The following is a 60948-nucleotide window of genomic DNA, read 5'->3' as shown; positions in this document are numbered from 1 at the left end:
AATATTAAAATAAGGTGACACTTCCCTGTATAAAATCTCCTTTTTCATCAACCTTGATCAAGGGTCGAGGATCATTGGACCTGGGTGGGACTAGAAGCAAAGGGTCAGATTCATTGACTAAGTCATAGTGAGTCGATGCCAACAACTACTATGATCGTTCCAAGTCTTCTTCTTCTTTTCTTTTTTCCTTAAACAACTATACATTCCAGAACACAACTGATTCATTGACTCACCAACAATACACATGGGGCAATGAATCTATGCCGGCCACAAATACTATTATCTTTCTTAATCTTCTTCTTTTACTTTTTCCTTAAGGCTCCGTTTCTTTTGACGTAAAATTGGACGTAAAATTTGTTTTATGTACAAATTTTACAACATAAAAGAAATTTTACGTCCATTTTTTTACGTCGAGAGCCTAAACAACTATAGATTGCAGAACACAAGTGATTAATTGACATAGTCATCAGAAAAATATATACCACCAGCCAGCATATGCTCGTCTTCTGATTGGATTATGATCGGGTCTAAATTTAAAAAATAAAAGATTATAAATAAAACCTATAGAGGAACTTTCCGTTCACCTTCCTTCTTCATTCTTCATAGGTTAATTGAAGCATCTTCAATGGCTTATAACCAAATATATATCATCCTTGCCATTGCTACAACCGTACTTCCAGCGGTCACTCTGGCAACGGAATTCATAGCCGGAGATGGGCGAGGGTGGTGGACACTTGGCTTTGATTATGAAGCTTGGGCAAAGGGCTTGGATTTCTGGGTCGGAGATATGCTGGGTAATTTAGCCAACTGTTTTTTTTTTTCTTGAAATGGAAAAATAGAGGGAAAAAAGACCAAAATAATCCTTTTTTTGGGGATTTGCTTGGCAATATGGCGGAAGCCATTTCGCAGCCCACGTTCGTAGGAGAGAAGAGCCACATAGGCTCATTTTTGGCAGATTTTGTCTTATTCATTTAATTCATCTAAGGTGGCTGTGTTGCCTACAGGAAAGTGAATCCCAAATTGGCTTTCCATGAAATTGCCTAGCAAATCCCTTTTTTCTTAAAAAAAACACATATTGTAAATGCTTTGGTGTAATTTCAGATGTGTGGATTTAGTTATTACTTAGGGCCACGTTTGGATACACACAAGATTTAGATTTGGATTTCTCACATTTGCAGTTGAGATTTAGAACTAGATCAGATCCTCAAATTTCCAAATCAGCTACAGTAGTGGGAAAAAAAATCAGATTATCAAATCTGTTCTGCAAGACATTATTTGGAAATCAATATTTGTGGCAATTACCTTCACCCTCGCTGCTCTCGACCTTGCTGCTGCAGCAGCTAAATATCCAACATCCCTCCCTCTCTTCCTCTCTCTCGCTCTCTCTCTTACAGAGCATCAGGATGATTGATGTATTTTTGTTCCAAAACTCAAATCCAAATCCAAATACAAAAACATAAGGTATCCAAACGTGGCCTAAAGATATAAGAAGTTTTACAGAATTTTTTTCCCCTAAGAAATGATAGGGAGAGGTCTTTTAACCCTTCTCCCCATCACTTCTGCACTTTTTCCTTTGCGGGAAATTGAAAAGAAAAAAGAAAAAACGCTGAGAACGGCATTTGGCAAAACTTCCTTCAAATGCCTTTTTTTTTTCTTTTTTCTTTTCTCGGAACGAAGTGCAATACTGCAATCACTCCTCCAATTTATACTTTGGTGAAAACATAATGTGAAACATTGAAGAACAAGGCAGCCCTATTCTATAAGAAGGGATTTGCTAGACAATTTATCAGAAAGCCATTTCGCGGCTGGCTTTTGCATGTGAGAGCTATTAGAGATTAAAATCAGATCTTAAATTGATTGGGGTGGATTTAGCAATTATTTAGACTAGGTAACTAAGTAATTATGGTAGATTAGGTAGCGTGGATAAATTAACAGTTGGCTAACTTTAGTAGTTAGGATTTCCATCTTTCTCACTTATCATAGTTACAATTATCTCTTTCCCCTCAGTGTTGTATATATATAGCTCTTTATAATCCTCCAAGAATAATAGAAATCTCTTAATTTTATCAGGCTTTTGCATGTGAGAGCAGCCACCTCAGATGAAGTAAATAAATAAGACAAAATCTGCCAAAAGTCAACATGCGTGACTGTTCTCACATGCAAAAGCCATCCGCGAAATGGCTTTATGTGAAATTGCCTAGCAAGTCCCCTATAATAAATGGTGCCTTTGGTCAGGAAATATTACTTGCTTTTCTATTCAAAAATCAAAATTTATAACTAATGGTTTCAAATGAATTCCTTGGCAGTTTTTAAATACCCAATTGGAAATTACAACTTCTTCAAAGGGTCCGGCTTCCATAGCTCCACCGAAAATGAAGTAATTACACTTGCAACCGGCGGAGAGAGGTGGTACATATGTGGATTAAGACAGCATTGTATAAAAGGCCTGAAGCTCATTATTAATGTGAAATCGGCCTTGAAAGCTCGAGCTAACACCCCTAGCTTGGCAACTTGGATTGTAACATGTGGATTTCAAGTACTCATGGTGGCAATAGTTGAATTCACACTGATGGTCATGGCTTGATATTGGAGTATCATGAACTTAAATTTTGTTCCTACATATATAGGGCCTCATTCTTCTGTAATTAATGATCATTAACTTGTTTTTCTTTTATTTCATTAAATTATATGTCTCATTTGTTAATTTTCAGTATTGTAACCAATTTTACTTGGGGGATTGATATATTTGACATGCCCCCATTGTAAATTTTTCAAAGAAACAATTGGGTAACTGACATGCCCCCATTGTGATTTTTCAAAGAAACAATTGGGTTACATCTCTCTCTCTCTCTCTCTCTCTCTCTCTCTCTCTCTCTCTCTCTCTCTCTCCACATTCGAACGTTGAAGATATTTGATTGAAGGGATAGGTGTTGCAGATGATAAGTGTTGTTTCTAGGTGTCTTTCTAGGTGTCCCAATAACAGATGAGACTGTTAGTTGGATAAACCTCCTTAGGGATTGAGATGGTTTGAGATAAGTGTGTTAGCAGAAGTAAAGTCTAAGAAGTGTTACGTAGAGAGGTTGTTTGGGTGATATTATGAGTTTTTTAATGAGAAATTGACTCCTAATTTTACGGAAGGAGGATTGGGCTTTTCCTTGAAGCAAGCCTAAAGGAAACTTCTGATCGATAATGCCGTGTATTAAGCAGTATGCAGGAGAACTCCACAAGACACCATCAACTACTGACCGAGCTTCAATCTTCACAATATCACCACCATGGATACTAAGTACGCATCGAGAGATCTGGGGCGTGATAAAAGAGAGGCATCGGCAAATAGCTCTGTCAATCGACAAAATGATACTCATTATACATCACATGGAGAAACTATCCAAACCCATGCAATGCGGTTGGATTTTCGTTGATTCATTGGACGAGACCTGCCTGAGTGTATTTATCGAGAGGAGAAGTTCTTTCTTATCACCAGACTCCTGTCGATCAAAAATAATGATAGCTTCTTTCCACGTTGAAGGACCAGCTCTTCAATGGCATAGATGGATGGAGAAGTTGTGTGGTGGCAGACTAGGGTGCATTTGCGCAAGCAATGGAAGTATGTTTCGGACCTACGGAGTATGATGATCCGATAGTCGCATTAGCTAAGTTGAGACAAGTCTCCAATGTACAAGACTAAGTTGAATCTTTAGCTAATCGTTTGAAGGGTCTAAGTGAAGCTTTCATGATCAGTTGCTTTGTAGGAGGGCTTAAGAACGATATTTGGTTAGATGTTAAATTGTTTTGACCTACTTCTTTATTGGCTACCATTAGACTTGCTCGGTTACAAGAAGAAAAAATCAGAGTTTGTGACAAAATCAGGTAGATTCCAGCATGATTATCCCCAAATCACCCCACCTACACGACTTACTCTGGCCCAAATTCGAGGAAAGGCTACCCAAGGATTTTGCTACAATCATGGTTTTAAAATTTGGTTTCGGTACCGGTTTCAGGCCCCGCCGAAATCGAAACTTCGACCGAAATTTTGAAATTTCGGCCGAAATCCGGCGAAATGATAAAAACATTATTTTATTTGATACCAAATTTAGGCCGTAATTTTGGTAATTTCGGTCGAAATGTCGGTAAAATATTAAATTAATTAAAAAATAGGTTTTTTGGTGAAATTTTGACCGAAATTCTGAAATTTCAGACGAAATAAAATACCGTTTCAGGTATGTTACATTTCAGTGTCGGTCTTGACCGAAACCCAAAATTTCGGATTTCGGTTGAAATTTAAAACCATGGCAACAATTATGTAAGCCCAATGGTTCAACCCTCTGCATTTCCAAGCTTGTTTTGATGATTCCAAACACAAGTGATTTATATTAGTAATGTGTTTGCTCTTAAGTTGTAGATTTTCATATATGTTTTGAGCAAATCAAGAGAGTTTGGATCAAGGCAAATTGGAGCTTAAATGGAGCATTCATCAATCTTATATGGAGTGTTAAAGTTGATCCAAGGAGTCAAGGGCTTGATGTGAAGAATCAAGTTGAAGATCTACTGTTTCAAGTGCCTTAGATTGTATAAGTCCATTCCCTTAGAAATAGGTTATTTATATGCTCAAAGGAAAGATAAAAGAGGTTTTAAAACATGATAAATTATAAGATAAAGGACCATGGACCCTTGCCCAAAAGATCTCATTGAAAATCCTAAGCATGTGCAAATTGTATTGGGCCGGTCGACCGACCCCTCTCCGATAGACCGAGATTGGCTTGCTGTTGAAAAAAAAAAAAAAAAAAAAACTTCTAGAAGCCTCTTGCCGGTCGAACAAGTAGGACCTGTCAACCGTGCCTGGCAAATTTTCTAGCCATTAGAACTCCAACGGCTACCTTGGTGGAGTGGAGTCGGCCTTAGTATGGATCTAAGGACCGAACCACTATAAAATCCTAGTGCACTCTATTCTCTCTCTGTCTCTCTATTTTTGCATTACTTGTGCATTATGTTTTTATCTTCCGTTGTGCATATTTTTCAATGGGAAATGATTTCAGCACTTCAATGTTTTGATAAGCATGCGCTCACTTGTTTGTCACGTAGTATTTAAAGGGTTTTAAAGAGCTTTTTGAGAACCGTTATTTCCTCTTACATCCCTTTAAATGCTACACGACGAACAAGTGGAGCGCATGTTTATCAAAACACTAGAGCGCAGAAATCATTTCCCTTTTCAATTTGCTCATTTGTTTTAATTTCTTAATTAACAAGGGCAAAAAAAATTGTTACCTAATCCCACCCCCTTCCTTCTCTTGGGTTGCCTGGTGAGATTTAAAATTTGACGAAAGGTTCTCTGCGATACATAGGTGCAAGACACAAAACCTTTATTTGATGGAGGGTTATGTCCAGAAGAAGTGAAGGAGAAAGAAACTCGGAATATTGATGCTAACTTGGAGGGCCAATCTTCGAAGGGAGGGGGAATGATGCTTACTTGTGCTACATGGATGTTAAATAGGTGTTGTAGATAAATGTTGCTTCTAGGTGTCCAAACAAGAGATGAGTCTATTGGTTTGGGATATTTCTCCTAGAGATTGAGTTTTGGTTTGGGATGAGTGTGTGAGTAGAAGTAGGAGTCTAAGAAGTGTTACGTAAAGTGGTTGATTGAGTGATATTAGGAATTCTGTTTTTAATGAAAGGAGGATTGGGCTTTCCCTTGAAGCAAGCCTAAACATCACCATAGCTCCGATTCGGAGAAAGCTTGTATCGATATTCATTTTCTACCGAATGTTATTCCGTCATTTGCCTTATTTAGAGTACTCTCTCATTTGGACCACCTCTGTTTTGTCAAAGACAAACCCTAATTAGACACTTTTTTATTTGACAATTGAAAGGTTTTTAGGAATAGTAGAAGACACTAGCAGCTGACTATAAAAGAGTAAATTAAAGAGTGGGGAGTGTCATTAATGAAACAAAGGAGTGTTGTCTGGGTATTTGCATGGGCAGCCTTCCAAACGAGTTTCTGCAAGGGCGCCCTTCAGTTTAGTATTCCTCTTAAACTAATAGGTATTTAGTAATTTTGAAGCCGTCTCCAATCCAACAGATGTTTCCCTTCAGTTTAGCATTCCCCCCTAAACTAATAGGTAAGCCGTATAGAGAATAACAGAAAGCTTAAGAGCATCTTTAGATGCTTACCAAAATCAGTCCTTATTTTGCAAATAAGATCTATGGAGTTGGTCCCTCTTTCCACAACACTAAAAATTATTCGCATATAATCTTACTACTGGGATTTGCTAGGGACCATTGCAGAAGGCATTTTGCAGACTGGCTGCTGCATGAGAGAGAAGTCACCTCAGATGGATTAAATGAATAAGACAAAATCTGAGGCAATGTGGAAACTCTACGATGCAACAGCCAGCCCACGAGATGTCTTCTGCGATGGTCCCTAGCAAAGGCATTTAATGCCTTCCAAAGATGTCTTCATGCCCCATCAACAAATAAGATCAAATTAAAACATAATAGCACTGTGAGATCATTATTATCTATTAATTTTTAAGCTCAAACTCTATACCTAATAAGAATTTAGTCATAAAAACATCTATTTTTCACAAAAATATAGTAAACAAAAACGGCTAACCCAGGTAATCAAGTAAAACATGTGAATCATCCTTCAACCATGCTTCTGATTAAATACAAAAGGCCCTGAAAAATAGCTACAGATTACAGTTCACTTGAAAGGGAGGAAGAAAAATAGAACAGCTAAAGGAGTTCATTGCAATGTAAAAATTTAGTGAACCAGAACAGTAACTATCCCTTGTTTGTATACTTTTGGGCTTTGAAAACCCTCTGTTTTGAAAATCCAACCTTCAATAGAAACTTCAGAATATCGGCATCAGCAACAAGAGCGGTGCTGTCAGGATGACGGCGGTCAGAAGAATCCAGTGTTCTAACAGTATCAAAGGCATCAGTCTGTGTTCAGAAGTAAATTCAGACGAGCCGATGAGGATAGGTGAGCAAACAAGAAATAACTGAATATACGAAAAAATCTACCCATATAATCGTAGAAACAACTGAATGAAAAATGGGGTCAAATCCAAATTGTAGTAGCAAATAAAAAGCATATAGAACTTACATCTCGGGTAAAGGCCACCTCCATATGGAGCAACTCCTTGCCTTGTCTGCAAAAGATGAACCAGTGCAAGAGAGAATTAACATAAAAATTTAACTCATTATGAAACACATGTTAAATCAAATATGTGATTACTATCAAATAAACACAAAAAACAACCAGTAGCTTCAAAGATCAAGCATAATGCATGGAATGGCAGAGAGAATCATAAAAGGTTTGAACCATGTCGACAGCTTTAAGGAAGGGGTTTAGGAGACGATCTTCTTAATGGTGGTCTCTTCGATAAAAGAACACATTAATGGTCCAAAAGGGTTTCTGAATATGTAAAGTTCCATTTATGCTCATTTAAAGTTTGGTTTTTTGGGTTTGGAAGATTTTTCATGCAAAATAGTCGACTATATGTTGTTGAAAATTGCATTGCAGTGTGGGTATTTGTATTTTGGATTAGGACTTCTACAAAATCCTAAGAGAAGCAATGTAATAATAACAAGCTTAAAATAACTGTCATAACAGACAAGTTGATACAGTTCTCAGCAAAGACCATAATTTACATTTTTCTTTTTCTTTTCCACTGTAAAATACGCGCTATTTATACAGTTCTAATGCGTTTTATTAATCTAACCATTCAAAAAATGGATTTTATTAATCTATTTATATTTATCAATAATTGACGCTTTTATGAACTCATTTTCATATGAAAACATGATTTATGTATCACCATGTCGAAGTATCAGTTTTTATGGTGCCTCCCCATGTAAAAACTGGAGCCAGCCATGTTTTACACCAACACACGTCAAAAATTACCAATATTTCCTGTGTCTTTTACTGAAGCACTTAAAGGTGAGGATGACGCAGGACTACAAATGATGTGTGATCTCCCGCAATAAAGAGGCTCAAGATTACCATTCAAAATAAATAAATAAACAGGCTCAATATCAATTAAATATGAGATATCCAAACTGAAATCTGAAAATTTATGGACTGTTTTAGTCAAAAAAATGGACAACTACAGATGAAAACAGTCTGCCTTTAATATAAAATCCGAAACAGATGTAATTCATTTTTGTATAATGGTATTGAATATTCAAAGTAGTCTCAGGTGTAAAAGGGACAAATTGGACAGGTCTAAGATATGAACAGTTCTCAGTTGTAGACTTTTTTAACAAAGAAAATTTCAGAATAAAGTTTCAGGCGGAAATAAATTAGCTCTGAATTTATATAAGTGAACTGTCACAGATCTGTATAGGTAACAGAGTTTTAAACATAAATGTAAACAAATCTGTAAAAAACTAAGATATATGGGTGAATATACTTGTGACAAATCTTATCAAGGGCTGAACTGAAATCTGGACAGTTGACGCTGGACAGAATTATTTTTAAAAAATCTGCAAAAGGTCTGTAGTAAAACACAACACATCTGGAATTTAACTCTGCAACAAAACTCTGTTACAGATCTAAAATAGTTATTTTGAAGCATGTTTAAATCAGGTTTTGGGGTGAATTAGGACAGGCTGGAATCTAAAAGAGATAGGATAGAGGACTTGTCTAGATCTGGGTGATTGCAGGCCAGATTTTAGTAGAATAGGGGTTTGAAGGTTAAAGGGTGGGATTTCAGTGGTTTAAGGTTGCCGCAAGTGTTAGGATCTAGTGGGAAAGGTTTATACAGAGGTATGGTTTGAGTCGTAGGCTATTTTGAAAAGGCTACAGATCGGAGGCTTCATAGCAGTCGTGGGGGTGAAGATACGTGAGATTTCTGAGTAGGTATAGGAGGGCTTGAGAATGGTCAAAGGTTTGCGCGGGTGAGGGGTGGTTATGGTGGTCGACGGGTTGGAGGGAGGCTGTAGCTAGAGGTCGACAGACTCGGTCAGCAAGGCTTTAGCAGATAACGGATCTGTTGTGATTCAATCATCTTAGCAGCCATTTGACTTTTTTTTCCTATAGGACTATTGAAAATGTATTATTTTCTTTTATTAGCATTTTATTTAGCCTAGATATAGGGGATGTCCACATCACCTATGGCCCACCATACCATTTTTCCCATGGCCTACCTTCCTCACCTTTTTTGTGAGGCCTACCATCACTTAGCCTAAAGCCCTTACATTACCCATTAAAAATATGGGTTTACTATTTTTTAGTAATCCCAAACTGACTATTTAAGTAGAAGATGTTGACTTGATATTTTTAGTAAGAATAGACTTACTATTTTTAATAAATACAAGGCGAAAGACCCTCGGTCCCCATATAAAAAACTTAAAAAGAGGAAGCCTTACAAGAATCTTGAAGAAGCCCCTCCCTCCCTATTCTCCCTTGTTACATCCTATATTCATTCCCTTTCAAATCCATCTTTCCCTGAATCTAGCTTTCTCGAACATTTCCCATCCCGTTCCACATTCCTTTACCTAATATTTCCTAGATCATATTAGCTTCTCCATCACCTTGCCTTGGCCCTAGTGCCGACCACTGCACCATAGACACCCGTAAGTATTATATAAGCCATAGGTTAGATTATTTCACAAATCTGATTTTTATCGTACATTATTTGAGATCTAATATATTTTTCGTGGCCAGATGTTTTGATTTTCATCATACATTATCTGGGATCTATTATATTTTTCATAGCCAGCTGTTTTGTTATAGATTTGACATATGGAGCCTACATGGGCTAAGTTAATTACTATTTGATGAATGAATGCACACGGTTATCATTTCCTACAAAATCTTGGCTGTAATTGAATCATATGAGATATTTCATATGATGTTAGGAACGCATACTGTAGTTTTTTTTTTATTGAATTAGAAGTCATATTATACTCCTAAACTCTCAGAAGTCAACCTGCAAACCCTAGGTCCGCAACAAAGTAGTATCAAAGCTGCAGATCCCAAGTTCTATTCCCCATTCCTTTGAGTCATTGTGTGGCCATCGACTGGGTTTTGAGAGGAACAAGGTAGTCACTAATCAGCACCATCGGGAGATCATTTCTACAGCATGGGGCTTCTAGTGACCACGTTCCTCTGTTGCAATTGGTTCATGATTGGATTCATTCATCATACACGCTTTTGGAGATATGCCTGGGCTTACCAACATTGCTTCATTACGTTCGGGAGTTTACGACATGGACATCCAGACGACGGAGATGTACTGTGGATTTCACTGATAATGTCACGTTCGTTGGAGAGATCATTTACTAATCGGTTGTTCGTGGATGGATGTAGTGCATCTACGATGACTTCGCAACGATGCAGAACAAGGAGTTCTTCCTAAATGAGGGTACCTGATGTTATCCAGTCATCTTAGAAATCGTTAGATTTATTCCTCAGCCATTAAAAATATAGACTTACTATTTTTAGTAAATACGAGGCAAAAAACCCTCAACCCCGACATAAAAAAGATCAAAGGGAGGAAGCCCTAGAAGAATCTTGAAAAAAATGTAAAAAAAAAAAGCCCCTCTTGTTCAAGGTACACCCTCCCCCCTCTCTCCCCTACTTTCTCCTCTCCTCCCCTCTTCGACTATTCCATATCCCTCTTCACCCTTCTTACATCATGCATTCATCATTCCCTTTCTCCCTTCTTACATACTACATTCATTTTCCTACATTTTTCTATTTTTCACATTTTCTAGTTGGATTTATAAATCGTTCCATCTTTTCTCGTTTTTCACCCTTCCCGGATGGTTTTATAAATTGCTCCATCTTTTTCACCTTTTTCACTCTTCCTGCTTGGGTTTATAAATTGTATTCTTTTTCCCCTTATCTTTTCTTGTCCCGATCTTCATTCCCCTTTTTTTTATCTCGATCTTTTCTGGATCTTGTTCTTTTCTTTCTTTGATATGGATATGATGAATCTTTCCTTCTTTTCCTGATCTTGATCTTTCTAGATCTTGAACCCTTTTTTCATCATCTCTCCTTAACTTCGCTACGATCAGCCCCTCTTTCCCTCAATATAACTTTCTTGAACCTTTCCCATCATGTTTTACATTCCCATACCTAATCTTTCCTAGACCCTATTATTTCTCCATCACCTTGCCTTTGACCCCATTGCCACCATAGCTAGTTGCAAGTACTATATGAGCCATAGATTAGATTAATTCACAAATCTGATTTTTATAGTACAATATTTGAGATATATTATATTTCTTCCCGTAGCCAGCTGGTTGTTACTATTTGATGAGTGAATGCACATGGTTATGATTTCCTATAAAATCTTGGTTGTAATTGAATTTTATAGGATGTTTAATATGATGTTAGGAATGCATATTGTTGTTTTTTTATAAAATTAGAACACATATTATGCTCCTAAATTCACAGAAGTCAACCTGCAAACCCTAGGTTTGCACCAGGTTCGTAAAGAAAATAAAGAAAGTTGGCTAAGGAGAGGAGAAGAAAGGGGATTGGGCGGGCGGGGGGGGGGGGGGGGGGGGGGGGGGTTAGAGAAAGCATGAAAAGAATTTAGTGTACACTCACAAGCAAGCAAAGGATCTCCGGAGCAAAAGCTGGCAACCGAGCAAGAAGTTCAATCTCATTCAACTAAGTTGCAAACGCCATCGGAGAGGGGGGAAGTTCAGTCCCATTCAAGTTCAAAAGGATCCAAACAGTAACGGCCAGGATTTGGGCACAACAGCTGGATCCCAACCGTGTCCACTAGATACATATACTAAGGTCCGAAATTATTTCGGATCATGAGCCAGACGTTGCCAGAAAATTGAAAGGAGTGTCCTAGATCAGAATGGAGCATGCCAATGTACAAAAATACCCTTCATAATTGCGTTGAATTACAGTTTTTAATTGTTTCATTTATGTTTATTCATAAGAAGTATTTTTGTGATATTATAGAAGGATAATCAAAACAACAAACAACATTTCATTTCCCCACTTTTTGTTTCGATGGAGATTCTCCTCTATAAAATTTCTTCCCACCTCTAACCCCAAGCCCTAACTGTGTACAATGTAAGTAGGACCTCGGACACTCCCATGGACGGCCCAATTCAAAATGGATAGCGACCCAAACTTAGAAAGCGGGTTCCAAAAAGGACGTAACCAATAAGAAATCTCAACGAATCGTGACCAAGACATAAGTTGATCTGATTCGAAGTGATTCCTAATAATGATGTTTCCAAATTCAAAACATGTTAATCCTACTTGTAGTTGCATAAGACAACCTCATTTTCTCCAAACTCAAAACATTAAAAAATCTTCAGGCTCTAATCTCTACCAATAGGAAATTGACAAGTGTCCAAATACTCTTTCAACTTACTAAATAATACCAATATTCTTATTTTTACATGAACTTTCCAAGTAATCCTACTATAACTCGTCTCATTACTTCTACAACTAGGACTCCTGTGAAAACATGGAAAATGATTGTGGCTCATCCTTCAATTAAGCAAAATCACCTTATGTCAAGTGTTTGATGAGATATAGCCACTATTGATAATGGCACTCCCACAATAAGAATGCCACAAAGTAATATTTGCACCTGGACTTGATAATGACACCCTGATGATAAAATTGTCTAAATTTGATAACAACACCCCTCAAGGAATCTCCCATGTAGTAGTAGAACCACCTCCATCCCCATGCCATCTAATGGGTAGGGCTCTAAAGTTTGGTCGCCTGGACGTTAGTTGGAATGCCGTTACCCAATCCCTACGAGGGGAGCATGGTTTAAGAGTATAGGCCATTTCCAAGATGTATTACGTAATACAACTTGGATGTTTAGGTTGACGATACAAAGAATGAAGTATGGGCCCGTTTGGATACCTCATATATTGTATTTGGATTTGGAATTGAGTTTTGAATACAAAATGAATAGATCCGGCAGCTCGTTTTGAGAGAGAGAGAGAGAGAGAGAGAGAGAGAGAGTACTTCCTATGGAGAGGAGAGGTTGAGAGGCAAAGAGGGTGAAGGAAACTCCCAGATCTGTGGATTTCCAATTTCTTATTTGCACAGCTTATTTGGAAATCTGATTTTTTTTCACTGACTGTTGCTGAATTGGAAATCCAAGAATTTGATTGGATCCAAATTACAATGCAAAAAGGGCTGCAAATGTGAGAAATCCAAATCAAAATCTTCTCTGCATCCAAACGGGCCCTATATGCATTTCCTAATGCATAAATCAATACAAAAAAAAATGGAATTTGATACTTTAAACCAGTGTTTAAAAATGCGGATGTGACGCGGAATGCGAACAAGAAAAATCCTTGTCAACTCGGCACGAATGCGGCCAAGAACGCAATTGACGCGGTCATAACTCGGGAGAGTCAAAGAAGTTTTTATTGACTCTACAAGGCAAAACGCGGAACGCGGATGTGTGCAACGCGGAACACGGCCAAGAAAAATCCTTGTCGACTCGGGGGAGTTCCTTGTCGTGTCAAGGAGTTTTTAAACACTGCTTTAAACCATGGTGTGCATCTGCGCCATCTAGTATGTTATGACCTATCCAACGAACTACTAATGTTATTTCTCCTTTTCAATATGTAGGTCTCAACAAGAACACCAAAACCGACACAAAACTATTGAAATGTTGCCATTTCCATTCCCATCGAGACAATACAAAAACAAAAACGCATACCAAAACAAAAATAGTAAGTGCATTATTTTCATACTCCATCAGTACGTGTCACATATAGTTATATGTGTGTGTGTGTGTGTGTGTGTGTGTGTGAGAGAGAGAGAGAGAGAGAGAGAGAATTACATGTGAAATGTGGTGTATGTACTATGTATACATATTCATATGAATTACATGTGAAATATAGTGTGTACTGAATTATCAAACATGCGTGACAAAACATGTCATGTCACTAGGCGCTCGATGTTATTGAACTATTATGGATGATTGCCTTGTTTATATAATGATTTCTAAGTGTGTATTTGTGCTTATTCTAGCATTTCCTGAAGTTTCATCTTTAAATTCTATCATTTGCATATTTTTCATAGGTTTCCGTGATTTTACAAGATTTCCACTGAAATTTCCAACCAAAACCGAAAAATTTCCATTTCCGTGGGTCCGAATCCGAAGCCGAAACCGAAATTTAAAACCTTGATTTTAAACTGGACCTTCGGGAAATGCTAGATACGCACAATACATACTTTAAAATCATCACATAAGCAAGAAAACCATCCATAATGGATCAATCACATCGAACACCAAATGACGTGCGTTGTCGCATATTTTTTGAATAATAAAGTCAATAAAGAAGTACAATGTAACAAAGTATAAGAAAGTACAACGACTAGTTGTGTTGCATGAGTTCTTTGCCCCTCTATGCCGAATCCATGTCGACACATTTCAACACACGAATCGGACATGGATTAGAGTGGAACACATCTGGATTCTTGTCGTAGCCGCGTCCCACATGAATCATGTTTTTTCAAGCAAATCCAACACATTATTGACTTTTAAAATGTGAATCTTTTATATTTTCCCTTTAAACGCTTTTTCTTCCTAACTTCTTTTTATAAAAGCACATCCCATCCTCTCTTAATAAAAACCCTAACGCCTCGACTCTATACCCTCGAAAATCAACCCCCTTCCCCTTTATTCTTCAACTCTCTTAATAAAAACCCTAATGTCTCGACCCTCCACCCTCAAATTTTTCATAAATATATATATATATATATATATATATATATATATATATATATTATTGTTTATCATGGATTCAATCATTTTTATTCAATCAATAAAAATGATTGAGTCCATGATCCTTCTTTTTTGGGTTTGCCGAATCCAGCACCTCGAATCTGCGTCAGATCCCGACACGCAAATACAAATCCATGCAACACAAACGACTAGGCATCCCTCTAAGAACCCCAACTCTACGTCAATACTACATAGAGTTATAAGGTGGTATTGGTCCCATGCCGATCTAACATTTGGTATGCAGTCCAACGATGCTACCAACCAAATATCATTCTCTAAATTAATGAAATGAAATGAAAAGCAAAGTAAAATGGCTAAAAAAATATTTCCCCTTTTTGTGCTCAGTCCCTACAATGGCGAGAGCCTCATGCACTAGGCCGCCCTTTCTATGTGCTCAGTCATAAACTCGTTATTTGTATGACCCACAACTAGGAAATTCTCGTGACTCTTTACATTGAAACGAACGGTATGCTCACATTCGATTCAACTAGGATGAACCACAAAGCATGTTGACAAATATAAAAAAATCTTAAATGGTTTTCTACCTTCGCTATTGGTATTGGCATCACTATTTGCATCATTTACATATGAATGACAATTTATCTACAAATGCAACAAATCAAAGGAAAGATGGACACAACGTTGGCGATGACGGGTTTCAGCCTAAAACTTTTAAGTATGTTACTTTATTTTTTTCGATTTACAGCATATTAAGATAGGATTTTTTTGTTTTGAAAAAAAAAATAGTTTTATACGCTGTAAATCGGAACATCTTTCCATTTTTTTTATGTAGTTTCGACCATTTCAGTCGAAATTTTGAACGAAATAATGAAGTGGAATGAATCCTTGAGATTTCGTTTCGTTGGGGACAGAAAAAGAAACATTTATGTTGTTTTGTGTCGGTTTCGATGAAAATTTAAAACCACATGGGTCTTAAGATCAATGGTGAGAGCTCCAATATGAAAGTGGCATGAAGATTTTGTGAGGAAAAGGAGTAAATTATTATCAAAAAGCATGTCCATGGAATGGCGTGGGGTAGTAAAAAGTTAGCTAGAGTTGGCTCAAGCATAGGATCCATTAGTCAAGTCGAAGTTGAGATTATATTAGGTTAAGCGTGGGTGCATTATGTTTTGGAGATGGATCCAATTGCTAAGGAGGGAATAAAAAGAGTCTCTGTGTTATTTTGGTATCCCATTTTCTATTCTTCTTTTTTATGAATGAAATATCTTAATGTTCCTATTGAGTGATAGTGTATTTTTAATAATAAAAATAACAAAAAAACTTATATACTAAACATGTTTTGAATGTGTTAAATTCTCGCACGAGAAAAAAAGGGCAGTGATAAATCGCCCCCCATCTGAAAGTACCCGATGGTGTTGAGGGAATCTCAAGCGGGGAGAGAGTGTCGTACCCTCTCAAAGAAGGATCGTAAAATAGAGCGGGTGAGTCTGAGAAGAAGAGAGGGTTTGGGCGACTGGAAGTGTATCCGATGTAAGTTCAGGAACTTTAGGAGACGGTCGGAATGCCGAGAGTGTGCTAAGATCTGGTTAGGCTTGGATTTCAACTTCCCTGGGTGAATAGGAGTGCTATTGCTGATGATGGCAGCGGTCTCAGACCGGAGAAGGAGGATTCCGGAGAAGTGGCTGTAGATTTTTTTTCCTGAAGTCGTCTGATGGGATCTCGTTTAATCTCGAGTCTATTCCCCTGAAATCGATAGGAAATGCTGATTTTTCTTTGTGGGGAAGAATCAGACAGGGCTAGAGTGGTGATTTGGATGCGCTGGAAAGTTGGCTTTGTCGCAAAGCTGGGCTGAGATCGTCGACAGTATACAAGATTGATCCCCTTGAGGTGATGATTTTCGCACCTTTGGGGGCTAATAAGGTTCAAGTGAAAGCGGTGTGGTTGTCTACGACTAATTCCCCTTTTACTGCGCTTCTTCCATGGGATGAAAAGTTCCCAAAGGAAGGCTCTATGTGCTGGTGGAGAATCACAAGGGTTCCACCCTAAGCATGGCGTGAAGATAATTTCAGAAGAATTGGTGAGCGAGTAGGGAAATTTTTGGATCTTGATTCCTCGTGTTCGGCTTGAGCTGGATATGTGTCGGCTTTGGTACTGATTTCAACGGCGGGAGATATTGGTTCGGGAATCTCCATGCAATCAAACCTCGATGGCTCTATTAGATGGATTAAACTTTAGAGATGATCATGGAAGTTTAACTCCTCGGAATCATGTTCCTCTTCTCAATCGTCGGCTGACTTATATTGTGTGATGATGAAGGGGATTTGGGAGTCTTGTCAGGAAATTTGGATGTGAGCTCGGGGGAGGAAGATGATGGGCCGTCGGAGATTTGTGCGGTTGGGGAAGAAGATCTGGGGCAGGATAGCAGAAGTTGCTATCGTATACCACCTCCAGCGCATGATAGGCTAAATTGCACTGGCGGTCTTTTCAATTTTCAATCGGTTGGGTCGCCAGTTGGATACAGGTGGAGGAGTGTATGTGGTATTGATAATTCTTTCTCTAATAGGGTGGGGCCTTTATCGATTATAGACTCTTTTGAGCGTATTTTAATCGCGACTTCTCCGAGGCAGGCTAGAAAGGATTCTTTGAGTGGACCAAGGTCCAGGGACTTTGATTTTGGGTCTGGGTTTTTATATATGAGCCCATATGGTAATATGGCTATGCGTGAATATAATGGGGGGATGGTGAATAGCCCAGCCCAAGTTTTTAGTAATAGGTGGGACCGTTGGCATCTAGAAGATAGTCTGGATGCATCTCTCAGCGAGGAGGACTGGAGAGATGTCCATTTCGATTCGAATGAAAACCTAGATAGTCTGGAGGTGGATGTTACATCTCCGTCCCAGGGCGAAGATTGGTCTGGAAGGCTTGGATCTCACCGTCCTGGATGGAGAAACTTGAAAGATATTGTTACCACCCTAGGCTTTGAGTCGATTGAGTCAGAAGCAAACCCTGTTATTATGCCATTGAATCCGCAGGGAGTTATTGGGTTTAAAGTGTCTCTTGATAATTCGGCATCGATGGTGGCGGGCTCCGTCTATTATCTGATCCTGCCTATGTATAGAGACAGCTTAAATGCGAAGTGCTTGACCGGTCAAACTCCAAGAATGGCTTTTCTAGAAGACTTCCTGAGAAGCAGGTATCTATGCAGCATGGGGTTGGGTGCCTTTCAGTTGAAGAGTGGCAGATCCAGGTTAAAGCAACTCATTTGGGGGTGTGCTATGATGATGGGAAGGATCCGATAGAACCCTCCTGGGATCTTACTTCTCCTTGCTCCCTCAGCTCTCTTGTAAATATAAGTGAAATCCGGTCTGAGTACGAAGGAGCTGAGGTCCTTCATCAGAAGGTACGCTCCCTGATCCATCTTTAGTTGGTCATGTTTTTCCTTCACCTTTGGTTGATGTGCAGGGTACTCAGCCGGGCATTTCATCTCCATCTCTGTTTGAGTCCTGGGCTCCGAGAATTCCAGTCCATACTCTCTATTGTTGAATCAAAGGTTATCATCTAATAAGGTATGGGAAGGTTCTAGAGAAGAAGCTATTGAGTTTTTTGTAAATCACTCTATTGCAGTTGGCAAGAGACTGGGCCTGGTATATGCAGGTATGGGTGAGATGCTAAAATCAGCCTTGGAAATTGCAGAACTGAGAGACTATGATAACCATTCTAATAGGCTGATTCGATCTGAAGAAAAAGGGAGAAGAAATGTCGAGAATTAGAAAGATTGAAGTCTGATATTTTGTATGATGGGGGGATTGTTGGTGAGACTGGTGCTCTTACAAAGCCTAGTGGGCGACAATCCAGTGTAAGGAAGGGGAGGGGGACTCTAGAAAGGGTATCCCACGATGATTGTGTCTTGGAATGTTAATGGCTTGGGCTCTTAGGAGAAGAGAATTCAAGTTAAAAAGTTAGTGAAGGAAATAAAGCCGAACCTGTTTTGCATCAAGGAGACTAAGTTGGAAGACATTAATTGAAGGGTTATTAGGAGCTTGGGGGCTAGTTCGGAGTGGGATTTCTCATTTTTGAAATCATCGGGTGCTTTTGGGGGTATTCTGATCGCTTGGGATGAAAAATTTTGGCTTAAACAAGAGGAATGGAGAGGTAGATTCTCCATTTCTGTAGCTCTTAGAAGGATGGATGATAAATCGATGTGGTTGTTCTCTGGAGTGTATGCTCCTATTCTTAGATCGGAGAACAGGTTATTGTGGGAGGAGTTGAGTTCTGTTAGGGCCCTATGCGCTTATCCTTGGTGTCTTGGGGGTGACTTTAACGAAATCAGAGCAATGGGTGACAGATTGGGATGCATCAGATCGAACCATAATATGAGGTCCTTTGCTGACTTCATTGTTGAGTTTGAGCTAGTAGACCTTCCTCTTTCGGGGGCTTCCTTCACATGGTGTCGTGGTCAGAGTAGAAGTCATATTGATCACTTCCTTATTTGCCATGGATGGCTTGATTTAACTCCTGAGATTCTTCAGGAAGCCTTGCCTGTCTCTGATCATAGCCCTCTAATCCTTGATCCTAGATTGGAGTCATGGAGGCCGCCTCCTTTCAGATTTGAATTATCGTGGCTTTGCATTCCTAATATGGTGGAAAAAATTGGTGATTGGTGGTGGTCTGCTTCTGCAGAAGGTCCAGCTGATGTTTTGATTGGCCTAAAATTGAGGTATGTGAAGAAAAAGTTGAAAGAGTGGGTTGGGGAGCGGAAGCGGCAATATGATGGAAGGAATCTTTGGATTGAGAATCGCATGGTAGAGCTGACTGCCTTAGAGGAAAGTGGCCTTGGTGACGAAGTGGAGTGGGAAGAATTGGGAAGGTTAAAAGAAGAGCATAAAAGTGTGCTTCTTCAAGAGGAGATTTCTTGGCGTCAAAAATCTAGAGTAAAGTGGCTCTCGGAAGGGGACAAAAATACGGCATATTTTCACGTTGTGGCTAGTGCTAGAAGGAGGAAAAACAGAATAAAGTCGCTTAATGTCAAAGGAAATATGGTGAATAGTAAAGAAGAGATTTCTAAAGCTATCTTAGATTTCTATTCTTCTCTATACTCATCAGAGAACATGGTTCGACCCATTCCCGAGGAGTTGAGTTTTCTAACCTATCATTAGAAGAGTGTTTGAGCTTGGAAAAACCTTTTGGGGAGGAAGAGATAGAAGGAGGATTATTTTCTATGGGTAAGGATAAGGCTCCTAGGCCCGATGGCTTTTGTTTAGCGTTCTTCCAATCGTGCTGGACATATGTGAAGCCTGACATTTTACAGTTCTTTAATGAATTCTATGATGGATTGTCTCTGGATGCGACTTTTATTACCCTTATTCCTAAGGTGGAGGGGGCCTCAAAAGTCTCGGAATACCATCCCATTAGCTTGGTGGGATGTTCGTATAAATTGTTGGCAAAAGTTTTGGCAGATAGACTGAAACGTGTGCTTCCATTAGTCATCTCGGATAGTAAAAGCACTTTCGTTAGCAAGAGGCAAATACTGGATTGTTCTCTCATTGCGAATGAAGCAATTGACTCCTATCAAAAATCTAGAAAAGGTGGTGTCATATGTAAACTGGATAGCTTAAGATAGAGTTGAGTGAGACTGTTTGGACTACCTTTTTGGGAGGATGGGTTTTGGTAGCCGGTGGCGAGGATGGATCAGAGAGTGTGTTTCCTCTGCTTGGTTCTCTATTCTGATTAATGGATCCCCTAGAGGTTTTTTTAAATCATCTAGAGGTTTAAGGCAGGGGGATCCCCTTTCTCCCTTTCTGTTTGTTATAATTGCCGAGACTCTGAGCAAGTTAATAAAAAAGGGTAATAATTTGGGACTCTTTGAAGGTTTCAAGATCGGCCGTGACTCTGTGGAAGTGTCATTACTCCAATTTGCAGATGATACCCTTCTCTTTTGTGCTCCTGTGGAATATCAGATTTTGAACTTAAAAGCCACTCTCAGATGCTATGAAATGATTTCAGGTCAGAGAACCAACTTCCAGAAATCTAGGTTGTATGCTTTGAACTCTTCACAAGATGATTTTGTGGTTTTGCCCGAATCTTGGGTTGTAAGGTGGAGGCCCTGCCATCTTATCTTGGTATTCCCCTAGGAGTTGGGAGACCCAATAAAGTATTATGGGAGCCCATTGTTGAAAGAATCAAGAGAAGATTAGAAACTTGGAAAAGGAATTTAGTATCTAAAGGAGGTCGGCTAACACTTGTTAAAGGGGTGTTAGGAAACATCCATTATTTACTTCCTATCTCTTTTCAAGTGCCCTGGGAGTGTAGTGCTGATGAATGAGCAAATTCAGAGAAGATTTCTACGGGGGGGGGGGGGGGGGGGGGTCAAAGGATAAGAAAGGAATTCCATTAATTAAATGGGAATCTGTTTGCTTTCCATTTGATAAGGGGGGGCTGGGAATTAGAAGAGTTAGAGACTTCAATCATGCTTTTTTGGGAAAATGGTTATGGCGGTTTGGGGTAGAGGAATCTTCATTATGGGTGAAAGTGATAGGGAGTAAATAAGGTTTCTAGGCTGGTAAATGGGGCTCGATGGACTTATATAACAAAAAGTCGCTAATGGTGTGACGGGACATTCATATGTTGAGTTACCTTTTTTATGTTGGCATTCGATATAAAGTTTACTCCGGGGACCATATTAGATTTTGGGTTGATGCGTGGTGCTCAAGTGAACCTCATATGGCTTTGTTCCCTGACTTATATGCGGTCGCTTCTCGGAAGAGGCATTAGTTGGTGAATGCTTTGAGCGGGGGGCAGCACTGTGAATTGGGTGCCGAGTTTTAGAAGGATTTTTTTCGATAGGGAGTTGGATTCAGTTTCCCAGTTTTTAAAGTTGATTGGGGGATGCTACATCAAAAGATCTAGATGTGATAAGAGAGTATGGATTTGGAATTCATCTGGCATCTTTTCTGTTAAGTCCTTCTATCATCATCTTGTGCCCGACAGTGCACCCTTTATCTCAGCCAAGGTAAGGAAATTTCATTGTCCTAGAGTTAGTTTCTTTGGGTGGGTGGTGGTTCATGGCCGGATCCAAACGATTGACTTTCTTTGGAAACGGGGCATGTCGCTCGTGGACCATTGCCCCTTATGTTTAGAAGATGGTGAATCTATTAACCATATATTTATCCACTGTAAGGTGGCTAGAGAGGTGTGGAGCCGCATTCTTGTGCGGTTTGGAATATGTTGGGTTTTTGCTCGGTCTATCCCTGATTTAATGACTTACTGGGAGAGTATCCCTTGGAAGATAAAAGGGAAGGCGTTATGGAATATTTGTCTTCTTTCCACATGGTGGGTTATTTGGAATGAGAGAAACTCTAGAGTCTTTATTGGGGTGGCCAAATCTCCATATTGGCTCTATATCAAAGTAATTGCTCTTTCTATTGCTTGGGCGAAGAGCCTTTCATTGTTTCAATTTGTCTCGGCCTTTGATTTATGGGAGGGATGGCAAATAGTGTGCAATGAAAGGGAAGCTAGATCTTGAATCATTGAACGTTGGGGGCCTCTGTCGGTGGATCGTCTCAAGTTCAATTTTGACAGGTCCAGTTTGGGCAATCCAGGGCCGGCAGGCATTGGAGGTCTATGTAGAGACTCTTTTGGGTTGGTTTTATGGTCCTTCTCTGGCCCTATTGGAGTTGGTGATACAACTGAGGCGGAGGTTAAAGCGATGTATCAAGGAATTATAAAAATTGAAAAGGCTCTTTATAGTAAGACAATTGTAGAGGGTGATTCTAAAAATATGGTGCGGTGGCTTTCAGGTTCGGCGGTTCCCCCTTGGAGATTTTCCTCTTTTTTTTAGGAAATTGAGGATTTAACTCAAGGATCCTCTATTGTATTTAATCATGTAAGGAAATCTGCTAATTCTGAAGCAGACTCTCTAGCTAGGGATGGTGTGGTTAGGGGGAGGTTGGAATGGTTTGATTTCCTTCCCCCCTGATTTCTTGGTTTATTTTGTATCTATTCTTTCATGTTTGTTCCTTTGAGGACCTTCTCGATTCTCTTTATTAATTCATTCTTTTACCATTTCAAATATATATATATATATATATATATATATATATATAACATAAAATGCAGAAAAAAAATTAAAAAAAAAAGTTAATTTCATGAATGTACAGGACAAACCTGGAATGAGGTAGAAGGGTAAGCCATGCCTGATACACCAATACAAGAACACCGAGTTACAATTCAAACTCTCAGAAATCCAATGTCAAATACAATTTAAGAACCACATAAAGCCAAAAAATACCTGCATAGCCAGCACCTGGCTGGTGATAATATGGGAGAGAAGCCCCAGCCATGCTATGTGACAATGTGCTATAACTAAAATAGCAAAAGCAAAAATCACATTATATATAAATTAACACAATCTTCTGAAACAATATGCATGCATACAAAAGAAAATGCATAAAAGCCATGTGTCAACTTCTGCCAGTTAAACAAGAAACCTTGAGCCTGCAGCCGGAAAAGAAGCGTCAAGACGAGCACGAGGATACCCTCTTGGATCAGAATAAAGCGCATCATCTCCCTGCAGCTTCCAAAATGAATGTAAGAGCATTCCAAGCAGGTAGCGCCAAAGACTGCATTTAATTACAAATATTTTGAAATTACCAGTGCCGACAAAGGGCGCTTGCCACTTGGTAAGGTGTGCATAAAATCTTGAGGAGAGGAGCCTGCCACAACAACCCTAGCATCTTTAATTCAAACACGTCCACAAGCGCTGTCTTGTATTGCGGAATACATTTAAACTCTACTAGTGCTAAAATCATTGAAGGTGCTTGAAAAAAAGTCAGTGAACCACTGGCACATCTGCCCATGTGGCACCCAAACAGCATACGAGCAAATAGATATGCAGAATGGAGATAACATCTGTCTATTCCTCCTACTTGAAATGCCGAGTGAAAGACTACCTTAGACAGCATTTCAACTTAATTGCAGAATTTTATTTTTATTTTTTTTGCATTTCAGCTTAATTGCAGAATTGCAACGACTAAACAATGAAATTTGAAGTTGAAGTAGACGGAGTAAAAGAGGCCCCACAGAAATCAAAGAAAAATAATAGATAACCAATCAGCAAACCAATAATACCAATTTCCATGATAAATGGCATGGCAACCACAGATTGAATGGTTTCTAAATAACCAATAAATGGTCTCAATTTTGCAAGTTGAATGAAATAGCAACAAATTTTATTGCATTCAAATTTTCAGTTTTTCTCACGAATTCCAAGATTAATTAAAAAAACGTTTTTCTATATCCTAACCTTCAAAACGTGTAGTAAACACTTTTCAAATCATACGTATACGAAAATTTGAGTAAAGAGATGACCAGTGCTCTATTATCAAAATTTTCTCCAAGGCCCTGTTGGACAATAGATTCAAATGATGCGGATATTAAAGCGTTGCTGGAAGGATTGAAGATATTCAGTGATTTCATAATTTAGTGTTGCGGTTGGAGGAGATTCGGTAAATTCTATCACTTGGGCTTCAGATAAATGTATGGAGCCATGGCGCTTAGCAAATATTTTATCGCAGATAAGAGATATTTGCAGACAGATTACCCTATTATTTTCCCATATCTCTGGTCAACTAATGACATAGCCAAAGTGTGGCTGGAGAGAGGGCGGGTAGGAGACAACATTCTACAGATACAATTTGTGTTTGTATGTGTTGTACGTATTTCTCTGTTAACTAGACTTTTGTCTACACATTAGCTTTTATCCTTTATTAAAATATGCCATTCAAGAACTCAACCATTTAAGAGCATTTGCCAAAAGATTTTCGTTGATAGAGCTACCTTTAGGTTTTTGAGAATTTCTCTTTATTAGCATGCAATGAAACAATACTCCCAACATTAAATATTTTCTTGGCCAACAAACAACGACCAATGATATATAACTTTTTTTGTCTGAATATGATGGGATGCAATCATTCATGATCAATTCTAAAACATCATCCGCGTCCCAAGAAATTGATGGCACTGACAAATTTAACTCCAAAGCAAATATAATGTTGAGATTGTTCGCGAGGGGGTCGGGACACCCTCCGTCATCAAAATGTCGAGATTTTTTGCAGCTACTTACAAAGAATACTTGGGCAGTGCAAGAGGTAAGTAAGTATTTGCCTACAGAAAGACCTACCTATGGCTACTTGCTTACATTTTTTATGAAATTACAACTTAATTCAATCATACAACTTCAGCTTGAATTCAAAGAGACCCACACTCCAAAGAGATAAATGAGTGCAGTTTTCAATAGTCAAGTAGCAAGAGAACCCAAAAGCAGATGTGGCATAGGACCACAATCATAAACACAAATTACAACTCAAGAAATTATGATGTCATTAATATCTACACAGGTGTGAAGCATGAAAAAGGCTCAACAATAACCATTCACAAAATCAACCATGCTGGGTGTTGGGATAGCAATACAAGGGGGGAAAAACTTTCTCAAGGATGTTAGGGATAAAAGGGTCATACTACCATACCTCTGCCTAAATCTATTTGTTCACGTTTCCATGTTGCCTGCTCTCTTAAAACTTTTATGAGTTCGTAGGTTGTAGAAGATTTCCCCCCAACACCACTATTGCCAGGAACTCCTCTTATAGAATTCCCTTTGTTGAAAGGAGGATTTACTTTTGTGTCACCTGCACCAAACAAAAGAGTTAGCCAAACTATACATAACAAGATTATGCTTTGCTAGACATTAAAGAAGTGACATTGTTTTGTAAATAATGGTTACTCAACAGAATACTTTCCCATACACCTGGATTGAGTTTTATAGAGTTTTTATATTATAATATTTCAGGATATAGTTCTAGTAGGTCATTAATTCTTTTTTTTAATAGCAATCCATAACTCATGTTATGATTAGAGATATATTTATACTAAACTTTTTTTACTAAATAGGCATGATCACGCGTGGAAATTTGATTCTAACCTGAGCACCCTTGAAAACCCCACAATCTGGTATAAAATAGTTGTACTCCAAACACTAGTTTCTCAAAGATATGAGTACTATTTATCTTATACGCAGCCTCGACTCAAATTAGGAGTGTTAATGTAAAGGGAATGGAAGAAAACAGCTTAGAGAAATAACAAAAGCCAAGGAAAATACGTGTTGATACATATCCATTATCCAAGTCCTCCCAAATACTTCTCAAAGTATTATAATACTCAATAATGGATTTATTTCTTTGTGGCAACATTAAAATATTCTTGTAGAGTTCGAAACCCCATAATTATTTTTATCAGATGAATAAGTCTCCACTAAGATGAGAGAGCACCGCTTAAGATGGTTTGGGAATATCCAACGTAGGCCTTTGGATACTCAAGTGAGAAGAAGTGACTCATGCCAAGTTGGAGTAAAAAGAGGTAGGGGCAGACCGAAAACAACTTGGGTAGAAATAGTGAGGAAAGATTTGATGACTAGGAACATAAAAGAGAACATGACCTTGGATATGAGGGAATGGAAGAAAATGGTCCATGTAGACGAACCCAACTAGTGTCAGGATTAGACCTAGTCTATTTGAGCCAAGTTGATTCTTTCACCTTCTTCATGAAAATTTTTTAAAGGATTCATTAGCCAACCCTAACTAGTTTGGGACAAAGGCTTAGTTGAGTTGAGTAGAGAATAAGTCTCCACTATGTCCAAACTTCCTTTGTTGTGCCTAGGAATATCATGTTGGCACTGACTTGTAGTACCATGCTATTCCACAATCAAATCATGATCATATAGTTCTCCCTTAACCAATCTTCATATGGACTATCAGATTCATCTAACATTTCTCAGTTAAAAAACTTTAACTTAGCTCTTGCACACAATGCTACCTTCATACACTTAGGGCACATTTGGCTACCATGATTTTTTTATTTATTTTTTTTCATGATAAATCGGGGGTTTCCAGGTGGAGATGAGGGCGAAGTGGCTAAAAATCAGGAAACAAAATATGGGAAACTGGTGCCTCCGGTGATGAGAAGCGCAAAAAATCATGAAACAGTCAATCGGATTTTGAGTAGAGTTTTTATTTTCCTGATTTTTTTACCGCTTCTCATCACCGAAGGCGGAGACACCAGTTTCCTATTTTTTGTTTCATGATTTTTAGCCACTTCACCCTCATCTCCACTTGGAAACCCCCAACTTATCATGAAAAAAAAAATCACGGTAGCCAAACATGCCCTTAGCCAGCAGGAGATAATTCGGGCCATTCAACTTCAGGGATGTGAGTTGTCTTGCTAGCATCTCCATAACATTGGGTATGCTAGATTCACTTCTCCCCATGAGTGTAAATCATGTAAAGGCCAGCAACTGATCTGAACAATCACATTGCAAGTAGATCACACAACTAGGGCAACAACATTTCAAATTCAATAACCATTCAAAAAAAAAAAACCATTTCAAATTCAATAGAGCAGAAAGAGATCTACGCAAACAGAGTAGCAGGGAAATCACAAAAAAATCTGGCCAGCACATATAAATGGGCGGCAACTTTAAAGTCTACATACAGTGGAGCAATCTAGTGCTCACGAACACAGCAGAAAGAGCTCCAAACAAACGAGGCAACAAGTGGATCATACAAGCAACACGAACAAAAGAAAGGTATTCTTCAGGCCACGTAAAAAGCATGAAGGCCACAAAGACTCCAATTCCATCCATACGGCAGCGTACAGCCTATAGCCTGCACATAGAAACTCCACAAAAAAGGTCTTTCCACTTACTTTCCTCAAATATGCCAGCATCCAGTTATTTAGATCACATTTCCTCCTTAATACAGTACCAATGAGGAAACTCTTTAGTAGTAGACACGATCAAGGATTTCTAAGAGAGAGAGAGAGAGAGGAGGGGGGATTGTTGGGGAATTTGTGGATCAGATAATTGTACCTACACAATGTTAAAGAACCCAAGCCAAGGAAAAAAGAGAAGAGAAGAGAATAAAGGCTGGAGTTGTCGGGCCATTCATGCCCTTAGCCAGCAGGAGATAATTCGGGCCATTCAACTTCAGGGATGTGAGTTGTCTTGCTAGCATCTCCATAACATTGGGTATGCTAGATTCACTTCTCCCCATGAGTGTAAATCATGTAAAGGCCAGCAACTGATCCGAACAATCACATTGCAAGTAGATCACACAACTAGGGCAACAACATTTCAAATTCAATAACCATTCAAAAAAAAAAACCATTTCAAATTCAATAGAGCAGAAAGAGATCTACGCAAACAGAGTAGCAGGGAAATCACAAAAAAATCTGGCCAGCACATATAAATGGGCAGCGACTTTAAAGTCTACATACAGTGGAGCAATCTAGTGCTCACGAACACAGCAGAAAGAGCTCCAAACAAACGAGGCAACAAGTGGATCATACAAGCAACACGAACAAAAGAAAGGTATTCTTCAGGCCACGTAAACAGCATGAAGGCCACAAAGACTCGAATTCCATCCATACGGCAGCATACAGCCTATAGCCTGCACATAGAAACTCCACAAAAAAGGTCTTTCCACTTACTTTCCTCGAATATGGCAGCATCCAGTTATTTAGATCACATTTCCTCCTTAATACAGTACCAAAGAGGAAACTCTTTAGTGGTAGACACGATGGAGGATTTCTGAGAGAGAGAGAGAGAGAGAGAGAGAGGGAGAGAGCGAGGGGGTTGTTGGGGAATTTGTGGATCAGATAATTGTACGGACACAATGTTAAAGAACCCAAGCCAAGGAAAAAAGAGAAGAGAATAAAGGCTGGAGAAGGGAGTTTGTATTTAAAGTGCATACCCCACAACTCCTATAATCATCATCAACATATATATATATATATATATATATATATATATATATATATATATATATATATATATATACACACATCCATATATATATGAGAAAAGTGTAGCTACACATACGTGTAGCTAACTTAACTACACCGACGGCTTAAAATACAGTGGGCCCCACATTGTTTGCGTGATGCAAACCATTCATTTGATGGGCCCTCACATAGATAGGGTGTGCCAAAAAAATCAGCTCCATAGGATCATCCCAACTCTACGATTTATTAGAGGCAAAAATGGGTTGGGATGATCCTATGGAGCTGATTTTTTGGGCACACCCTATCAATGTGAGGACCTATCAAATGAATGGTTTGGATCACCCAAACAATGTGGGCCCACTGTATTTTAAGCTGTCGGTGTAGCTAAGTTAGCTACACGTATGTGTAGCTACACTTCTCTCTCTCTCTCTCTCTCTCTCTCTCTCTCTCTCTATATATATATATATATATATATATATATATATATATATATATATATATATATATGTATGTATCAGGTTTTGAGAGCCATTTGTGGCGTACTCCACAAGGCTAAGCGATTCAAAATGCCTCAAAATGCAGGTTAAAAAGGAGGGAGGCCAGTGAAGTGAAGCCCCAGGTCTTAAGGCATACTACGCCCCACAGGTACATCAATTTACGAAACCGGTACTTGATTGTTTTTCACCTTTTTCATTTTTTCCTTGTTTCACTTAAGCCTCCTTTAAACTTTAAGGGGTCTCTTATATGACTCATTCCATCATTCTAAATCACCTATTTGGTGATTTTGAAGAGAGAGAAAATGTTAGGGAGAGTTTTTTCAAAGTTATTGTTTGCTTGATTACTCACCAACCGCTCAACAAAATCAAGATTCCCCACTTCCAGTGGATTTCTGCCATTGCAAGGAAACTAATAGCGGCGGAGTTGGTTATTGATCACTCCTTCAAAGATGAATAGAAATCCCTAGTCCCATTGTTATTCCTTTTCTACGCCCATTCCTATGGTCGGTAACTTAGATGATGGGTTGACACTATGTTTTGTTAGATCAGATTAATTTGTTCGGTCTGTTTTGACTGCTGCCAAGAACAGTTAGGAACGCGTAGGAAAGCTGGCAATGCAAACACTTACTTATTCTAGGATGCATCATTTGGAAAATGACCCCTTTAGCTGTGTCTATTTGGTGGGGAATCTGGAAAGAGAAAAACAAGCATACCTTTCAAGAGGAAAGTAATTCAGTAAAATCGGTTGTGTTGAAGATAAAAACAGTGGTTATCAGAGAAGTGAAAGGAAATTTTCAAAAAAAAAGAGAGAGAGAGAGAGAAGCAAAAGGAGGCATTCCTCAGCATATGAAGGCCGACCAAACGAAGCTCACACAAGCAGGAATAGCTAGCATGAATAGGCACACAAGAAGTAGAGTATTGGCTTTAGTAAGTGTAGAAGATGTAGGCACAGGTCCATTGGTAGCCGGTAGTAGGAGCTGAAGTATTGTCAAGCCCCCCTATTAGCCCTATTAATGTCATGCCCCTCTCACGTAAGTTCAAGTAGCTACAACTTACTAATAGGGCACTCCCAGTGAAACAAAGATTTCAGTGGATATTCCCATGACATTGTTGAAAAATTGGGAGGAATTAATGTATGCAAGAGGAACTAAAAAAGAAGACCAAATCCCTATGGAAACCTCACCCACCCACCCCAACGACCACCACCAAAAAAAAAATTATCAAAATGAATTTTGACGGTTGCTCCCTTGCACCCTTGGCAACACCACCAAAGGGTATTGGGGGTTTAGAGACATCAATGGTGATATAATCGTAGCATATTCAAGTCCCATTGGACGAGCAGATTCGGTAAAGGCGGAGGTAAGAACAATTCTAATAGGCATCTGAGTTCTTAAGATTAAATTAAGATAACATTACACATTGAAGGATATTCATCCAACATCATCTCATCCTTGTGTTTGACAAGATGGGGCTGTGTGCGAACTATGGACATGATAAGTTTGCAAAATCAAGGGTGACAAGGGAGTCATTGTATTACAAGCATTTGTAACCAATGGATATAACTTTGTACTTTTCATTTTATCAATTAAGTTATCCTTTGATTTGAATTGCGAGGATTTTTATTAAAAGACAAGGAGAGAAGATCCAGAAGGACCGAGCTGGTCAATACATGGTAAAAAGAAGAATACTATTCAAAGAGAGAGAGAGAGAGAGAGAGAGAGAGGAGAAGAAGAAGAATGCAATAAAAGCTATATGTCAAGGTGGAAGTAAGTCAAAAATCTTCAAACTTTCCCCAGCCACCCCCGATCGGGCTAGTCCATCGGCATCTGTATTTGTCAATCTCCTGACATGCTGAAATAAAATAGTTGAACCCACCATGAACCCGCCACTCGATCATGAATCTCGTGTAACCAATAGGCACATATCCAAGGATGGGGATGGGTTCCACTTCCGTCAAGCCAACGGATGACGTTAAGGGAGTCCCCTTCTACAATCAACCTGTCTAAATCCCTGGTTTCTGTTATTCTGATACCCTGGAATATCGCTCTCACCTCCACGCCGTTGGGTCCCGTGACTCTCTCACCTCTTTAATGAAGGTATACTTTTTAAAAAAAAGATATTTGGTTGGAATTGAAGCACATATTTTTTTCCTAGGTTTTTTTCCACCTAGGGTTTGCAGTAACTTGTTATATATTTTATTTTTTTATAAAAATCAGAAAACCTGTGAGGCTTACGCATCGCCTCAGACCTCCACCTCTTAAACAATCGATATTATATATCTATATCTATATGTAAACACACACATGCACGCACTAATCACTCCAGATGCCCATGACTTGCTACAACTACAGGTAAAGTGATGACATGGAGGCTGTCAACTATGACTGCAACCTTCATAAAGAAGTACAAAGAGCCATGTTAAAAAGCAATGAATAGTGTAAGAAAGGAGATGATTTGTCTAAAGGGGCATAAAATATGTGTCATTAACCAATTTTCAACAGCCATGTATGACCATTTCATAGGTGAATCAAAGATACCAAGTCCTACTCATAATACTACCATTGAACAGGCATGAAAGAAACAAAATAAATGCAATGAAAGCAAGCAAATAAAAGATCAGCATAATGTAGTGAAAATTACAAGCAACAAAATAAAAGGAGCGCCTCCAAGACACAGGTATTAACCCCAAACAAAACAAGATAACAATGGAAGTGCAGTTCTGCTGGCGGATAAAACGGACTCACGTTGTGCTGCCTTTGGTTTCTCTTTGGAATAATCCTTGCTAATGGTTGACCCACCTTTGCTTTGTTTACCCTTTGGTACAGGCTTGGCAAGTGACACCTTCACATTTACCTGCAAAATGGCAAGCATAATAAGTAATTTTATGCAAAGTTTGATTACAATCAACATTGCAAGTTCACATAACCATAAAAAACCTTGGATCCCTCATGAATCAGCTCTTCCTTGTTGAATGATTCAATGCATGCAAGAGCAGACTCGCGAGTAGTGTAATTAACAAAGGCAAAGTCTTTTCTCCTAGCTGATTGAATATTCCGTGCGAGGACAACTCTCTCTATCTCTCCGAACTTTTTGAAATATTTTTTCAAATTCTTTTCATCCCAAGATGATGGTATACCCTCTGCATAAACTGATTTAACCTGCAAGGGGCATGCAAGTTTCATTACCAACAAAAACAGGATAACCTGTCTCAAAAAAGGTTCTGCAAAATAAGAAAAGTAGGTAACTTTAGATACCAGCTTAAAAGCCTCTGCATATTAAACCAACACAAGTAACCAGATTTTGGTTATGTTATTGTCAAGCAAATCATAAAACACGTAACCTCCATGCATAAGCTCCACATATACACAATATATCATCAGAAAAGGGAAAATTGAGAAATTCTCACTTTGTATGTATACATAAATAGAACACACGCATATATGAGCATGCACACAAAGCAACTAGGATAAAAACCTTTAGCATCTCTTCTTCATCTGGATCATTCAGAGGTTCGGCCCAGGCAACTTTGATATTTAGGTCCTTGCCAAAAACATCCTTCTTCTGAAGTTTCTTGTAAGCATTTTGTGCATCTCTGTTAGTTTCAAGTTCAAGAAATGCAAACCCACGATTAATGTCAGGATCATTGGGATCAGTCATAACTGTAACAGCAGCAATATTCTCGATCCCAATTTCCTGTAGCAACTTAATGACCTGCTCAGATCAAAAAATTCTATCTTAGAAACATAAATACATATAAATATATTTTATAAAAACTTGTTGAAAGGAAAACAATGCTTACATCTTCCTTCTTCCATTTTTTGTCTATGTTACCAAGAAATATTGTGTCGTTGCCCTCAAGAGCTGCTGCTGCACATTGCTTTCCACAAACCTTACATTAAATATAAAAAAATAAGTCAATCATTCAAAAAACAATAAGTCTAGTTACAAAAAGGATATATTATTTGCAAAAAAAAAAGTGATACCAGTCAAATAAATAAGCAAAGTTGCTCTCTATTTTGAATATCATGCAGACAGATAAAAGCCAATGTTGTGATAAATTAAATGAAACTATTTTTTCAATGAATGACAGTACATCACTATGGACTATAAGCAGTTCTTGAAGTGCTACAGATCCAAGTATTTTTTTTTTTTGAATGGCAAATAGAATTCATTAGAAAAACAGAGACCAAGAAGGACTCTGAACAGATTACAACCTAAAATATGACAGAAATTTTACAATCAAAACTAGGGGGGAAGAAAATCAAACAACTCGAGGCTTTCTTTGTGGACCCCTTCTCTCGCTAGGCTATCCGCTTCACCATTGGCCGAACTCCTAACATGCTTAAATGAGATTCATGCCATCCCAATCTACCTAGAATTTCATCAAAATAGGCCGCAAATCTCCAAGGCACCGCCTTTGACCCCGAAGCCATCTAACAACGTTGAGGGAGTCCCCTTCCACCACCACCTTATTCATATCTACATTCTAGAGCAACTTAAAGCCCTGATGGATTGCGTGAACCTCCGCCTCATTTGCATCTGCTACTCCAATTGGGCCTCTAAAGGCCCAAATCACCACCCCTTCTTCCTTCCTCAACAAGCCTCCTACACAGGATGGCCCAGGATTTCCCGTACTCAATCCATCAAAATTCAATTTTAGCATTCCATGAGCAGGAGGGGCCCAAACCTCCATCACTTTGGGATCATTTATGTTCCCCCCCACCACACACACACACACACACACATCTCTCTCCAACCATGCCATAGATCATAAGCATATACAAATCTAAAGCATGGTAATATTTTCACCCAAAATATAGTTAAAGCAATGACTTTATTAAAAATAAACCGTGCTCCCTGAGTAAAACCCTTAAAGATCCTAGCATTTCTCTCTTTCCATAGAACCCAAATAGTAGCTACGAAGGACACCTGCCATAGGATCTTCCCTTTTCCCTACCATGGTGACATCGCCCAACTTTCAAATAGTTCCAAGAGTTTTTCAGAAAACGCTTACAAATCCAATAGTCTTAAATCATGTCTCACGGTCCAAGAAACCCGTCTTATTTTCAGAACAGTCCCAAGTATCCTACCATCCAAATCTATAGCAGCAATTACCTGCAGTCCACCCCAACCCCCATCTGATCACCATAAATAGACTGTTTTTACAGCCTACACAGTCCACCTTCAATCCTACAGTCCAGATTGTTCTAAAACAGTCTCAAACAGTCCACCTTATTGCACTTATGACCTATTATCTATCCCTTATAAAAATGTTCTCTATATTTTTTATTTTTTTTGAATGATTATAAAAACTCTATTACCCCAAACTCACCTATTAAATCCAAATAACTTTACCTTACCTACGCTGCCGTGATAAAAGCAGCATAAAATGTTCCTTAACCAGTCCTACACCTTGGTATCATAACCTAGGTTTTTCTTCCCTATTGCAGCTAGAAGCAAAAGAGCTTACCAAGGGAGACTCATTGAAAGTGAGAAAGAAGAATAACTCTCAAAGCTGGTCCAGGGGCCGGACCGCAAGGAGATGAACTTGAGGGAGACAAGACCCCACCCCCCACCCCACAGTTTTAAATCTCGGCCGAAGTACCGAAATTTCTGAAATTTCGGATTTCGGTCCAGACCAACATCGAAAGTATATGGATTCAGTGTCGGTCCAGATTTCGGCCGAATTTCAGATTTGACAAAATTTCTACCAAAATTTCACAAATTGGGAGATAGACTAGCTAATAGTGCGGCAGATAGACTAGCTCGGGATAGTGTTGGGCGGCAAGGGCTACAATTTTTTTACTTCCTCCCCCCTTGATGATTATGCACTTCCATTCATGTCTTTGATGTATCCCCTTTTGGGTTTCTGTTTGAGTCGTTTGACCATCTCGGTCTTTTTTCTTGAATGAAATTGGTGCCATTCAAAAAAAAATCCCAAATTTCTGCCGAAATTTTCAAAAAAAACCGAAATACTTTTTTTACATAATTTCGGCTGAAACTGAATTTTTCAATTTCGGTTGTGGCCGAAACCGACATTTCAATCCTTGCACCCCCTTCCCCCTTTCCTCCACCCCCAAAAAAAATGCCGGGCAAGAAGTAGCTAAAGAGCATGAAGATGTTGACGGACAGAAACATGATGACATTAAGGAAGCCATCAAAAGGTGACTAAAACACTAGAAACAGGGACTACCCGAGCTAACAATGGAGACAGGAAAACTTTCCGTCCAAGTCCCATTCTTTGATCATAGTCTTTCTAAAGATGGAAATCAGGAGCAACTCCCAACACTAGAGCAACACCTAGGGCTACTTGAGTAAGGAATCAAGCACCAACTGTTAACTTGAGTAATGAAGCGTGCGAGATGCTCAGATCTCGCACGAGATCAATGAGAGTATATTGACTCCATGGAGGATAGTAAATGCTCCTGACTTTGGTCACTGGCGACATCGATAAACTATTCGTCGATTGGCAGGCTCCCATGGAGTACTCCGACTGGAATGACATGACAGACGGTTGAAGTGTCAGATTTGTCCTGATAAAACAAGTATGGCGGAGGAATCTAGCAAGGCATCGACATACATTGGGGAAACCACCAAATACCCTTCGGAACGAGATGAAGGTACATCTTAAACGTTAGGGTTTTTTTTATTGGCTACATCTTAAATGTAAGTACTTCCCACATGATTTCTATGATGAGCCATATAAATAGATCTTCATGTTTCAGCAAGGTAACCTGCCAATCACTGAGTATATGTGCAAGTTTGATGAGCGGTCAACCTTTTCCCGCTCCAAGATTGAGTTGAGATCTGAAATCCACAAGAAGATGGCTGCAATGCGTATCTGTGATCCTAATGTGATTCAGGCTCAGCAGTCTTAGTCATTAGATTCAATTATTTAATATTGGAGTTGTGTTATTTGTTTTCTTTTATATAGAATTTTCTTTAGATTTAGTGACATTTATTTAGTCCAAATGTGGGGATGTCTGCTTTAGTCTATGGCCTACTCATACCCATTACCCATGGCTCATTAGTCAAGCCCAAACATCACTACCACTTAAGTGACAAGAAGAAAGAAAATACGAAATGGGTAGGGATGGAGTGGGGACGCCCGGTCCAGCAAGAATTGGAGGAGTCCTAAGAAACTCGAGTGGTGATGTTAATTGGGCCTTTTCAGGTCCTCTTGGGTGGCGAATGCAAGGGAGGCGGAGGTTAGAGCCGTCTACCAGGGTATAAATTGCCTGGATAAGGATTGCATGGGTGGGTTATTGTGCAAGGAGACTCTATGAATGTCATTCGGTGGCTTAAAGATCAGTTGGCCCCTCTTTCGAGATTTGCCCGGTTCTTTGATGAGATTCAAGACCGGGTGGAAAGGTCGTCAATCATAATTAAACACACCGGAAGGGCCGCTAACACTGTGACTGACATGCTGGCTAGGGATGGAGTGCGGAAGAAGGGGCTGGAGATGTTTGATTTTCTTCCTCCTCAATATTTGTCTTTTTCATTTTATTGTATCTCTTTGCTTTCTTTGTGGCTTCTCTATGTTCTTTCTGGTTGATCATCTCGGTCTTCCCTTTCATATTTGAATGAAATTGCAACCATTCAAAACAAAAGAAGGAAAATACAAGCTTACTATTTTTGTAAGTATGAAGTTACTTTTTTATTTTTATTGTTTCTCTTGTACTTTCCGGAGTGGTCCTCCTCGGCCCCCTCCCTTTTCTAATGAAATCATTCTACCATTTCAAAAAAAAAAAGTACGAAGTTACTTTTTTTTGAAATGGTGATTTGAGCAGGTCATTAAGTTTGTCCAACTTTGAAACAACGAGGTAGTGTCTCCTCCTTTAGCTTAACGAGGTAAAGAAATTCTCCACATATGACAAAGAGTTGTACACGATGATCCATACCCTATGCCATTAAAGACACTACCTCATACACAAGGAGTTTGTCCTGTACTCGGATCAACAAGCGCTTCGCTACTTGAATTATTAGAAGAAGCACAGTCATCATCATGGTAAGTGGGTAGAGTTTCTACAAGAGTGCACATCCGCAATAAAGCATAGAGCGAGAGTGGAGAACAAAGTAATTGATATACTAAGTCATGTGGTGTATATCTTACGCTCCAAACCTGCACATGTGATTGGTTTCGACCAATTGCAGAAAGAGTATCCTAAATTCGTAATTGCAAATATTTTGGTGCAATTATGCTGACATTGTTGTAGGACAACAGAACGGCGCCTCGAGCAATAGTCTTCACCATAGGTATCTCTTTAAGTATGTTTATATAAGTCTTCTAGACAATTCACTTAGAGATAAAATGGTTTGGAAGTTGCATTCTAGAGGTGTTGCAAGAAGTATTGGCCGTGATAAGACCATAGTCATGGTGGAAGATCGATTCTATTGGCCCTGTCTAAAGAATGATGTAGCGAGGATCATCAAGCACTGTCACACATGCTAGCTAGCTAAGGGAAACATGCAAACTGGCTAAGGGAGGGTAGCATAACATAGGCCTATAAACGCAACTACCAACTCCACATAAGCGTTAGCAAGATCTTAGCATAAAATTTGTCCTTGGTAGAACATCATTCTATGTTGCTGTTGGTAGATCAATTCTCAATGATAACACAATTTATACAATGCAGTAAGACAGCAGATGTGCATACTTCCAACATCATCATTAAAAAAAGTGGTGGACTACATAGCCTTCCTAAGACTATTGTGTCTGATCGGGATGTGAAATTCACCAGCTATTTTTGAAAGGCTTTGTGGAAGCCAGGGTTTCAAAATGCGGACGCGGGTCTAAACGCGGCCAAAGAAAATCCTAGTTGACTTGGCACGATGCGGTCGCATACTCGGTTGACGCAGCTTAGTACTTCGCTGAGGTGATCATAATTCAGGAGAGTCAAAAGGAGTTTTGATCGACATTGTAGGGCAAAACACGGACTCAGATAAGAGCACGGCCATGGTAAAAGGGAGTCGACTCAGGGGAGTCCGCGGTGACATGGGGGAGTATTGATAGTATCTTGGAAGGTCCTCATCACAAAGTGAAACCAAGTATTTCCCGTGACAGAATTCGCTTAAAGTCTTCACTGATAATTAATCCCTAAGAATAATTCAATTAAAAAACAGAATGGATAGAAAAGAATAAGAAAGGTATACCTTTACTTTGGCGAATTCAGAGACGGCTCTCTTTGCATCCGCGGCCGAAGCATATCTGAGAAATGCATAACCCTTATTCTTCCCTGTCTGAACATTCATCATAAGCCTAATCTCCACAACTTCCCCAACCTTTTCAAACACCTTACGAATATCGCCCTCCTTCGCATCCTTATCCAAACCCCCAATAAAAATCTCAGTCTTTCTCCGGCGTCGTCGCTCTGACACGCCCATCTCCTCATCGCGAGTGATTGAAGAATTGGCATTTTTGGAAGTGGTAGTGTTTTTATCAATTATGTTAGGGGTTTTTTTAACCAAAGAAGAGGTAGGGTTTTTCTCTACTTTTTGGGATGAAGGTTTTGGGGGTTTTTGTTCATCAACTTGTTTTTCTTTTTCCTTTGGAGGTGTTTCTGAAATTCCCTGGTCTGGTTTGGAAGTGGGAAGTAGAGGGCGTTTCTTTTTTACAATCTTCTTGACTATTTTGATTCTGGTTTTGGTTTTGGGGGCTGTGGTTTTGGGAATAGTGGTGGTATCAATTTGAGGGATGGTGGTTTTGAGAGGGGAGGTGGTGGTGGTGGCTTTGGTTTGTGGGGCGGGGGTTTTGGAAGCGGAGGTGGTGGTGGTATCAATTTTGGGGACTGTCGTTTTGGGAGAGGAGGTGGTGGTGATTTTGGTTTGGGGAACGGTGATTTTGGGAGGCGAGGTGGTGGTGGTGGTATCGATTTGAGGGAGTGTGGTTTTGGGAGAGGAAGTGGGGATGGTTTTGGTTTGGGGTTTGGAAGAGGAGGTGGTGGTGATATCAATTTCAGGGACTGTGGTTTTGGTAGATGAACTGGGTATGGTTTTGGTTTGGGGGAGGGTGGTTTTGGTTTTAGGAACGATTTTTCGGACGATTTTGATAATTTTCTTCTTCTTGGTGGTGGATGGAGGAACAGGACTCTTCGGCTTAGACGACATTTTGCAGAGAGAGAGAGAGAGAGAGAGAGTTTTTGTTCTTAATAGTTTTGTAAGTAGTATAGAATACAAGAGATTGGAGCCAGGGAAGAATGACAGTGGGGCATAACATAATGAAGTTAATAACGAAAGGCCCTCGAATTGATATTAGCACTTGCATTTTATTTTTTGAATTGCTTGATCTCGATTCAAAATCCAACGTCTAAGGAAAAAAGTAGGTTTTTTAAATGGGATTTGCTAGGGACCATTGTAAAAGGCATTTTGCGGGCTAGCTGTTGCATGCCACATATGTTCAGATTTTGTCTTATAAGTTTAATTCATCTGAGGTGGCTGCTCTCTCATGCAACAGGTAGCCCGCGACATGCCTAGTGCTGTCCTCGCTATCAAATCCGTTTTTAACTATAATGCCCGAATATAGAAAATAATAATAGCAAAAAAGGCAACAGAATGATGACGGAGAGATCAGAAATTCATTTACAGCAAACACATAAAATTAAAAAAAAATTCAATAAAAATTTCATTTCCGCTAGGGCGGAATCAAAATACCAGGGGCAATTTCAGGCATTTTTCCCCATTAGGCCCTGTTTGAATTGCTAAGAGAAACATTTACGGTAGAGTAAGAAATTTTCCGGAATATTTTTCCTTTCCAAACTTTCCCAGAAATTTCCTTCAATCCAAGCATGGCCTTGATTCTACCCAATATCAATTTAGCCTTCTTATTCCATTTTTTTTATTTCTTTGTACAAACTTTTCCCCCTTTTGAGCTCTCAGCTCTTTTCTAAAAACATACGAAAATAAGCCCTAACTAAAACCTCCTGTATAAAGCGGGTATAAAGCGGGCCAAACTCACTTAAATAGTGGGCCGGGCCGGGCCGAGCGGCCAAGGGGCTTCCGCTCTGGACCCAATAAACATGCCACTTCTGGGTTGCACACATTTCTTCGAAACCAACCTGGTTGAATTCAAGACGCCCCATTGGCATGGTAAATTATTTTTCCTCAGAAAAGAGTTCACCATATTTTCATCAATGACTTTGCAATAGGCTAACACAATGACTTGGAGAAGGTGATAAGAAAGAGGCCAAAAGGCGCAAAACCGGCTTCCAATAAAATGATCAAATACCCCTATTTTGAAGGTAAATTTTTAAATCATCCTGCAATCTCCGGGCGTTGGATGAGAAAAACTCCGATGTTTGTTGCATTCGGCCTCGCTGATGGCATTAGTATTTTTTTTCGAAAGTTGACAAAATATATTTATACCATGAGAATTACATTGGGGACTAGAGGTCCCAACTTACATTTAAATAGCATAACGATCGAGAGCAATACTCCTGAACCATCATGTGAAACAAAAGTAGAAACTAATCAAGATAAAGATAACTAATCCATCCTGCCAGTTCCACTGCAAAAACCATCTAACAAACAAGGCTACAGGCCTACCAACTTCCCAACAAACCAAGAATCAGTTCTTCTTCGCTCCAGACTTCCCGAGGACAAGTACAGCTGATGCCCGATGGCATTAGTTGTGATGGAATTTTTTTTATACAACCCTTAAAGAAGCATAATTTGATCATTTCCATATTATTTTTTCCAAAACTAAGCACCATTTTTATGGAATTGATATTCGCACTCATATTTTATATTGGCCCACTTCCTTTTAATTTGTGGGAAGTGATATATCCGCCCCTTTTGATCACTTGGGACACCCAGCAGCCCCTATGCAGTCATTGATACACTGGTGCTGGCTGCTGGGTATCCGAAGTGATCAAAAGGGGTGGATATATCACTTCCCTAATTTATTACTTTCTAATCACGTGTAAGGTGATCTTTTAGGGTCCGTTTGGATGAACATGAAATAGAATTAGAAGGAAGAAAACAGATTATCATTTCTTGACTTTCCTTTTTGAAACTGATTTGCTGGGAAAGTGAAATTGTAAGAAAAGGGTATGCATTTTGAAAATTTACAGCTGACATGGACCCGTCATGTGAATAGGAAATGCCAACCTAAAAGCGTTAGGAAAAGGCAATGCACTTCTTATTTTGCCATTCAAAAAGATGTTAGGGAAAGGAAAATATGTCCTTTTACTCTCTCTTTTCTTTCTAATTTTTGGTGCAAACAGACCCTTAGGCTAGGGCTGCACAAAAAACTGGCCAAACTGATAAACCAAACCGATCCGGGCCTTTTGGTTTGGTTCGGTTTTTCTAGGCATTGGTTCAGTCATGGTTAAGACTTTTATCGAACCGATGGGATCAGTTTGGTTGATGGTTTTTTAGTTTTAATCCAAAAATAAACTAAGCCGAACCGATGGAAAACTATAGACACCCCATTTTGGCAAACCCCTGTAGACGCCCATTGTTTGCCCACGCCCCTCCCAACTCAAAATTGCACCTCGTTTCTTTTGTCTTCTTATTAGAGGTCATTTTTGCCATTTTGGGTAGTCTAGGGGTAATTCTGTCATTGTAGTTACCCTATGGGTATCAACCCTAGTTATAAATGCAACATAAGAGCCTCATTTAAGGGAGGATATTTTTTGGAGCTAGAGTTAGAGGTTATAACTATGAACCGAACCAAACCAAATTGGTCAAAATCGGTTCGGTTTGGTTCGGTTACGATTTGGATCAGTTTGGTTCAAAAAACCTCCCTAAACCAAACTGAACCGAACCGTGTGCAGCCCTACCTTAGGCCATGACAGGCAACCTTGATTTTGTTTTTCCAAGATAAGTTAGTTTCTCTAAGTGGTGAGAGAGGGGTTTTAGGTGCGGGAGGACAGACTTGATAGGGCACATGTGAGTAGAGGGTGAAAACTGAAAAGTAGCTAAAAAATAAGGAAAAAATCATCATATTTTGGGTAGAGCTTTTTGTTTCCATGTTTTTCATGCTTTTCTCACACTCTCCTTGCCAAGTCCATCTGGTATCTATCCATCTCCCACCTTTCATCACCCTTGGGTAAGCCAACTTTCCTGGAGAAAAAATTCATGGTTATCAAACTTGCCCTTAGAGCTCCCCAAGAGTTAACACCATCATTAAGACAATAGATTAGAGTGAGGAGTACCATCATTAAGACAATAAAATAGCACACAATACGTGTGAACTTAACTTATGAAAACAATATGTGCGCTAAAAAAAATGCATGCTTTTATGACTTGAGTTTTTATCAGGTAAAAATACAGATGGTAAGAATTAAGAACTTAAATCTATAATTATGTTGCTAGCGTGGAAACGGATTCGGGAAATGAAACGACAAAAGGAAACGGGAAACGCAAGAAAAAAAATAAAGTGGAAACTAAAAACAGGAAAACAATAAAAAAAAACGTATGAGAAACACATTAGAAATGTTCCGGAAATGATAGAGAAATGTCAATGAAATCACATGTGAAACACGAGGAAAACATGCAATATATGGTTCTGTAAATTAAATTTTGTTAAGTTCAAATTTCTATTTGGATATTTCTTACTCTTGGTTTTTATTACTGTATACACTGTGTTTTCCTTTTTAATATCCATTCCACAATTTTGGGAGATGATTTTTTCACCCCCCCCCCCCCCCCCCCCCAACCAGGATTATGCGCACCTCTTTTAACGTGATTGTGAGCAACTTTAACGCTTTTTTGACGTCAAAAGGGGCGCATCATTCCTACAAGGGGTGAAAAAATCATCGCCCACAATTTTTTGTGAGTTTTTTTAAAATGGTTTCCGTAAGTTTCACACACGTTTCACATACGTATTCTACATGTTTTCCATACATTTCTCATGTGTTTCATATAAGTTTCTTATATGTTTCTCATGCGTTTCATAAAAGAGTTTCCCACCTTTAAGAAACAAGTTTTAGGGGAAACGAGTTTCCCACCGGCTCAAGGAGTTTTGGCTACTTTGGTCCCACAAAACATAATCAACACTGACTTGGTGAATCTCCATGGTGGGCCCACATGATCCTGGTCCCTTGCCATATATAGAGCCCATCACTGTTAAGAAAAGGCACTTGAATGCACGCATCCATCTAAAAGGGGAGTCATGCAATCTCTTCACTAATAACCGGACATCAGAAGCATATTCACAAATATCTTTGAATCTTTCAAAATTTTATGATTTTATTGTGATATTTTGGTAAATTGAAAAAATCTCGAAATGATCCTGAAATTTTAGAAAATGTCATGATTATTGTCATTTTTGTTATTTACTGGAAAAAATATCACTATAACATCACAATAATTTTCTAATATTTTTTCAGGGAAATGTTATCAACACAACCATATTTTGATATTTGCACAAACCAGCTGTCTTAATGTCTTTATTTCCTTAATTGGCTGGTGAAGTGGTGAGAGCATTTTGGGAAATGTAATAACCTTTTGACAGCCTTTTAAATACTAAAAGACAAGAGGGTTTAGGGACAATATCAAAATATGACTGTGCTGATATCATTTCCCTTATTATTATTATTTTAAATTATACATTTTAAAATATTATATTTTTCCAATTTTGTCCCCATATAGAAATTCCCGAGGCAAATATTTGTGACTGATCAAAAGATAAGCTCCAAGTAGTCTCTACCTTTCCTCGCTTCACACATTCTTCTATCATGTTAACTCAGTCAAACTTTAACTATCAGTCAAACATAAACACAAGTTTAGTTTCTTTTCATTGAGATAAGAACCAAATTTCACTTTTAATATTTTCACTCTATAGTGCAAACCGAGACAATTGCAGGCTCATGTGAACACCACTGTGACTGCAGCTTGTAGAGGCCTACATTGATCAGTAATTATCGCAATCGAAGGCTCTCTCTCTCTCTGAATGACAGTAAATTTATAAGAAAAAGAAAGAGAGGAAAAAGCCACGACCGAGATAGTCAGTACAAGAGAAAGAAAAAATGTATTACAAAAAACAAACAAGAGAGCTGAATTCAAGGAGGGAGAAAAAAAAAACCCAAGCTAGTGATCTCCTATCCTTATTTTAGTTAGCCAAATAAGTGACTTTCATCTCAGCTGCATTTCACAACTAAGCAACACAAACTGGCCATGATGCTGCACTCTCATAAATGGAGAAAACAACCATACTATATCCTTTTGTCAAGTATGTAATGTCTAATCTCCTACTGTGACTACAGAACTACACCAAAGTGACTGTAAGTGTTAGAGTAATTAGGGTTTAAGTAAGGATGCTTAAAGCATTACACCCAAGGTATCTAGTTTGGAATACCAAGTTTGTGGCAATCGAAGTCCTTACCCAAGGGTAGTTTCACATTTCTCATCACAGAGAGAGATTGGAAAGAAGAATCAACATCTACATACAAACAAATAATCATGACCTTATTCGACACAAAACGATAGTAAAGGCATTTATCCGAGTTATATGTCAGAAACCCAAAGCTCTTTACTACTTTGCCAAATTTCTGATGTCACAATTTAGGGTTTTAATAGGTTAGTGGGCTCTAGCCCAAATAGGCCCGCTACACCGGTCCATTATCTTATTGGGCTTATATTAGAACATACATGGGTTATATTATATACCCAACAATAAGTTGGTCTGTAAATGGCATCAGCCCAAAAAGTTTGAGATCCATTACAAAAAAAAAAAGCAGAATTCTTGGCTTGCAGATAAGTAATATGAGATAAATGGCATGTGCATCTCTTCCTGCAGGGACATTTTCTGTTGATCAATGAACTTTCTGTGTTATTTTTCCCCTCAATGTCAATTTTTCAACTCTCCTGGCATTTATTGTGATTCTATTTATCGTCTTCATCGGTCTTTTTGCATCATGGTAAAGAATCAATCTAGTCTCTTTACAATGTTTGGATGCATTGATGCAATCTTAAAAGCAAGCCTTTAATGGACGAAGCGCTCCTAGATATTTCACTTACTCTCCATTTCTTTGAGCCTCTTATCTTGATCCTCATCATTGTCTTGCAACCTTCGTCCCCATGACAGGGAGTAAATTTGCATATCCTTTGATTGCACTGGCATGTTTTTCTTTTTCTTGTCCACAACCGTGTAGTTAGTTGTGGAACAATCTTTTTTCCATCCTATTCAAGTCATTGCCTTGCATCACCAAATTCTCTTTTGTATCATACTCACCCAAGAAGTAATTTGTACTAAAATTTCTTTTTATAGGGGTACAATTTCCTGCTCTTCATCCTCACACACAAACTGTCGTTGGAGAATTTTCTTCCATCCCCACCTCAACCGATAAGTGCCTAACATCTACTACATGAGTGATTTCCATGTCACCTGTACTGATAGAGACTGTAAGACATTATTCTAAGTTAAACTCAAATTTTTCATGGAAAAAACATAGATCTTGGAAGGCCAAAAACTATACATGGTCACAAACTAGGCAATGTAGTATCCAGTAGGCAGTTCACTAGGTGAGAGTTACTCAAAAATGCACAAATGGAAATACTCACATTCAAATAATAGTCAACAAGTAGAAACTTTTGGAATTTTAATCCATACAAAGAAAACACTTGCTTTAACCTTAGGTCCATAAGTTCCCTTTATGCTGACAACATATGACATGTGTAGAGCGATGACAAATGAGCTCAGTATAAGAACAGTAGCAGGACTACCAGAAACACCGACTCCCATTGGGTTATAAGAACTTTTTCTCTATCACTTTGTTCCAAGTTTCGATCTCGAAAATGCACACATGGCAATAATTGCATTCAAATAATATTTAAGTAGAAACTTTTGAAATTTTAATCCCTGAAAAGAAAACAACACCACTTACTTTAGCCCTAGGTCTATAAGTGCCCAATATGCAGCCAACATATGACACGTGTAGAGGGTCCTTGTTACAGATAACATCTTGTTGTTACATCGAAATATATAAATGTTGACTAATCTGGCTAACGTTTAACTTGGTAAAATGAGATAGTTAAATGACAAATGAGCCCGGTATAAGAACAGTACCAGGACCAACAGAAAGAATAAGTGATACCTGTTAGATTATAAGAACATTGTCTCTAGCACTTGTTAAACTTTTGATAAGTTTTCTCAATATGAATGAATAACATACACGAACTTCAAAGGCTGAATTTTTTGGGCTACAAAACTAATAAAAACAGGGAGCCTCTGCTGTAGATGTGGAAGTCTCACCGCACATTATGCAGATAAATTCTACTTTGATCCGAGATGCATCAACAACCATGCAACCGACATCCATAATTGATTAATATCTGAAGGCAACTTTCCTTTAATGGAAATATAACTATTATTGTAAGAGCTAGAGGAAAACATAGAAAATGACCAACCTGGACACAAGCGAGTGGAGACAAGCAGCAAAATAAAGGAAAAACTGCAAAGACATCCTCAATTGGGAAACTATCGCTAGTTACTGAGCCTAGTCTATAGCCTGATAAGGAGTCTGTATCTAAATTTTCATCTCTTTCAGTTAACAATACAGTGCCAAAAACTATTCAATAGTGTTTGCAATCCTCCAAGGTCATATTTGGAGATCATTGATCTAATCACATTAAGAAATTTACTGTCAACAGTAGAAGGCCTTGAAAATTCAATGTAAGCAGCTTGGCACCATATTTAAGAGCTAAAAATTTCACCCCGTTTAAGTCCTCCGTCTCAACCAGAGGAGTAATCTTTACCACTGTTCCATCAGTCCCTGTTTAAGCCCCTAATAATCATTGCCCCTGGATTCCCAATGCTTGAACCATCAGAATTCGCATTAATTACCCCAAGATGTGTGTGGGTGGGTGGGTGGGGGGGGGGGGGGGGGGGTACACTTTTAATAGAATTCACACCATCTCTATAACTTAGAGACTGGGACTCCATAGAACAAAGTGACGAACTTCCTTGAACTGGCCCAAGGGAGCAGACTATTGAAGATCAAACTTCTCAATGCAATGGCGCCCTGTTCGTGCTATAATGTATCTTCTATTGCATTCCTTCCAGATGGTACATGCCATCGTCAGAGTAAAGAATCCCCATAGAACTTTTTCCTCTCTGGCAGCCACAAAAAGCAAGCCTCTGACTGCACAAGGTCTTCTATGGTTTGTGGCATCACTCGAGAACATCCATCTGAACGGAGACCAGATGAATTTCCAAAGCTTGGAAGCAATAGGATAGTGAAAAGGCTAGACGAGAAGGCTTGCAAGAGCCTATTTATTGAGGAAATTCTCCCAACTAAGATAGTTTGCCTAATTATAAAATCAATGGTTTCCTTTCAGATCTCTTCATCACTTGATCCCGTAAGGGTTTAGATAGCTTCCCAATGCACAACTGCAAACCTAGGTACACACCATGCAATTCAGCTCTGCCATATCCGTGGATATTTGTGAAGTTTTCCATGTTCATCCCTGCGATCACCCTCATCACCACAGTCAAAGTAACATTGATCTTCTACCCCAATACTGCTTCATAAAACCTCAGAATTTCTTTGAGATTTTGAGCATGATCATAGAAAAATCCACAGAAGATAATGACCGAGCTTCACTGCCATTCGAAAAATAAAGGATCCATAGAAGATAGGAGTGCACCCGGCACATCATGAGTGACTTTCCAATCTCGATTCACCTACCTTAATACTCTATAGAATATTATGACCGAACTTTCATTACCATTAAGGCCCCATTTCGTTCGGCGTAAAAATGGACGTAAATTTTGTTTATGTTAAAAAAATGGACGTAAAATTTGTTTTATGTTAAAAAATGGACGTAAAATTTCTTTTATATTGTAAAAATGAACATAAAACAAATTTTATGTCCATTTTTACTTTAAACAAAAAACGGAGCTTAAAGAAAAAATGAATCCATAGAAGATAGGAGTGCACCTGGGACATCATGAATGACTTTCCAATCTTGATTCACCTACCTTAATACTCTATTAATCCCCTATTAGAATTCCCTTTCTACTCAGAACTTCAGCCACAATCATGGATAGGGAGGAGGCAAGGGATCACCTTGTCTCAGTCCTCTTGAGATTTAAAAAATCATTAGAGGAGATCCATTGATAAGAATCGAGAACTAAGCATGGTACCTGACATGTACTCCAGGAGGTTCCATTCCCCTCTAATTATATATCAGTCTTGCATAGCTCCACCCCATTTTTTGTGCTGAGAACCCTCGTATAATGTAGTGTGAAGCTAAAAAACCACAACCACCACATCATCAGTTGCGGTGTGGAGCTGAATATATATATATATATATATATATATAGAACAACAGCTTGGGGAGAAAGTAACTTTCAAATTCCGTAAGACTACTATATTTGGTCGAAAAATGTAAGCGGGCCACTTATATTTATTAAATTTTGGCACCTACCATCAACACTTTCTTTTATAGCTAAAGGAATTATTACTAACTTATATGATTTTATATGACTAGGAAGTTGTAGAATTTATTTAGAAGGCAAGAACTCATACTCATGCTAGGAGTTTTTTATATTCATGAGTTAGTAGAGGGCATTTCCAAATTTTGGGATTTTGAGAGCCCATAATAATTAAGCAACCGCAAATAGATCTTTCCAATTATCTATGATATCAATTCACATGGACGTCTATAGTTTCCAACTGAGAATTAATATTTGAACAGACACTGGAAAAACTTCATAATTTATGGGACATTTTATCGTTTTGTGGTTGTGCATTTCAAACCTTGAACAGTGGGCATTTGCAGGTGACTTGATTCTGTTATTCAGCCATGGAATGCAAAGGAAGGTCGTTGTTTGGTAGTTCTGAGAGAGCTGTAAACTTTCCTCTTTGAGGTTTTTATCCACTCTCCATAGTGTATTAAATTTTGAATTGGTGTGATTTGTGGGCATGCTTTTCTACATTATGAATAGTGGATTTCCACAATCTTGAGGTTGATGGATCTGTTGGGGAGCGTGCACAGTTTTCACTCCTACAGATGTTTTATAGACAATGTAGATGAGACATGTCCTTTAGGTAGGCGAAAAAAAAATGCAGTGAAGGCACAGACAACGCCTATATTAAATGATTGCAGGGGAGCTTCGAAATCATATCGATAAAACCAGGCTATTGAGAGAGATGATATAATGGAAAAGATGCGAAAGCTTAGAGGAAGATTTATATGATCAGGAGAACTAATTTTGGTCTCTCTTGCCTAATTGGGAGGCCAAAACAATTAGATGCCTAACTGACATATATGAATGGTGCTACATATGGAATTGTCCGCGTTTTCTTATTTGGGGTGAGTTGTGAATTGACAAATAGTAGTAAATTTGGTCTCTGTTGCCCAATGGGAGGCCGCAACAATTAGATGTCTGACTGGCACATATAACCGGTGCCACTTATGGAATTTCTGTGTTTCCATATTTGGGGTGTAGAGAATAATTGCGAGGTCTTCTTTGTTGATTTTATCCTATTGGGCCCTTCCTACTGTTTGAATTATACGAGTATCACCCTTTTCATAAAAAAAATCACAGCTTCGAAATTTTGGGCAGTTTTTTGCTCCCTTTTTCCACCGTCCCTTGCAAAATATAAATAGCCACCTAGCTAAATCATCTCAGGATCCTGAGGAAAATGAGAAGCCTTAAAAAATTTAATCAATATAAAGAAAAAGAAATTAAAGAACTCCTTTGATAGTAAAAATTTTGATACGTTAAAGTGAAGGTAATAAGGAAAAAAAAATCCTTCGGTGAAGACTGGCATGACGCAAATCAGGAGATCTTGTTCCATAAAGTTAGAGATTGAAGTCAAAGAATCCACATAGGGCACACATGGCAGATAAGACAAAATGTTAAATAGACCAAGATCACATTTTACGTCCGACAAAGCAATGATAAAGTACATTTTTTCAGACTGTTGCACCCAAAGAACTCCCTGGCCGTGACTGAATACAGAACAGAGCATACAGATATTAGCAATCTAAGATTTGCTCCAACGACAAAAAATTATCATATAAAAGATTTTCTACATATGACTTTTAGAACCATTAAAAATTCTAAAATTGCAAATAAATCCAGCACAACGTTGCATTCCAAATAAAATCCAACAATAAATGATCATGACTACAACCAAAGAAAATATCCATCAAAATGCATAAGTTCAACACATTTTTTCGAAGGAAATCTCAATTCGTGAAATGCCTTGGTGCTTGTTGCAATGTTCAAAACAATGCGACAAAATATTAAAGCGTGAAGATGAACCAAACATATAAAAAAATTAATAAAATCTGATGCATGAAGAACAAACTAAGCATTCGAGGCCAAAACATATGAGCATTAAATTGTAGTAGAAAAAAAAAACGAAATATGTTCTAAAAGACGAGCATTATTATATAATCAAGCATGAACACCATGGAGATGAACTCAACACATAAACAAATTAACATCTGATGCAGGAAGCACAACCTAAGCATTCGAGGGTAAAATATATGAGCATTAAAGTGTAGTAAAAAAACAAAATATGTTTTAAAGACTAGCATTATTATATAATCAAGCATGGACACCATGAAGATGAACTGAACATATAAATAAATTAACATACGATGAAGGAAGCACAAACTAAACATTCAAGGGTAAACTATATAAGCATTAAAGTGTAGTAGCGAAAACGGAATATATTTTAAAGGACCAGCATTATTATATAATGAAGCATGAACACAACTTTTTGCCATGAAAAGGCACGTACAGCAACATGGATGTGCCATGACCAGCGGCTTCTAGATTCAAGTGCCTTAGAAATTTATTTGAAACCTCACGAGCTCCATCATGGTTTCTCGTGCAGAAACAGTTTCAAGGTGATCCCATCCGCAAATCACCTCTCGGATACTAATAGCCGTTCGGCAAAGTTGTTCCCCTATATCATATTGCCCCCCTTGAAGCATTAATTTTGCCCTGGTTTCGAGCAAAGTAGCTTTCAATAGTGTTAATTCCTTGTAAACAGCTGGGTTCAAATTTGTAGGCTGCTGAAATGAACTTTGCCAACACAGGGATTTCTCGAGACCTTTCTTAATGTGGGAAAGGTAAGATTCCTCCACCGCTTCCAATTCATCAGTGCACAGTCTCAATAGCTCCAAAGCGGCATTGCATTGTACGTATGTGGTAAAAGTTTGAATTGCCAGCGGTAAAACAAATCGCCTAGTGAAGGATAACAAGTCAGGGACCTCTAGTTTGATGATGGCCGGATCTTTCCCAAATTTAAACAGTAAAAAACATGCTGCCCATATATGGTCAGCATCACGAGGAAGAGACCCTTTCACGATAATTGCCTGAACCATAGCTCGAGCAACTCCGATACCTGCACTTTTACGTGCATATAACTTGACAATGTCATGGACATTGATTGAATCATGCCTAGTACTTCTCCTTGCAATCCGAAACATCACCAGCATGGTAGATGCTTCGTCTTTTGATTTCTTCGTATGACATGCGAAACGTCCGCAAGTTACAGCATTCCGGCACTTCTTCCAAAGATGAGAAATACCGTGCTTTTCTAAATCTTCACTAGCAGCCAAATCCAACAGGGAAACTGGAATTGGTGAAGGAGCAAACCAGCCACTCGCCAAAACCATTCGTGTTGCCAAATTCCACGGACGATCTGCAATATTGAATATTGAAAAACAAACATCTAAAAGCTGGATGAGAAAAGGATTGTCTCTCAACACCGAGTCTTCTTGATCACCCCATGTCAAATCTCTAGCAGGCATTCTGGTAATGGTGTTGAGTAGTTTGCTTGCACTGATTGGAAGCTCGGATAGGATTGCCCCGACAAGAGCAAGGCCCAATGTAAGCCCACCCAATTTCTCGTTGATGACTCTAAGAGCATCATTGTCCTCCCACGGGAGATCTTGTAATCTCCCCTTCATCAAGGACATTGCCTCTGCCTCAAATAAGTAAGAGAGCTTCAACGGTTCCAGGTTGAGTATCCGAGGCTTACGTGTGGAAATAATGACATGTGTCTCTCCACCAAAACGTGGGAGAAGGTCCATTATGCTCCTCTTATCCCACCAATTCTTCTCATCTTCCAAGTTATCAATCACGAGCAAGAAAGGGATGTCCCGCATGAACTCTTTTCTCACTCTACGGATGGCTTCCTCCTCCATCTCTTCAAAGCTCTTCGGTCCATTACTCTCAGGACAGAGATGGTTTTCAATGCTCACATCAACCCCCAAGAAAGACAACAAATTCATGTAATTTTGATGAACATACCGTGCTTCCCCGCCTAGCCAAAGAACCATCCGATATCTTTGAGAGACTTTATAGGCAAATTCTAACAACAACTCTGTCTTACCAATGCCTGAGATGCCAGAAACACAGGCAACACCTTTCCCATACAATATGTTCTTGGATCTCCACCTCCTTCCATGCCGCCCTCCACTCTTCCCCCTCGAAGTCCTATAATGACTCGGAGGACTCCAAATGCCTTGCATCTCGATCTTTTCTTCGGATTCCTTCCATACAGCCACCTCTTTGCCCTTCCTCTTGCTCTCATCCAACGATTTCTCTTCGCTTTCTTTCACTACCCCATTTTTTTTACTTCTTCCCATGCTCGAACTATTTTGTTTATGACTAGTTTTGAGCTCGAAAAGTTCAGTTTCTCCATTCCCATCAACATCACCAAACAAAATAAGTTCAAGCTCGAGAAGCTCTTCCTTTCTTCCAACGAAATTACCATTTCGAGGAAACAAAAACTCTTCCTTCTCCACCATTTCCTTCCACTTGTTCACCCTCTCTAGAACACCTCTCCTCCCCAACCTCATTCCCAAATGAACAATAGCCTCGGAAATGCAATCCCTCCAATTACCAGGGTGTGCTTCGAATTTCGATTCCCGCATGCATGAGAGCCCATCAATGGCCTCTCTCCAATCCCCCTCCGATCCGCCATACGACATCCAGAGTGCCCCACCATGTTTCACCCAGATATCCCCCCGCCTCTCGATGATTCCCCTCGCCACACAATCCTTGGACTTCAATCCAAAGAAAATAGGAACCAAATTCTTCCTACCCAAGAAACTCCTTAACTCATCTATGACATAAAAATTCGAAAACGATTTCTGGGTTAGAATAATTACTCCTAGAGTAGCAGCATTCATCACCCTGTCCGCGATCAGACGATCCTGATCGTCCCTACACCGGCTCCTATCCGCCATGAAGCAAGATATACCTTGCAATTCCAACTCTGCGCGAAGCCAATTGACGAATCGCAGCAAGGACGGCATGCGCCCATGAAAACCAATGTAAACATCACAATATCTGATCCTAGCAAAGGATGAGAAACAAGTGGGAGACTGTACAAACCCAGCATCATCCCACTTGTTCCTAGAACTCTTTTCATCATCACTATTAAAACCTCGACCGTCAATCGAAAAATGAGCATCAGAATATCCATCTGTAGAAGAAATCTGATCAAGGGCTTCAAAACCCACATGTAGTTTTTCACTAACCCTCAATGGCTTATCAGAAGATTTGGGTTTTTGTGGTTTGGAAGAGGAATCGGAGAAAACCCTAAATGGGTCTTGGATATTTTTCATATAAGATTCAGAACCACTGGTTTTTGGAGAAGGAATAGCAGAAAGGGAAGGGGAGGAAGACAAAGAAAGCTTACTGGTTTTTTCCTTTGGAAACTCCATGTTGCAGAAAATATGTAGCTTTGATAGCTTGAACTTGTGAGCATTTTCGGAAATATAGGCAGGAAATCTAGAGAGAGATTGGATAGCCACTGTGGATTTCTATTTTTAGAGCATGCAAAGAGGAATCTAACCCAAAAACTACTGGCAGCTAAGAAAATGCGAGCCAAGTTTCGATGTGCTGAGTGGTTGCATTAAAAAGGAGGGTGTTATTGTAATAGATTTAAATTGTAGTGGCATTTTCACTTAAGTTTAAAACAAACATAGAATGTTAAGGACACTCTCCCACATAGTCAGCAGCGCTGCAGGCGCTTCTGAGAGGAGGCACCGTAGGCGCATGACTCCCCCGGTGATGGCGCTAGCAGTTAATCTTTTTTTTTTTTACCGGTTTTACGGTTAGATCAGGTATTGCTTTTTGTCTCGCGCTCGTTGAATTCTTCGATATCATGGTTGTCAGAGCGGGAAACGAGTGCTAAAATGATATGAGTACTAAAAGCGGGAAGCGAGCGATATGAAAAGGGAAAAATACGAGAATCCGAAATCCCTAAGAAAGTAAAGAGGAAACGAAACGCGTGGAGTGGATCGAGGAAAGTTAGTGTAAAGCATATAATGAACCTCATTAGAAGCGAACAAGAAGCACACAAAATTAGATAAGGGATTTGCTAGGGACCATCGCAGAAAGCATTTCGCAGACCAGATGTTGCAGACAGAAACTGCGAAGGTTGATTCATGGTTTCATAGGGATACGATTCTATAATGATATCCGGATCATGAAGACTCTGTGATGCTACCATATTCAAGTTTGGACAACCTGGACTTGGATGAGGGTGGGGTGGTGGGAGGGATTTCCAAAACAATTATACTAACACATACTCGGTATATCAATACTAATACTAATTAAGTAGAGTCAAAATAATACTTTATGGAGAATTGTACTTAGAACATCACTCGACGAATGAGTATTAGAAGTTTCGTTTGTAGGAGAAATCCAATCAAGTTTCTCAAAGCCCACGATAAGCCCGTCGATCCTCAATGCTTGGTGTAGCCGGAAGCACGAAGAATGCATCGAGGTTGAACACTGCCAAACACCAGTCGGAATAAGGTTTGTTGAATCCAAAGAACCAAGGTAAGAGCAAAGCTTTCCAAGGGGGAAAGAAGAAGACGATTTGTATTTCCAAAAACTTGTGTAAAGAAATCATGCGACAACCCTGCACGTACGATTTATATGAGGTTCAACTTTCCAGACTAAGAAATAGCTACATTCCCAACTAATATTCAACTCCATCCTATTTTAACCAATCTTTCCCAAACTCTAATAGAATCAAACTACTCTAGGATTCTTGTTAAAAAAAAAAGGTTTAAATCAGAAACATAGTAAAATAAGAAACCAAGAAATAGGGCCACACAAATGCTTTCAAGGTTTTCACATCATCATTCAAAGATTTGGGTTTGTGTATTCCAATTTGGAAGTAAAATCAAAGGAAATTGTAAGTGAGTTTTGGATATCTAGCAGCCAATCTTTTTTTTCTTACCGGTTTTGCAGTTAGATCGGGTATTGCTTTTTCATTGAATTCTTTGATATAATGTAGTTTAAATCATGGTTGTCATAGCGGGAAATGAGTGCTAAAATGATATGGGTACTAAAAGCGGGAAGCGAGGGATCTAAAAAGAAAAAAATATGAGAATCGAAGAGCTCTAAAGAAAGTGGAGAGGAAACGAAACACGTGAAGTGGATCATGGAAAGTCAGCATAAAAGCATGTAATGAACCTCATTAGAGGCAAACAAGAAGCATAAAAAAAAGGAGTTACCATATATTTAGAAGCAATGGTCAGTATCAGCTAGGGTTACAAGTAAAGAGAAATTATTGAGGGATTAGAATGATAAGTTTTAATGGTTTATGGTTATACATGCACTTTCCAGAGTTATGCCCAATATTTGCCTCTTGTACACTTTGTTCTAATACGTACACTCGCCTCTTGTATACTTTTTAAAATATGTATCTTTGCCTCTTCTAATATAAACGTTTGCCTATTGTACATTTGCGTCTTGCCTCTAATACACTTTCCTCTAATAATCCCCCTCAACTTGGAGCGTGGATGTCAAGCATGCCCAACTTGCCAATTAGATGTTGAAATTGTAGTTTGCCTAATGGTTTCGTGAATAAATCAGCAAGTTGTTATGTGGTTGGGAGATATGCGGTTTTGAGAAGACCATAATGAATTTTCTCTCTGATTAAACGACAATCTAATTCAATATGTTTGGTCCTTTCATGGAAGACAGGGTTGGCGGTGATTGAAGAGCAGCTTGATTATCATAAAAAAGAGTGATAGATAGCAGTTGTGGAACACCGAGATCATTTAAAAGATACTTGAGCCAAGTTAACTCAAACCTGGCCTATGCCATTGATCGATATTCAACTTCTGCAGTGGATCTAGACATTGTGCTTTGCTTCTTAGTTTTCCATGAGAGTGGATAATTCCCAAGAAATGTGCAGTAACCACTAGTGGACCCCCTTGTCATGGGGCAGCTAGCCAAATATGAATTGCAGTGACCTGATAAGGTGAGAGAACTGCTAGAGGATAATAACAAACCTTGGCCGGGAGAACCCTAAAGATGTCTTAAAAGGCTGTGTCGAGTATCAAGATGAGACTTTCTTGGGACATGCATGAATTGACTTAGAATATGAACAGATTAAAGAATGTCAGGTCATGTTATGCGAGATAAATGAGCGGTCCAATCAGTCTCCTGTAGGAGGTGGGGTCATCAAGTGGGTCTCAGTCATCAGAAGTTAGGTTGAGATGTTGTTCCATTAGGAAAACAGAAACACGAGACCCTAACATCCCCATATCTTGTAAAATATCGAGTATATTTCCTTTCAGTGAGAAACATACCTTGTTTGGAGCGAGCAACTTCCATGCCAAGGAAATACTTGGGCGGTCCAAGATCCTTATTGTGGTATTGCCTATGAAGATAATTTTAAGGGTAGATATGGCATGCATATCATTGCTGGTGATTAGGACATCATTTACATAAATAAGAACATGAACAATTGAAGATCCACTATGCATGGAAAATAAGGAGTAGTTGGATTGAGAAAATCCATCATTGAGTAAAGAAGAAGCAGAAAATTTTGAAAACCATTGGCGAGATGCTTGCTTGAGACCATGTAAGGCTTTGTTGAGTTTGCAAACTCTTTTCTCCCCTTGTTTGGCAAGTACGGGAAGCTAGATTTCCTCGTTGAGATCACCACGAAAGAAGGCATTTTGGAAATTAAAAATAAATAAAAATTTACACTATACAAATCCTGTATACATATAGAGAACCAAAGTAGGCAACACTACAGAATCAATTGTGTTTAATAAGTGCCAATGACTTTCGATGCTTGCCTCTAATACACTTTCCTGTAATAGCTTGTTGGTTGTATGTACCAATTACGTTCAATGCTTGCCTCTCATGCACTTTCCAAAGTTATGCCCAATATTCGCCTCTTATACACTATCTTCTAATATGTACACTCAAGGTTTTAAATTTAGACCGAAATCCGAAATTTCGGGTTTCGGTCGAGAGCGAAACCGAAATGGGGTGACTTCGAAACGTTACAAAATTTCGATCGAAATTTCGTTATCCCCGAAATTTCAGGCCGAAATTTAAGGAATATCCCTAAAAAATCTAAAGGATATTCATTATTTAATATTATCCCAAAATTTCAGCTGAAATTTCGTCGAAATTTTATACGGGACAAAATGCTACTTTAATCTATTTCGACCGATTTCAAAAACGAAATTTCAAAATTTCGCCTGAAATTTCGGTTTCGGTGAGGACCGAAACGCATTCCGAAACCGAAATTTAAAACCTTGTGATTTCGCCTGAAATTTCGGGTTCAGTGAGGACCGAAACGCATTCCGAAACCGAAATTTAAAACCTTGTGTACACTTGCCTCTTGTACACTTTCTCAAATATGTATACTTGCCTCTTCTAATATGTACACTTGCCTCTTGCCCTTCTAAATAGCGATAGATTATGTTAAAAAACTAAATTAGTATCATATCTCAATTGAATATGGCAAGAAAACTACAGAGGATATAGCCCAATCAATGTTCTAGATACCATGAAAAATAAAATGCTTTTGGGAATTGGAATGATATTAAGGAGCTAATGCAGATCTCTCTCCAGCCATAACTCACATTCATCGGGAGCGAACCATACAACTGGCGTCTTGACCAAAGGGGGGATGTTTTGCTCATGATAACAAGCATCACTACAGATGGAGGGATCTTCCCATAGTAGTTAGAGGAGCGAGCAAATGTGACAGATTGGCATTACTCATGTATAAGGATAATATTTTTTCCTTAGTCATATTTCAACTTTTGTATAGTGTAGAACTGCTTTATATTAGTTTCAAGCCCCGTCTAGATGCATTTCTCAAAACCAATGTATCACTCTTTTAAGTACTAATAAATTTCTCTCCTATCTCTTTGTTGCTGTGCTCGAATCTTCTTCCTTCTCTGTCATACCTCCAATCCTCTACACCCATGCATAGCATGTGCCCGGGGTAGTAGGAATGTATACTAACCATGTTTCTTTCGAAGAAATTTTTTTATTGGAAAACCTTTTCTTTATACATCATGTTCTGTTTTGATAAGGTGGGCCCGGCATTTTATAGCCTAGGATAGTATGTTGGGCCCACTGTTTTCACTTAATTTGGTGGTGGGCCCACCATAGCTAACCAAACCCATCCATATGGTAGGGGCAGCTATTTTACACCTCATGCTATGATAGGTGGGGCCGACAATTCTGACAAGGCGGGCCCAACATCTCCACCCAAACTGCGCATTAGTGTGGAGTCCACCAATTACACTATGGGACGGTCCAAACCCTCAATGTGATGGGGCACCCAAAAAATCATTTCTCTAGGATAATCCCAACCCTCCAACATGGGCCCACCGGATCATCCTATAGGAATGATTTTTGGGCAGAACCTAGTATTTTGGTTGTGTTCCATCACATGGACGGTTTGGATCATCCAATGATATGGTCCGTACAGTACGTTTTATAAAATACGGGACTATAAGGGCTCACACGATATAAAGTCTCGTATTTTCCTAATCATATGAGTCTCCCAGTCGGAATAGGGCAAAGAAAGGTTAAAAAAAATAAAATTCAGGTTATTTCTTGAGAACATCCCGTTTGCATAAATTCATTATATTTTCGTTATCTCCATCTTTCTTAGTTCTTGTTGATCTTATGCTTTGTGGTGTTAAGAAAGATAGAAGATTATGCATTCTTGAATCATCTCTCTTTTCATCTGAAATACTTCATGGATAGTCACAAGATTTCTAACATCTTTTATTAGGGAAAGTTTCAACTAACTCATAATAAATTTGGCATTCCTGTTCACTCAACTTGAATTTTTTTCACTACTTCAAAGTTTAAATACTAAAGTTGATACCCATCTGCTGTGATTTCAAGAAAGTTAAAAGGTTTTAGTACAGAAATGGAATTTCATAGATGGAGTTATTTGGGAATAATAGGCAGACTTTATAGAAATTTTTTCACTAGTAGTATGTTGGAATTCATAGATAGAGTAATTTGGGAAATAATATTCAAACCTTATAAAAAAAAAACTTCCCACTAGTAGCACGACTTCCAAACTTTAGTATTCTGAGTTGGGTTGTCTAGGATCACAGTAGATACAATATAGGTACAAAATCTCTTGATTCCAACCATTTGTATGTGGTCTCTTGTTATCAGAGTTAGAAAGTTAAGGAACTTGGAGTTTTTTTGGCAAATGCGCAAGTTGAATATCACCCACGCAAGAGTCGGCCCAAAGCTTTGCATCTTTCTTATCACCAATGAAAATCTGTTAAAAAGTATGCTAACGGTCTTAATAGCTAAGTGGAAAGGAGCACCACCCACATAACATCCATTCTCTGTTGCTTTCCTTGAGGAAATTCCTGGCTACGTCCTTGCTTTAAATATGCCTTACTTCCTTGCCCGTCAGGTTAGATTATTCGATTATGTACATATCATGTTCATGAGGCTTAGATCCACCATTCTTTGTTTCCATTTCTATCCTCTTCGCATTTATTTAAACCACATTATATCTTTGGATTTACATGGTTGGTAAGTTTATTTTTACAAGGTATTGAAATTTTACATTTATAAAAAGCTAAAAAACGTGGGGGCTTGTCATGGGCACCGAAGTTTTCCGATTATATATCTATCTATTATATTATAGCAATAGGGCCTGTTACTGTTCACTGCTGAGCTGAGCAGTCTCCCTGTCAAGTTCATCCTACTATCACAAATACTCTCTCTTCTCTTATTCATATGTTGCATCACCAACATAGTCTCATTCCAATATGGCAACACCAAGACTTGTCGTGGCCACCCAAATTTTCCAATTATATATCTATGTATATAATAGCAATAGGTTGGGTTACTTTTCACCGCCGAGGTGGATAATCTCCCCGTCAACTTCATCCTACGTGGCATCACCAAGATTCTATCTCTCCTCTCATTCCAACGTGGCATCATCAAGATACTCTCATTCCAACGTGGGATTCTATCTCTCCTCTCATTCCAAAGTGGCATCACCGCGATACTCTCATTCCAATGTGGTATCACCATGATGCGGTCTCTCCTCATTCCAATTTTCGAACATTCAAGAGCTCTGTCTAAATTGTTTGGAGTTGCATACCATTCCTGAGAGATGCTGAATCTTCTGCTGTGCTTTCCTTATCAATTTGTGTGATGTGCTGTGCCGTCTTCTTTATTTGCTGCTCGTTTGAAGATATGGATAAGGTGTGCTCAATATCAGATTTGGATTTTGTTTTCACAGAATTTCCACAATCTGAAAATTTGTGTGCTTGAAGTCTTAGTACCAGATTTTTTTTATGAGGCATGTAACATCTAAAATATATTCTTTCACTAATATTTCAAATTCTGAAGTTTTCTCTTAAACTACCTAAATTTCTGCGTGTTTTTTTTCCTTCGAAGTCTTTAGTCTACGAGGGTTAAATTTATTCAGCTCTGAATTTCTCAGAAATGTGAGAGTGTATACATTCCTGAAAATTTTGAAGGTTATATACTCTTTTGGTTTAATCAACAGGTTTCTAGAATTTTTAGAATGTTATGAAAGTTCAGAATTGTAAAGTTTTCGAACAAGGTTTTTAGCAAGGTGCTGAAATATGGTAGGATTTATTAGTAGGCTTATGACTGTAAATTTGTTTTATAGCCCTTATATCGTCACCTATCCTTGAATTAGGAGCCATACCAG

The 60948-nt window shown here is 38.8% G+C and overlaps 2 protein-coding genes and 1 long non-coding RNA gene across 3 annotated transcripts; 1 reads left to right on the top strand and 2 right to left on the bottom strand.

The window, feature by feature from the left end:
• The first annotated feature begins 541 nt into the window (after window positions 1-541).
• LOC143887411 (uncharacterized) lies at window positions 542-2789 on the top strand. The gene is made up of 2 exons (XR_013254163.1): window positions 542-794; window positions 2307-2789. It is a non-coding gene; the product is annotated as an uncharacterized LOC143887411 (long non-coding RNA).
• Window positions 2790-6550: 3761 nt separating this feature from the next.
• LOC143887515 (uncharacterized) lies at window positions 6551-39165 on the bottom strand. Its single transcript, XM_077391597.1, has 12 exons — window positions 38183-39165; window positions 32829-32918; window positions 32504-32740; window positions 31966-32187; window positions 31774-31882; window positions 25226-25384; window positions 23352-23413; window positions 23189-23268; window positions 22990-23063; window positions 22866-22894; window positions 7106-7151; window positions 6551-6942 (listed from the first exon to the last, which is right to left on the bottom strand). Exons 1-12 carry the CDS (start codon window positions 39134-39136, stop codon window positions 6938-6940), a joined length of 2067 nt encoding a protein of 688 aa, XP_077247712.1. The 5' UTR covers window positions 39137-39165; the 3' UTR covers window positions 6551-6937.
• An 11611-nt stretch (window positions 39166-50776) lies between these two features.
• On the bottom strand, window positions 50777-53671 carry LOC143887960 (uncharacterized). The gene has a single exon (XM_077392211.1). The coding sequence runs from the start codon at window positions 53669-53671 to the stop codon at window positions 50777-50779; it is 2895 nt and encodes a 964-aa protein (XP_077248326.1).
• Between the last annotated feature and the right edge of the window lie 7277 nt (window positions 53672-60948).

The sequence above is a fragment of the Tasmannia lanceolata genome, unplaced genomic scaffold, assembly GCF_043159265.1.
Source record: "Tasmannia lanceolata isolate RefF3 unplaced genomic scaffold, GAP_Taslan_0.1 ptg000012l, whole genome shotgun sequence".
Taxonomy (NCBI): domain Eukaryota; kingdom Viridiplantae; phylum Streptophyta; class Magnoliopsida; order Canellales; family Winteraceae; genus Tasmannia; species Tasmannia lanceolata.
This window is presented reverse-complemented; position numbering and strand designations above follow the sequence as displayed.

Excerpts from the sequence above, each read along its gene's own strand:
- LOC143887960 (XM_077392211.1), bottom strand. The coding sequence starts at position 53,671 with ATGGAGTTTCCAAAGGAAAAAACCAGTAAGCTTTCTTTGTCTTCCTCC.
- LOC143887515 (XM_077391597.1), bottom strand. The coding sequence starts at position 39,136 with ATGTCGTCTAAGCCGAAGAGTCCTGTTCCTCCATCCACCACCAAGAAG. Across the intron at positions 23,269-23,351 it reads AGCGCCCTTTGTCGGCACTG|GGAGATGATGCGCTTTATTC; the intron begins GTAATTTCAAAA and ends TGGAAGCTGCAG. Across the intron at positions 7,152-22,865 it reads ACCCTTCTACCTCATTCCAG|ACAAGGCAAGGAGTTGCTCC; the intron begins GTTTGTCCTGTA and ends CATCTTTTGCAG.